Source organism: Mustela nigripes, chromosome 10, assembly GCF_022355385.1.
Source record: "Mustela nigripes isolate SB6536 chromosome 10, MUSNIG.SB6536, whole genome shotgun sequence".
NCBI lineage: Eukaryota > Metazoa > Chordata > Mammalia > Carnivora > Mustelidae > Mustela > Mustela nigripes.
In genome coordinates, this window is record NC_081566.1 from 41,304,638 (window position 1) to 41,374,930 (window position 70,293).

Here is a 70,293-nt window from a genome sequence, read left to right on the forward strand (position 1 = left end):
CTTCTTTCCTTGTCTTCACCTACCTCTCACTGCTGGTCTATGTTCAGGCAACTCAAGTCCTACTCCCTCCAGAAAGCATGTCCTGAAACACTGTACTTTTCCATGGCTACCTTCTCCTTTCTCAGACCAGCCCACAAAGTGATTTCTGTTGTTGCTGTTTTGTTTGGATTAGCTCCCAAGTTGAAGAATCAGAAATTTTCACATAAAACTCTGAATTTCCAGTTTCTCTTTAAAAGCATGAAGATGTGGTGATGTGGTGACAGTGAGTCTGCATCCCCCCTGGCAAGAATGGGCTGTAGTTCATGGTAACAGCTGGCCCTTTGGCTAGGGCACGGACTCCAAGTTTTTCCTTGCAGCTGCTCACCATACCCATATACACATGTGCCTGGCTCGTCTAAGTATTTGAGTTTACAACGCCAAGTCTAAACCATGGCTGGACACTTGGTCTGTGCTACTTGGTGGTTATTTAGCTTTATATTTATCACATCTTCCAGAAACTTCCAGATGGACATTTCCACACCTTAGGCCCATTTGCGATCCCCCACAAAGCCTACCACAGCAACCTAAACATAGGAGTATAGTTAGTGTAAGGTAATTGAGGATGATGAGGATGAATACTGGTCTGTCTTTTCTTAAATAACCCATCACCCAGTAAAACCAGTTACCCCATTCCAAAATTAAACACCAAGGAAAAAAGTTCCATATAAGTAAATAAAACCACCTAAGAACACACTGGGGGTGAAGGGGGGAAGGCAGTCTACGAAGGTTGATTTCAGTGAAACCAGTTGTGGTCTTGTAGCTAGAGCAAGATGCTGAAATTTATGTGTTTAAGGTTTCTTGCTACAAGACTCTGTTGGTCCTTATTTTCTCCCTCATGACAGACAGCTGAGCCCCAAAGGCAGGAAGGAGAAGAGGAGAAATGATGGATACTGGTAATCTACACTGAGTTGGAGACATGTAGGTGTAGAACTGGCTTTCAAGAATACTCCTGTTATCCACTGTGTGGACTCATCTGGCATTATGACCCAAAGTCATAGGGCCAGAGGTCAGATCTTGATGTAAGGGCATATAGATTATGGAGGAGAGACAAGGTTTGAAATGTATGGAGGCAGAAGCTAGTCTGTGGAAAATTCTTTCAATCACCGCACTTATAAAATTGTCAGTGGAAGACTCAGTTATCACTAATACCCGCTATGGTAGCAAGCATCCAAGATAGGCCCCAGTGATCACTACCTCACATTATTCATACCTTGCTGAAACAAACTCAGAACAGCCTTACAGTGGAATGAGAACTGTTAAAAATAATAAGGTAGGCCTCTAACCCCTGATGACCACTAAAAGATATTCAAGATACACTGTACAGTGGGGGAAAAAAAGCAAACTGCAAAACAATATGGATAGTATGGATAGTTTAACTCATTCATATCTTAAAAATACTGTATTTCTTTCATTCTAAAGCATGTAACCTTTCAACTTTTAATACCTCTGATTAATGAATGTCCCATCAGAGTTTAATTGGCTGGGGGTGTTTTTTGTTTTTGTTTTGTCTTAGAGTTCTATAAAATAAGATGTGTCTTACTGCTTTAGATTTGATGAAATATGATGAACTATAGTATGTCTATCATAACAGAACTGCAGCTCCCAAAGCCCTGGGCTGAAAAACCCTTCAGCTGTTTGGCTAGCCTTCTGCTAAACTGAAAAACCCTAGGTATTGTGGCACAGACAGAAACTGGTTATCAGGAACCTGTTTGTTAGGCCTGGTTGACATGGCAATCACCGAGTATTGTCCTAGAAGTCAGAGACTGGGGCTAGGATTCTAATGTGTCCTCTCACTTTGAAAGGAGGTAAAAGCCCAAGTGTGAGGAGACCCCAGACTGCTCTGAGTGGTACTGGCTGAGGCTCCCACACCGAGCTGGTATCTGGCAGAACAAGCCTTGGGAGGAAATAAAAGGTGCCTGGAGTCCCACCTGCTTTACCGTCAACCGTATGCTTTCTTAGTGACAGAACTGTATCCTTTATCCATGTTGGGTACCATGTTGTCACACAAGCAAGTTTTTTTGAGCCACTAACCCAGCAGGGATCTTAGGCTCCTACTGGATCAGAGTAGTAGATTCAGGCATATTTGCATACAAAAACGTTAGAAAGAATATATGCTAAATTAGTGAGAGATCATTTTGCAGGAATGAAATCAATGGAGAGTTAAATGTTCTATGGTTGCGTATTAAAAAATTTAAAAAACATATGTATTACTTTTATAAGCAGAGGAAAAAAAGGTAAACACATTCAAATTTTAAAGTACAGAACAATGTTAATAATGAAGGAGGCAGGCGACGACTGGTTTTTTTCCCTCTTCCTACTCCAACACCCACGAACCTTGTAATGAGCATGAATTATTTTTTCAATACAAAAATTTGTTTTAATAAATAAAAGAAATTCCCCCAAGCCCAATTTTGCCTCTTCAAATAAAAATAAAGGCACAAATCCTTCAACATTGCATAGGAAAAGTAGTTTATATCTAAATGAAAATTATATATGGTTCAGGTGATTTATTCATGAACCAAATTCTACAGGGGCTTACTGTCTGGTAGACACTGTTCCCGCGGCTTTCTTGCTTATCGCCTCATTTGATTAAAAAACTTTTTAAAACCAAAGACAGTTACAAGAAACCCGTAAATTTCTAAAAACGCGTTCTCCCCAAAACGAAGACACCCTACGTCGTAACGCCTCCCCTCTCACGTGACCCTATGACCCAGGGAAGCCATCTTAAGCATCGCCTCATAGAGGAAACTACAATTCCCAGAATCCTCTCGCATTGCGTCGTGCTGGCACTTTTACTGGCCGGGTCTTAGAGCTGAGCCCGTAGCCAGGCGCCATCTTTGACGCTGGCAGTCTTGGATTTCTGCTGGTGTTGCTGCTGTGAGGACGGCGGGCGGCAGCGGCTAAGAAAGAAGAAAGACGTGGCAGCAAGCGGGAGTCGGGGACAGTGTCGGCGGTTCGGTAAAGTTTCTGTTCTCTGGTAACTAGACCCGTTTTTTGATTCCCGGTGGCTCGGGGCAAGGGAGGTGGGGGAGAGGGCGAGGGGAGTGGCCGCGGCCTCCCCTCGCCCCTGGGTTGCGGCCTAGCCCGGGAAGTCTGAGCGGGTCTTTAGGCCCAGCGGTAACGACCCTCCTCCCCCACCTCCCGCCCGCAGCCCTCGCCGGGGCGAGCTGGGAGCCCGGGGCTCCTGTTCCCACTTCCATCCACCCCTCCCCCCCTGCACCCCACCCCCACGGCGCCTGCTCCTTTCCCAACAACCTTCTTCCCCTCCCCCACATCCGGTGTTGGCGAATCCGTAGGAGCCGGGAGCAGCCCCGGAAAGCCGACTTGTTCCCCGTCTCCCGGAGAGAGAACTGACACTAGATTGCTTTCTTCGCGACACTTTCCCTAGTTTAGCGGACCCCCACTGCCTAAATCAAACTGAGTGCCAGGAGCTGAATTTACCTACTCTCATTCCTCTCCAGGGTCCCACTACTTGGGAGATACTCTCAAACTCCACATACTGAAAGCCACCGACCTAAATCCGGTATCCTACACCCCTTCCCTACCTTAATTAACTCCCACCCCAGCCCTCCGCATCGGAGTCAAGAACAACAGGGACACTTCCGTTCTCCTTGTAGGATTGATGAAATCGTAATGAAGACCACCCCCTAAAGTCCCATAATCGGTGCGGATTCCTATGGGGAAGGCCCATGTTGTTGACATCTTGCAGGCCTTGGTTCTGGACCTTGAGAAGGAGGCTGTGGAACTAGTGATAGCGATGCTTTTTAGGGTAAATGTATGTAGGTATTGGGGGAAGGGGAGGGATAACCGAAAAGGAATGAAAGTGGTTTAAAGCTCAAATTTCAGTTTTTGCTGTTTATATAGAGTTCAACTCATGAGTTACTCATTTACAGGCAGTAAAGGTTCTCCAGTCTAAAAATGTCTGAAAACTAAATTTGGATTAACTCTTGATACAAACAGTAAATTGAAAATGCAGCTTGTGACCCAAATTTTTATTCTCAAAACACTTTTTTTTTAGCCATCCACATTTTTAAAAATTGTGTTATTTTTATTTAGAGCTGAAAGGGCTCAACTAGCATTTGCTGTTAATGACCAGTATGTGGAGTCTGCTTTATATTCCCAGAATTGATTTTTTGGGTTGTATTGTCAAATCACAGTCCTAAATGATGAATGTTGAATGATGCACTATGTTTTTGTTTAAGTGAAATTTCCTGAAAATAATTTCAGAATTAAGGGAAATTGATGTCGCTACCATGACACATCATTAAAATATATATTTTTAAAGCTGAAGGCATTTCAAGGAGATGTAGTTCTTGATGAAGCAGAAAGAACGTGGGCCTGGGATTTGGAAGACCTGGCTTCTAGCTGCTACTAACTCTGACTCTGGGAAAGTGCACCTCAAGTTGTTGTTTTCTATAACATGAAGAGATTGGACTATTTGAAATCAGATTCAGAACTCAGAAGTTGGAAGGGATCATAAAGCCCTCTAAGAAAAGAGTTTGGGAATGTTCTCCATTGCTGTCACTTTTCCTCCAAAAATAACCTGGCTTGGAAGTCATTGTTTCAAAGGGAATTTGATTCCCCATAGAAATTGGAGACGAGGTAATGCAATTAGAGAGGAACAGCTGTATTTCTACTTGAGTAATAAACCCACTAACAGATTCTGGTACGAATTTTGGAGACACAAAGAGAATGAGTGTATGTACCTTAAGTGTACCAGTTTCCTCACTCTCTTCTGGAAGACGATGCAGCACTTTTAGTGGTGCTGGGATTCTGGGATGTGTTCCTATTAATTCTAATACAGATGAAGAAGATGTGTTAGAGGGAAAGATGGTGGCAGAAGGAATGGATAAAGAGGCAAAATTGCCTGCTAAAAAGAAAAGAAAGAAGGGCTTACGGATTAAGGGGAAAAGGCGAAGAAAAAAACTGCTTCTCGCGAAAAAGTTCAGTAAAGATTTGGGATCTGGGAGGCCTGTTGCAGATGCCCCCGCTTTATTAACTTCCAGTGCCCATGAGCAGGATGAAGAAAGTCTTTTTGAGAACAATATAGAAAAACAGATCTATCTACCTAGTACCAGAGCCAAGACCTCCATTGTATGGCACTTCTTTCATGTCGACCCCCAGTATACCTGGAGGGCTATTTGTAACCTCTGTGAAAAAAGTGTTAGCAGGGGTAAACCAGGCAGCCATCTGGGGACATCTACGCTACAACGACATCTGCAGGCAAGGCATTCACCTCACTGGACCAGGGCCAACAAATATGGAGTCACTAGTGGGGAAGAGGATTTTACTTTGGATGTGCCTTTATCTCCCTCTTCTGCTGGAAGCAATGGAAGCTTTGAATATATGTCTACTGATCCATTAGATGAAAACAGAATGGGTAAGAAACGTGATAAATCAGTGTCTGATGCCCTGAGGGCAGAAAGAGGGAGATTTCTCATCAAAAGTAATATTGTCAAGCATGCCTTAATTCCTGGAACAAGAGCCAAGACATCTGCAGTTTGGAATTTTTTTTATACTGATCCTCAGCACATCTCAAGAGCTGTGTGTAATATATGTAAAAGAAGTGTGAGCCGGGGTAGGCCAGGTTCTCACTTAGGAACTTCAACACTTCAACGACACCTGCAGGCCACACATCCCATCCATTGGGCTGTTGCCAACAAAGACAGTGGTGCAGTTGGAAATGGATTAGATGAGGGAGAGACTGAGAGAAATGATCTCTTAAGAGATCCCCTGCATGGAGAGAAGTCTACAGGCAGCCACGATTTAACAGCTGAGGACCTTAGTGACTCAGATTCAGATGAACCTCCTGTGTTAGAGGTTGAAAATAGTAGAAGATCTGAGAGTCCTATTCCTGTTGCAGAGCAAGATACTCTGACACATGCACAGGAGAGAGAAACGACATATTCTGAAAATTCAGTCTCAAGTCAAATAAGTCAGGCAATTATTCAGATGATCGTGGAGGATATGCATCCTTACAACTACTTCTCAACCCCAGCCTTTCAGAGGTTCATGCAGATTGTGGCCCCAGACTATAGGTTACCATCTGAGACTTATTTTTTCACAAAGGCTGTACCTCAATTATACGATTGGGTCAGAGAAAAAATTTTCTTAACTTTGGAGAATGTTCAAAGCCAAAAGATCCACCTGACTGTGGACATATGGACCCATGACCCATCCACTGACTATTTCATCGTGACTGTGCACTGGGTCTCTTTGGAAACTGCACCTTCCAGTAATGGCAGGATCCCTAATTTCAGAAAGTGGGCAGTACTTTGTGTAACAGGGTTGGCCAAAGACTGCTTGATAACCAACATTTTACAAGAACTAAATGACCAGATTGGTTTGTGGCTTTCTCCTAATTTCCTCATTCCTAGCTTTATTGTTTCCGATAATTCCTCTAACGTGGTACATGCAATCAAAGATGGAGGTTTTACCCATGTGCCGTGCTTCCTGCATTGTTTAAATATAGTCATTCAGGACTTTTTTTGTGAGCACAAAAGCATTGAGAATATGTTAGTAGCTGCTAGGAAAACCTGTCATCATTTTAGTCATTCAGTCAAGGCCCGTCAGATTCTGCAGGAGTTTCAAAATGATCATCAGCTTCCGTGGAAGAATTTGAAGCAGGATGAAACTGGCCATTGGATTTCTACCTTTTATATGTTAAAATGGCTCTTGGAGCATTGCTACTCAGTTCACCATAGTCTGGGTAGAGCTAGTGGGGTTGTGCTCACCTCACTTCAGTGGACTTTAATGACTTATGTTTGTGATATTCTTAAACCATTTGAGGAAGCCACCCAGAAAGTGAGTGTCAAGACCACAGGATTGAACCAGGTGCTCCCCCTAATCCATCATCTGCTCCTTTCTCTGCAGAAACTCAGAGAAGATTTTCAAATAAGAGGTATTACCCAGGCACTCAATCTGGTGGACAGTTTATCTCTGAAACTTGAAACTGATACCCTACTGAGTGCCATGCTTAAATCCAAGCCCTGTATCTTGGCTGCTTTGTTAGATCCTTGCTTTAAAAACAGTTTGGAAGACTTTTTCCCTCAAGGTGCTGATTTAGAAACTTATAAGCAGATCCTTGCAGAAGAAGTTTGCAATTACATGGAATCTTCAGAGGTGTGCCATATTGCAACGTCAGATGCTTCTGGTCCCCCAGCCATTGTAGGAGCTGATTCGTTTACCTCATCTATAAGAGAAGGCACCTCCAGTTCAGGGTCTTTTGATAGCTCAGCTGTAGATAATGTTGCCATTGGAAGCAAAAGCTTCATGTTTCCTTCCGCCATAGCAGTAGTGGATGAATACTTCAAAGAGAAGTATTCAGATATCTCAGGAGGTGGTGACCCTTTGATTTACTGGCAGAGGAAGGTGAGCATATGGCCAGCTTTGACCCAAGTTGCCATTCAATATCTAAGCTGCCCCATGTGTAGTTGGCAGTCCGAATGTATCTTTACTGCAAATAGCCAGTTTCATCCAAAACAGATCGTGAGCCTGGACTTTGACAATATAGAACAGCTGATGTTTTTGAAAATGAACTTGAAAAATGTTAACTATGATTATTCTACATTGGTTCTGAGCTGGGATCCTGGGAATGAAGTTATTCAAAGCAATGAAAAAGAAATATTACCTTAATTTCTTTTTCCGTTTTCCATTTGAAATGGGCAACTTGTTCCTATGTTACTGTATCTGAATTGCTATAGTTGTTATATATAGTTATACTAATTATTCTTCATACACAAATCTGGGGAAACCTGAAAACACAAAACGTGCTGAAAATTCCTCAGTGGTAATAGTAATGCTGGCAAAGTGAAGATTAAAAATTCCACAGTAGTAACTCAGTGTAGCTGTCTCTTGAAATTTTGTTTATACCAATTAAGAGAGAAAAGATATTTTTTGACCTAAAAAAATATAGTGCAGCATTGAAAGGCTTTAGGCTATTTCTGGCTGGTAGATTAAACTTGTAATTGGTTTTAAGTAAAAATTTCTCCCATCATGAGAAGTTTGATTGCTCTGAAACCAATGAAATTGAGGGAAAAAAGTATCCTAAGCTGTTTATTCCTCCCCCTTGCTCCCATTTTTCTGTTTCTTTAAAATCCCTGATCCATACTTACAGCTTGGCAAAAACAAAGTGAAATTTGGAAATTTCTGATTGCCTCCTCATACTGGTCAGCTTTATCATTTCAACTTACTGAGTGTGATAGAGTTACCCTTTATATTTAGGATTGGATCTGTGCAAAAGGAAAACATTAGAAAACAGTAAAAAAAAATTACTTTTAGTTTTTGAATTGCCTTTTTTAACCTTTAGAAAATAGTATAAAAACAACAAAAGATTGTATGGGCAAATGACATTAAAAAAGTTTACAAAAATTGAAATTGGAGTAAAAGCCCCAGGAGCATACTTTTGACAAATACCGTGTCCATTTCCCAAAGAATGTTTCTCTAATTTTAAGTGATCTTAAATGTCTTTAAATATATATGCTGAATAATCCATAATGCTGTATTCTTAACTGTGAGATTGTTTTTTGGCTTTTAATCTTAGCTAAACATAAGCACTCAATATTTTCAGATTTTAGGATTCATTACCTCACTGGTAAAATGAGAGAATTGATCTCAGTGATCTTTAAAGTCCCTTTCCACTCTTAAAGTATGTTTCTGTGGTTGAGTGGGAGGCCAGAAAATGATGACTTTTAGTAAAAGTCTATTACAAGTTTCAGACTGAATAACTAATGTGAGATCCCAATTTTTCCTTTTTTTCATTTTAGATTTGGGGATATTCCCTGCCCAAAAATTTCCTGGAAAATTGACTAGTATTAAGTGTGAGTAAAAGGTGTCCACTTTTTTTTAAGTTTCGATTTTAGTTTTGTCTTGGATAGTATTTGGCAAGATTTAGCCTAGAAATTATGTAGTATTTATTACATGAGAATCAAAATTGCTTTGTTACGGGGCTGGTTTCAAAATTTAGAACTCATTTCTATGTATCAAAATCGTTTTTTGTTTTTGTTTTTTGGGTTTTTTGTTTTTTGGTTTTTTTTTTTTTTTTTAAATTCTTAAATGGTAAATGTACCATTGTGAAATGAAATTTCAACTCCAAAAGTTTACCCTTTTACTAACTGGAGTAAATGAATAATTACAAAGTCTTTAGTTGAGCCATCACTTGTGGGGGGAAAAAAAAAAAAAAAAGAAAAAAAGAAAAAGAAACCAGGCTGCATAAGCAAGCCTTTTGCAGGGCCAATATTGAATGTCATGCCAGTGACACTGGAAGAAAAAGTCTTCCCTTAGATAGAAGCTTTCTGTATTTTGACAGCGCCAGTTCAGGATGGCTATAATGCTGCTCTGCCTTCTACAGCTTGCTGCACCACTCTGTAGTTACTCGATAACTATACGTTTCTATCTTTTTTGGTTAAACACTCCCTGAGATGATAAATATGATAATGATGTACATACATCCGTATTATACACATTGATTCATGTGTAAGGCTTTCCCTTCATGTTTCTTCTATGGGCTGGGCAAAATTTAGTGTAACCTACCGATACACGTCATGATACTTTGGTATAAGAGTAAGTTCACTATTTTTATAATGAACCCAAATCTGAAGGCTTTTGTAGTGTGTTTTAAAAGGGAAAACTTACCCAGGTGTTTTATTTCTACACATTTGTGTATATGTGTGTGTGTGTGTATAAGCCAGTTAGTATATATGTATATGTATATTATATACATAAAACACTTTATATTTTTTCATACAAGTATGTATGCTTTTATTATACAGATAATAAAGATGGGGGAAGGTTTCTGTTTTTTTCTTAATAGGTGAAGAAATCTTGAAGACCAGAAATTGGATCTTATTGAATTTTGGTGTTCTTTTTCTTTTTTCTTTTTCTTCTTTCTTTTTAAATTCTATTGTTCGGCTATGGAAGATGGATTTTTTTTTTTTTTCCCAATAATCCTTTGACTCTGAAGTTCATCTTTAAATGAACTCTGTTTTTGTTGGTTTTTATTTTTGTTTTTGTTTTTGAGGAGATAACTAAGCCTAGCTGTCTCCAGTCTGACAAAGGTTATTCGAATGGACTTAATCTCCCAGTAGTTGGGAGATGTTTTAAAAACACGCCCTGTGTTTGAATTGTGGCTGAGAGGTTTCCTTGGCAATGTGAGGAGGAAAATTCTTTCTGCCCCATTATTATTAATTCATGGATTGAGTGTTGGTTCGACCTACAGGCGTAATAGATTGGAACTCAGTGAAGACACAGAGGTTCCTGTTGAGAGCAACCAGCTAATGTAAGTGCGGGAATGGGTTTTTTCTCATTAAAGGAGTGAATATTTTTGTAATTTTAAGGTATAATTTTCCTGAATCAAGGAAAGGAATCATTGTCAAGCTCTTTTTTTCTTGTAATTACTTACAAGCTTTTGGTTTAGGGATGGAAGCATTTCCTTCCCCTCCCCCTTTTTTTGATAGTACATGCACAAAAAAGGGAAAAGCAGTATACCAAGGTGGAATCTCCCTGTGATTGCATTTCTTCCTAGGAGAGCAGTGTCTGTGTCATGGCATAGTTCCATATCCGTGCACAGAGTTGTGCCTCGTTTGTTTTGTTTAATAACAAGATGTTACTGCTTTGTATGGAAGTGCTATAGTTTAATATATCTCTCATTGATAGACATTTGGGGTTTTGCCATTAAAAATAAAAATAGCACATATTCAGTAACAGCCCTTTGTGAGTGGTTTCCCTAGAACCAGTTCTCAGATGTAAATTTGTAGAATTACAATTCTGTAAAGAGGTGTACCAGTTTACTAATTGATGATGTCTTTTTTGATTTGTAAAAGTCCTCGATATATCCTTTTTAGTAAAAATACTAATATTTGGTCATGTTGCTTATCCTTTGCTATATAACTTTTTCATTTTATGTCAAAATCTATTATTACGATTCTTAACTATGGTTTCATGATAGGAAAAGTTTTTTTTTTTTCAATCTGAGCTTATTAAAAAAAAAACCTATATAATGTTTTTTGCAGTACTTGGATGGTTATATTTTTTATATTAAAAATGCAGGCTAGGACTACCCTATGACCCATCATTCATGCTACTATCCAAAGAACACACATATACTAATTCAAAGGGTTACGGGCACCCGATGTTCATTGCAGTATTATCTGTAATCGCCAAATTATGGAAACAGCCCAAGTGTTTTATATATATGTGTGTGTATGTGTGTATGTATATACACACACACACAAACAGTATACAATTAGCTGTAAGAAAGAATTAAATCTTGCCATTTGCAATGACATGGATGGAGCTAGAGTATAATGCTAAGCAAAGAGTCAGAGAAAGATACCATATGATTTCACTCATAACATGGAATTTAAGAAGCAGAACAAGCAAAGGGGAAAACGAGAGAGAGAGAAGCAAACCAAGAAACAGACTAAACTCTAGAGAACAAGCTGATGGTTACCAGAGGGGAGGTGGGTGGGATGATGAATGAAATAGGTGATGGGGATTAAGGAGTGGGGGAGTGCACTTGTGTTGAGCACTTGGTGTGGTATGGAAATGTGGAATCACTCTTGTACACCTGAAACTTAATACTAAACTGTTTGTTAACTAACTGGAATTTAAATAAAAACTTTAAAAGGTAATCTAGGTATTGTAGTTAGATGGCATTGCCTGTTGCCTCTCCTTCCCATGAGTATGTATGGTAATAAGGGTGTCAGATACTGCTTTCCTTTTTGCTGAGCACAGTTATTCAGAATCTTTTTTTTTTTTTTTTTTTTTTTTTTTTTTTAAGAAAGAGAGAGAGAGAGAACATGAGTGGGGTGGAGGGGAGGGAGAAGCAGACTCCCCGCTGAGCAGGAAGCCCGGTGCAGGACTTGATTCCAAAACCCTGGGATCATGACCTGAGACGAAGGCAGATGCTTAACCAACTGAGCCACCTTATGCACTCCCAGAATCTTAGTATAGTGCTTTGGTTAGTGAGCTAAAAAGCCTCTTTGCTATCTTTGCTTTTATTCCCTTGGAACCTCTTTGTATGAAGTAAAAAAAAATTTTTTTATCAAATGGGAGGCCAGTTTTTTGGTGTTAATTTCAGATGCTACTTTTTTCACAAATCACATTTGTGGGCTTGCTTAAATTCTGTAGCTCTTACACTCATTTGAAAATACTACACTTAAATGATATATTTCACATCCCTTATAATATCAAGGAGAGTGAGGTCCTTCTAAATTTTTTTTTTTTTTTAAGATTTTGTTTATTTATTTGACAGATCACTAATAGGCAGAAAGGCAGGTAGAGGGCTTGGGGGGGGAGGGGAGCAGGCTCCCTGCTGGGGCTCGATCCCAGGGCCCTGAGACTATGATCTGAGCTGAAGGCAGAGGCTTAACACATTGAGCCATCCAGGTGCCTCACTTGTAAAATTTTTCCTTATCTTTCTTGGTTATTCAAGATGATTTTACAGTTTATCAGGTTCCAGTAATAACCTATTATCACTTGATGTGATTATTTGGAGAAGTAAACTGCTTTAAGCCTCTGCTCCATTCTTTCTTCATTATCCAGATCTTCAGTGCCTTAGTAGTGTCATAGTTTTTCGGGTTTTTTTAGTGTAGGTTTGTATACTTCGTTTTCTTCCTATATATTTTATAGCTTTATTGTGAATGGGACTTTGTTACCAAGCTAGCACATAGGAAATTTACCAATTTTTAAAAATACCTTATTTTATTTTATTTTTTAGATTTTATTTACTTGATAGACAGAGATCACAAGTAGGCAGAGAGAGAGAGAAGGAGCAGGCTCCCCACAGAGCAGAGAGCCCGATGCAGAGCTCAATCCCAGGACCCCGGGACCATGACCTGAGCTGAAGGCAGAGGTTTTAACCCACTGAGCCACCCAGGTGCCCCCAAAATGCCTTATTTTAATTATATTTTGTTGATTGCTGGATTTGCTAGTTTGCAAGCATATAATCTGCAGATACTAAATTTTTTTTGCCGCCTTCTTTCTAGTCTTTATACATTTCCTTAACTCATGTACTAGACTCTGAATGTTGGGTAATGGAGACAACAAGGGCTCTTTTTTTGTCCAGAATGAGGTCACTTCCATTGTTTACCATATTGCTTGTGCTCATGTTTTCTTTCTTTCTTTCTTTCTTTCTTTCTTTTTTTTCCTGTGTGTGTGTGTGTGTGTGCTCATGTTTTCTGATGATTGAGTGCATGTATGCCAGGGAGGTCACTTGTAATTTACTGAGTTTTTATCAGAACTGTATGCTGCATTTTTACCTTTTTTAAATGCTATTTTTAAATCCTTTTTTAAAATCATGTCTTCTTGGCTCCATAGCTCAGGGGTGAGAGCACTGGTTTTGTAAAAACCATGTTTTCTTTTTTGGAACTTTAAGATACCTGGGGAATCTGGGTTGCTCAGTAGGTTAACATCTGCCTTCGACTTAGGTCATGATCTTGAGGTTCTGGGATGGAGCCCCATGTCACGTTCAATGTGGAGTCTGTTTCTCCCTCTCCCTATACCCCTCCCCCTGCTCATGCTTGCTGTCTCTGTCTCTATCACATAAATAAAATCCTTAAAAAAAAAAAAAGAAATTTTAAGATACCAGAGTTTTTCTTTTTATCCCCCTTTACTCATTACATTTATGAATAATGAATTTTTTTTTAATGTTAAATCACTCTTAGTCCTGGAATAAATGTTTTTTGATTATGTGATCTGATTTTTTTTTTTAAATATAGTGTGGTTTGATTTGCTTTATTTTGGATTTATCAGCTGTGTCCCAAATAAGATATCCAAAGCAGTGGTTTTAAAACTTTTTAAAAAGCAGTGAAATAGTGGAAGTGAAGTTCTTTTTCTCAACCTAGTATACTCCCTTAAGTAGTTTTTACGTGAAGTATATATGGAGTATAGATGATAGACTTTTTGAGACTTTATGTCTAAAACTTCTTGCAAATCCTGAGATACTGAAATGTAATTTGAAAGGCCAAATCTAAGGGCATAATCTTCCCTTTAAATTCTGGTATGTAGCATTTTGTCTTTTGGCATGTAGAGAGTCAGGTGATGTTAGATGTCAAGTCCGATTTTCTGTTAGTCTACTTTTTCCTAGAAATCTGTATGATTCTCTCTCTATGCATTGGAATTCAAAATTCTCAGCATATCTCTGGTATAGTAAAGATGTCTTTATTTTATTTTATTTTATTTTTTAAAGCAATCTGTACACCCAACATGGGACTTGAACTGACAACCCTGAAATCAGGAGTTGCATGCTTGACTGACTAAGCCAGCCAGGCACCCCAGCAGAGATGTCTTACAAGAGATTTCCTGCCTGGCATTTAATGAACTCCTTTTGTTTTTGTATTTTAAGATTTTATTTATTTATTTGTCTGAGACAACAGGCAGAAGGAGAAAGAGTCTCCCTGCTGAGCAAGGAGCCGGATGCAGGACTCCGTCCCAGGACTCTGGGATCATGACCCAAATGAAGGCAGGTGCTTAACCCACTGAGCCACCCAAGTGTCCCTGATGAACCCCCTTTTAATTAATGATTAAAGTTTATTCAGTTTAGGGAAATTCTGTTATTTTATTATTATCTCTATCAATTTCATTCCTTTTAGAATTTCCATTGTATAGAAATTAAGTCTCCTGGAATCATTTCCATCTTCTATACCTTTTCTTTGTGTTGGTATCTTTCAGCATTCTGAGAGATATCCTGACAGTATCTTAAAATTCAGTTTCAGCGTTTTCCATCAGTTTATTGTGCTTTTACTTGTATTGAAATCTCTCTTGGGTGGCTTAGTCAGTTAAGCAACTGACTCTTGATTTCAGCTCAGGTCATGATCTCAGAATCCTGGGATCCAGCCCTGCGTTGGGCTTACCGCCCAGCAGGGCATCTGCTTTTCTTCTCTCCCCATCTTCCTCTGCCCCTCCCACTGCACACACACGCGTGCTCTATCTCTCAAGTAATTAAAAAAAAAAAATCTCTTGGGGGAAGCAAGAAATTTGAGTTTTCTTATTTTTTGAACTTTCTTTTGTTTCCAGTCTTTTTCGTAATGATATATTCATTTGTATCAAGCTGTATTCTTTTGGGGTGGGGAAGGGCAGAGGAAGAGGGAGAGAAAATCTGAAGCAGGCTCCATACCCAGTGTGGTACCCAATATGGAGCTTGATCTCACAACCCTGAGATCCTGACCTGAACTGAAATTGAGTCATAGGCTTAACCAACTGAACCACTCAGGACCCCTCAAGCTGTATCCTTTAAAGCTTACTGAGAACATGACAGTTTAAAGGAATTTCTCCTTTTTCCTCCATTAATTTAGGGGTGGGATCGGAGAGGGCCAGTTGCTCATCTTGGCTTCCCTACTTTTGCTATTGAAAAGTATTCATATTTTCTTGGCATCATGAATACTTTTGTTTTAACTTTTAAAGCTTAAGAAATTTATCAGTATGGGGTGCACCTGGGTGGCTCAGTCAGTTAAGCAGCTAGCTGCCATTGGCTCAGACTGTGATCTCGGCATCCTGGGATCAAGCTCTGCATTGGGCTCCCTGCTCAGCTATGAGCCCACTTCTCCCTCTTCTCCTCCTTCTCTCTCTGTCTCAAATAAAGTCCTTTAAAAAACATCTATCAGGGGTCACCTGGGTGGCTCAGTGGGTTAAAGCCTCTGCCTTCAGCTCAGGTCGTGATCCCAGGGTCCTGGGATCGAGCCCCGCATCGGGCTCTCTGCTCAGCAGGGAGTCTGCTTCCTCCTCTCTCTGCTTGCCTCTCTGCCTACTTGTGATCTCTGTCTGTCAAATAAATAAATAAAATCTTTAAAAAAAAAAATCTATCAGTATGCATCTAGTTTTGAGTTGCAAACTTAAGGTAGTAGTGATTACTGTCAACTTTTTTCCTTTTTTTAAAAATCTCAGGAAAGGTATTTTGGCCATTTTCTTGAATAGCAGTTACATTCTCTCCCCCACCCCAAAAGAAAGATAACAGAAGTTCAGTGTTTAAAACAGATACATGAAGTAACTTCTGTTGAAACATTAGTAAGGCAGTGTCCATCTGCTCAGCATTCAGTCTTCATGCTCTACTTCTGGAGGGATTTTTTCAGAGCCTAATTTTTTTTTAAGGCAAAACAACAACAAACCCTAATATGCAATTCATACTGTTTTATTGCTGTTTCATAAATAACATTTTGATTAGTAGGTTGGGGGTTCCTGAAACAGCGATGGTTTGATAGTCTTTGGGATATTGTTTTCAAGATTGAAATTGATCAGGCCACCTGAGTGGCTCAGTTGGTTATACAACTGCCTTTGGCCCAGTCTTGATCCCGGGGTCCTGGGATCAATCCCTACATGGGGTTCCCTGCTAGCAGGGGGCCTGCTTCTCCCTCTCCCTCTGCTGCTCCTGCTTGCTCTCTGTCAAATAAATAAATAAACTGATCCCTAACCTTTTTTTTGTATGTCTTTTCTAAAATATTTTTCTATTTTAAAACTTTTTCATTCTCCTCTCAATAATACTTTTACTTTTTTGCGTATATGTCATTGTAATTATTTGAATATCCTTTAGAGACTTGAGGCAATTTTTACATTTGGGGGGGCATTTTGGGTCTGTTTTTGTTTTTGTTTTTTTGAGGCAGTTTATTTAATTACCTTTTGGTGTACCCACCATTACAGAACACATTCTTTGTGTTTGGGGTCAGAGAAATCCTATTTGTGGATCAGTGGCGTGCTATTAAAGGTCCAGTCATTGTCCCATTCTGTAGTGGATCAGTGATTGGCAAGCCAGTTAAGGCAGACTTAAATTCTTTATTATATATATGTTGCCTTGTATTAGAAAATCAAATGCTTAGCCAAGCATAAAACAAAATAATAGCCACCTACAATCCTACCAACCACTCAAGTAGTAACTGTTGCTAACATTTTGGTCTTATTCTTCCACACCCTCTTGCTTCATTTTTACCAGCATTTAGTGGTGCCAGTGGTCAGGATTTTGGCTATTCTAAAAGGAATTTGCAATTCCCTAATGACATAGGATGTTGAGTATCTTTTAATACGTTCATTTACCATCTGTGTGTCATCTTAGATGAGGTGTCTATGTCTATCTTCTGCCTATTCTTTGAGTTGTTTTCTTGTTGAGTTTTAAGTGTTCTTTGTATATTTTGGATACCAGTCCTTTATGAATTATGTATTTTGCAAAGATTTTCCCCCAGTCTGTGACTTGTCTTTTAATTCTCTTAATAATGCTTCCACAGAAACCTTACCAGAAGCTCCTTTAGTGTCAGATTTTCTGGTAGTAGTTTTTTCTAGGTTTTTTCTGTTGAGTGCCTCAGAAGTCTTCTAGCCTCTACTGGTGACCTGATTTCAAAGCTGCTTCCACATTTTTAGATATTTTTTTCAGCCACACCTCATTTCCTGGTACCAAAATTTGTAATACGCTGCATATTATCACATCGCTTGGGTGTACTATAATTTTTGAAAACAGACCCCAGTTTCTGAACATTTAGATGTCTAGATGTGCTTTCATTATTAGAAGCGAAGTGGTAGTGAACTTTATGTGTATTACTACCTTGCATATTGGTTGAGTATTTACCTCAAAATAAGTTCTAGAAATAAAATTGTATGTCAGAGGGTATTGCAGATTTTAAAGGTTGTAGTATGTGTTTAATGGCAGACTCTTAATTCCTAACCTAGGTTGCTGACTTCAAGGCTGGTTTTTATTGTGGCCGCCTTTTCTTGGATTCAGATTATTAATTCGTGGGAGATATGTTTGACTTTGATTTAATTGATTTCAAGTTGTAGATCAGTGTTTCTGAAACCTGGTCTTCTGATGTATGAGTATGCAGAAACCCTTTCCACATTCTGATATGTGCTCTTATCTTGTGTTTTTACTTTCCTAGAAGCTTTCTGGAATGCTTCAGTGTGGGGCCTGGGTGTGGCAAGGGCTGAGGGTGGGGTCAGTTTGTTTTTTGTAAGCACTGCCTTACTGGAAGAATCCAGTGACCACTTCTCCTTGTTGTGATTGGTGTGCAATTACATACCTTGGCCATCTTCATTACATAGGCTAATTCTAGGGTAATTGTTTCAGTTACTCTAGTGAGGCCATTTTTCCCACCTACTTATAATTACATACTTTCAGAATAAAAATGCTTGTGAAAATATTGGGACTTCTGTCAGATTAAAAATATCTAAGTTTGTGTGGATTGTAGATTTAGCAAATACCCTTTGTAAAACAATGCTTAAGTCCCATTCGTGCTATAAAATGTAGATCGTTTATGGAGTTAGGGCTTATTTAATCTTATGCTGAAGCCATGTAACAAGCTCCATAGAGCATACAAAAGAAGGGCATAGGTGTCCTTAACAAAAGTTTTACATTATAAATGAGAATGTATAATGTTCACATAAGAATAAAATGTTAATCAGGCTTCATAAAAGCTCTAAGTAGGCAAGCATAATACAATTAAAATTTGGTTTTAACAGTGTGCTCTAAGTTGAGATGATTTAGAGGAAGAAGTTGAAAGAATTTATCTGAAATACTTTAATTCATGTCTCCTTATTTTAGGATTGCATTTTAAAGACGATTTCTCTGATTGAGTTGTCTTTTGGAAGACTAAACCCATTTCAAGAGGACTTGGAGCTGGTCCTCGCCTTGAGGAAGCAGTGGCTTATTTTCAAGAAGCCATTTCTGATATAAGGATCTACTCAGCATGCCTAATCAAGGAGAAGACTGCTATTTTTTTTTCTATTCTACATGTACCAAAGTAAGAATTGGCACCTTTAAAATCAGTTCTTTCCAGGGGCGCCTGGGTGGCTCAGTGGGTTAAAGCCTCTGCCTTCGGCTCAGGTCATGATCCCAGGGCCCTGAGATCAAGCCCCGCATCGGGCTCTCTGCTTGGCGGGGAGCCTGCTTCCTCCTCTCTCTGCCTGCCTCTCTGTCTACCTGTGATCTCTGTCTGTCAAATAAATAAATAAAATCTTTAAAATCAGTTCTTTCTGTAATTTCTCTAATAAGATCTGATAATATTTTCCCAGTATACTAAGTGTTCATGTTTTGTTTTGTTCAGCCATTTATTATCTGCTTCAGTTTTCTTAGTAGAGAATAGTACTCCTAGGAGAATTCATTATTCATCTTTTTTTCCTCTTCATTTATGTTCTTCATGTTCTATAAAAGTGAGAAAGTCCACAGCATATAGTCATCATTCACTGTTCTCTTACTGGTAATAATCATCTATTCATAATTAATAATTACCTATTAATAATTGCCCCTGTTCAGGGTGCATTTGATTTGAATTAGGAGTACTTTGGCCTGGCTTGTAAACTTTGGTTTTATTTACTTGTATTAAATGAATGGGTGGGTTGTATTGTACTTCTAGAAACTGTTGTGGGTTGAATTTGACTTTTTTCTTCAGATTTCCTGCTGAATGATAAAGCCATTCTTCTAAATATGCTTTTGTAGCATTTTTGCTTTTTCTGTCAAAACTTCCTGTTTTTCTGCTTGGTTCTTTTGCAGCTCCATTCAGATCTATCCACTCTTCTGTTCCTTTGTGACTAATTCTACACGTGTATATATTGTTAGAAAAACTTCAGAAATAACTCAGGGCTGTGTTTAAAATGATCAGTTTTGAGCAAAGCTTTGAGCATATATAGCATTGTGTTTCAGATACTGCTGTTGTAGAAGTACATAATGAAGCATGGAATTATTCTTAAAGCTTCATCTCTTTGTGATTTTCCATCAAAAGCTAGTTACACAAGTCAAGATGTATGAAATGGTTTTGAACTATAAATACATTTTTAAAGAGTACCACTTAAAATACTCCCACTTATCTTTTTCAGCCCCATTTCTGCTCATGTCACTTTATGTTGTGAAATCAAATAAAGGAAACTGTCAAGGAATAGGTCATAGGAAATTATAAATTTGTTGACCTCAGATTGCTCTTGTCTTCCATCTCTGTTTTCTACCTTGCCTGTCTTTCCTTACTCCTTTTTGTTTGTCTGGATTCCAGGACACTTTTAGGGTGCACACTTTACCTAGGATCTGTTTTGGTACCACATTTCTTTTCTGTATTCTTTCCATTTACAGGGTGACAGCTGTCCCTTCCGTCACTGTGAAGCTGCGCTAGGAAATGAAACTGTTTGCACATTATGGCAAGAGGGGCGCTGTTTTCGACAGGTGTGCAGGTTCCGGCACATGGAGATTGACGTAAGTTTTCAGTTTGTGTTATAATAAGCAGCCTGGTATTGTGATGGGCCAATAAAAAATATAGGGAGAAAGGGGCACCTGGGTGGCTCAGTTGGTTAAGATCTGGCTCTTGATTTTGGCTTAGGTCATGTTCTCAGGGTTGTGAGATCAGTCCCCATGTCGTGCTCTGCACTGGGCATGGAGCCTGCTTAAGAAATGACACCTCATATATAATGTACAGATTAAAATTTTTTTAATGATGTAATGAAGTTTTTGTTATGCTCACTTAATATCTTGATATTTTGGAATATGAGTTGGTATCATTCTGGGAGCCAGTTCGGTAATATATCTGAAGTGTAAAAATGATATGTGTGTCTTTGGGGAATATTTCTGTTTCTCCATTTATTTTATTTTTTTTTAAGATTTTACTTATTTATATGATAGAGATCACAAGTAAGCAGAGAGACAGGGGGGTGGGAAGCAGGCTCCCTGCTGAGCAGAGAGCTGGATGCAGGGCTCAATCCCAGGACCCTGGGATCATGACCTGAGCCGAAGGCAGAGGCTTTAACCCACTGAGCCACCCACACGCCCCTCTCCATTTATTTTAAACATTCTCAGAGAAAACCCGCAAGTACATTATAAAACATTTTTCTAAGCCACTTGGGAGTAAACTGACATTCCCAAATATGTTCATGAGTATTTCTTACAAGCAAGGACATTCTCCTGGATAACTGTAATATAGCCATCAAAATTAGGAAGTTAACACGGATAGTTTACCTTCATGTAAACCTCAGAACCCGTTCAAGTTTTGCCACTGTACCAGTTACGTCCTTTACTGCAGACGGAGCAGGTCCGGAATGGAGTGTCAAATACAGTTGGCATTGCTCTCTCATTCTCCTTCATTCTTAAACAGTTGCTTTTCATTCGCCTTGACACTTCTGGTAGTTCTAGGCCAGTTATTTTGTAGGCTGTCCTTCAATTTGGGTTTCTCTGGTATTTCATTACTCAGCTCAAGTTATGTACCACTGGAAGGAATAGCATAATTCCTCTCAGTGCACACTATTAGGTTGCACAGACATACAATTTCATTATCCCATTACTGGTGGTGGTAACTTGGATCACTTTTTTAAGGTGGTTTGTACCAAATTAGTTGTCTGTAAAGGTTTTTTCTTTGTAACTAATACGCATTTTGTGGAGAGGTACTTTGAGACCTTACTCTCTCATTTCTCACCAGATTTTCAGTTTTTTGCCCACTTATTTGTGTTTGTGAACTCATGGTTTCCTCTTTTATTCAGTGTGTTGTACTCCATTACTATCATTTTTAATCCATATTTGCCCACATTTGACCCACATTTGCCCAGTAACAGCTGTTCAAGCTGATTTTGTGTCCTTCTGATGTTTTCTTCATTTCTTGAACACCTTAGTGCATTCTGGCCTGACAAGATTTTTCAGGCTCATCCTATATTTTTCCTCCTCCTGTCCTGGGATTAGTCATTTCTCTAAGGAGCCCTGGATCCTTTTAGTAAAGAATGGTACATATAGAAATAAGATTTGGGCAGCTCCTGGAGTCTCATTGCTTCCAGGCCTGCGGTGGACAGAACAAGAATGTATAAATGGATTTACATACACATATTTCCATCAGCATTTATTCTTTATGTCTGTGTATTGAAAGTCATGAGTTCACATAGATGGCACTGCAGGTTTTAGTCTAGGCTTCTCTTTTTTCTATGCTTGTACCTTTCTTCTCCAAAAGTGAGAAACTTGTCCTTAAGAACACTGGTTTTATTGGTCCCCTTGTTGGGTAAGCCAGTACCGTTCCCAGCCTCTTCCTTCCCCTCAGGCTTGACATCACACACGAGGCTGCTGTCCTACAGGGACATCTTTCTCACCTTGTTTTGGTTCCAGTGACCCTGTACTAGGCCTCTGTCCTTGCTCCACCATAAGCACCTCGTCCTCACCATGTGAGGACAAACATCCTACTCCTTGACTCCTCTCCACATGAATGCCCTTTTCACAACTTTGGATGCCGTTACTGTGTGCATGGCAGCCCTCCCACATGAGATGCTTACTTTCCTCACCCTGCTTTATGTTCTAGCTCTGTGCCGGGTCCCCACTTGGGAAGACCCTGCCTGCCTTAACGCCGCTTAGTCATTGTTGTCCATTCTAGGCTCACCCTCCATAAATACACACTCCTCATCCTAAATGGGGATTTCTTCTGCACAGAAGCCTTCCTCGCCCTGCTCAGGCTCCAGCATGCTCCTACGCAGGTGCCTTCCCAAGCCCTCCTTAATTCTGATGCTCTAGGCCACCTCAGCCTTGTCACATGGTGCCTTCCTCATTCAGTCAGGCTCTTACACTCTGGTCTGGGCCATGTGCCCTTCCCTCTCCCAGCAAGAGCCTACCTCTCATTCTCAGCCTCACCTAATGCCCTCGGACTAAATTGGGGGAGGCGGGGAAGGAAGGAAGAGACTCACTCTGCAGTTTTAGGCTTGGGCTCGTAGAGCTACTCCATGTGGGCTCCAGATTTATGGCCTTTTAGCTGCATTCTGTGCTGCCTGTCTTCCAAAGAGCAGGGAATTCACTGAATAAATTCAGAGAAATACTGTGCAGCTTTTTGTTGTTGTTGTTAAGAAATTTTAGATGTTTTAGCAGCTTTTTTTTTTTTTAAGATTTTATTTATTTATTTGACAGAGAGAAATCACAAGTAGATGGAGAGGCAGGCAGAGTGAGAGAGAGGGAAGCAGGCTCCCTGCTGAGCAGAGAGCCTGATGCGGGACTCGATCCCAGGACCCCTAGATCATGACCCGAGCCGAAGGCAGCAGCTTAACCCACTGAGCCACCCAGGCACCCTACTGTGCAGCTTTTGAAAATTCACACTGTTATACTGCCAGCAGAATCTAAATTAACAGCTCCCTAAAGGGTATGTCAGAACATCCACATTGAGAGATTCCTTGGAATCTCCTGGGACTCAGCATATAGTTACATTCATGGCTAAGCTTTATTATAGTGAGGGGCTCCCGGGTGGCACAGTCGGTTGAGCATCTGACTCTTGATTTTGGGTCATGTCGTGATCTCAGGGTCAGTCTGGCTCCAAGCTCAGCAGGGAGTCTGCTTGAAATTCTCTCTCCCTCTCCCACTTGTACTCTCTCTCTCCCTCTCTCTAAAATCTTCAAAAATTTTATTACAGTGATGGGGAGATAACACTGATCATAAGAGAGAAAAAGACGTAGAGTCTGAAGGAATCCATGTGTGCATTGCTTTTGTGATCTCCCTCCCACGAACAGAGCACACACACTTCCCCCAGGGATAAAAATGCAGCACTATGTGTGGGATGTTTCTGCCTAAGGAAGCCCAGTAGAGACTCAGACATCCAAGGTTTTTAATGGGGCTTGTCACGTAAGCACCCTCTACCTATCACATAGTGAAACTAGACTCGCAGAAGGATGGCACGTGTTCAGCATAAGACATCTTCTTTGCGCGGTCTAGGCACTGTAATCAGCTGACTGACTAGGAACATCTTAAGGGTCGACTTTGCAAGCAAGGTATCTAAGGGAGCAGTCTTAGGGCTGCTGGGTTCACTCTCTTTTGCACAGACTTACTTGGCTACATTTTTCAAAATACTGTATGCTTTCCCTACCTTTGTCTCATCTCTGTTCCTGTGTGCAGAAGGAGATATATACAGAATTACTCATTAGAGCATAATTTGTAATAATAAAATATGCAAAATACGTTCATTTAAAACAAATTTGCTACATAAGGGAAGTGCTGGGCAGCTATTAAACATTTTTTAAAGGGAAACTTAATTGGTATGGAAAGATAAGGATATATTGTCAGTGAAAAAGTGAGGGGCAGAATAAGGTGCATAATATGCTGTCATTTGTGTAAATAAGGGAGAAAGTGTTTTTGATTCACATGTGTATTTTTAAATCTCTGTGAGCATAAAGGAGAAATTTGACAACAGTAGCTGTCAGGGAGTGGGGACAGGAATGGGAAAGAGCTTTTTTACTGTAACCCATCCCTATGCAGTTGATTTTCATTATTCATGAGTTCCATGTTTACAAATTTGCCTACTTGCTAAAATTTACTTGTAACCCCCCAAATCAGTACTTGCTGTGCTTTCATGGGCCATCTGCAAACATGTACAGAGCACTGAGAAATTGGAGTCACCTGACTTACACACTGCCGGCTGAGATAGATAGATAAATATTCTTTTAAGTGTACATGTAAACATTTAAATCAGTCTTCTTTCCTTCCTTCCTTCCTTTCTCTCTCTCTCTTTCTCTTTCTTTCAGTAGTAAGCTCTATGCCCAATGTGAAGCTTGAACTCATGACCCCGAGATCAAGAGTCACATGCTCTGCCAATCGAGCCAGCCAGGCGCACCTATAATTTCTTTTTTATGTCTGAGAATTCTATACTCAAGTGGTTCTCTTTGGGGAATAGCATGGCAGGCATTTACTAATCATTTTCCAAGTGGTTTTCATTATTTGTATGTTACTTTTCATTTAGAAACAAAATCCAGTAAGTACATTTTTAAAAGGGAAACTATTGATACGGAAGGATTAGGAGATTTTGTCAGTTGAAATACGACACTGACAATAAATGTCAGGTGACTCCTGTATACAGAGGGTACATTACAGAAGTCCTTCAGTAATTTGAAAACTGCTTCCAGGAAAGAAAAACTTAAGCAAAGACAGACCCAGGAGCAAGAAAGATTGGCATTAGGTTCTGCCTTGAGGAGGGAGTAATTGAGTAATTGTAGTTTCTATTTAAAAAACAGTGGTAGCTGTTGTATTTAACTTTTTGGGTGTGCCAGGAGAATGATAAATCCTGTCCAAATTTTTGAAAGGTAAAGGAATTTGCTGTACTTTTTAAAAATGGGCAGTCCACATGTGGCATTAATTTAGGACATAAATCTTGTGAATACTTTTTTTTAGCAAACTGCATTTCAGAGATGTTGAGCTAATTTATGTTTGTATTAGCAGTACCGTTGGACTGTGTGGTTCTGCATCCCCACTGACACGGTGTACTGTCAAATTTTCAGTCTCTCCCTATAATAGATTTTCATCTTTGCTCTTTCCTGGTACATTTGAGGATCTTTTTGTGATGGTCATTATTTCTGTTTCTCTTGTTATATTTTCAGCTTCTGAAGTAATGCTGCTGTGCTTTCCTAGAATTTTAAACCTTAGCTTGCTTATGATGAGAGCTCCATCATATTCCAATAGATTCAAATCTGTCTTCGTCCTTTGTCCCTTGGTTGTCACTAACCACTTCCTCTAAGCTTATCACTATCTTGAATACTCTACCATAGAGAAATTTTGCCTGCTTTGATAGCCCCATCAGTGGAATCACAGAGTGTGCACTGTTGTGCCTAGCTTCTTCCTTCTGCACTGTCCTGTGTTCAATGTAGGGACGGTTTATTCCTTCTCAGTACTGGGTAGCATGCTATTGTGCGAATAAACTACATTGTATTTATCAGTGCTGGTAATAGTGTACATTTGAGTTTCCATTTTGGAGCTATTAAAATAGTATTATCCTGAACCATTCTTTATACATGTCTTTTTTTTTTTTTTTTTCCCATTTATTTATTTATTTATTTATTTATTTATTTGAGAGAGGGATAGATTGATCACAAGTACGCAGAGAGGCAGGCAGAGAGAGGGGGAAGCAGACTCCCCACTGAGCAGAGAGCCTGATGTGGGGCTTGATCCCAGGACCCTGGGATCATGACCTGAGCAGAAGGCAGAGGCTTAACCCACTGAGCCACCCAGGCGCCCCTCTTTGTACACATCTAATGTATATCTGAGAATTAATGTATCTATTTTGGCTGGACATATGCCCTATGATCCAACAGTTTATTCTAGGTATGAAGGTGTCTTTTTCCTCATTCCCCTTCATAAGAGTGAGGTAACTTAGGAAGGAAAAGTACCATCCTTAGTGTGTTATTTGTACCTTACTTTGAGAAGTCACGAAAGTGAAAATTTTTCTCAAAGCTGTGAGCTCTCAGTTTTAAATAAACTCCAGGGTATTGGGTCCTTTCTCTGTGCTAAGTGTTTCATATACATTATTTCATTTTATCCTCCTAAGAAGCCAAGTAGATAGCTCTTATTTACTGCCATTTTTATGACTGAGGAAACTAAGGCTGAGAGGCATTAAATTATTTGTCCAACATCACATGGCCAGTATGTAGCATAATGTTATCTTTGGTTCCATAATCTTAACTAATATATTGTCCCTCTTCTCTAAATTAAACGTAGGCACCTTAGGGGTTCCACCAGCAGGAGATGAGCTACTTTCCTACTCCCTTCATCTCTCCCTCGAGCATGGAGGGCCCCTTTCAGCAACCCCTCTTCTTCTGCTCACCATCTGTTCACATGCCTCAGAGTTTTGAAGCCTGAATGAACTTTATTCAGAAAACAAATGACCACACACCTCATTTTTTATTTGAAAACAATGTATTTTTCTTCCTATAGAAAAAACGTAGTGAGATTCCTTGTTACTGGGAAAATCAGCCAATGGGATGTCAAAAACTAAACTGCGCTTTCCATCACAACAGAGGACGTTATGTTGATGGCCTTTTCCTACCTCCAAGCAAAAGTAAGATGTGTTTTTAATTTTTAAAAGAATAATTGCTATTTAATGAACACCTGCTTATGTACATTGGACAGAGTATTTTACAACATTGCCTTTTAGTCTTGGGAGAGAGCAGTTTTATTTCTACTTTACAGATGAAGGAACTGAACTTTTAATTGAGGTTAAATGACTTGTATATAGCCATAGTCATAAACAAATTAAGTATCACAGTTAGGATTAAAACTTCATTACCAAAAGTCATGCTGCCTCCCAAATGTTTCTTGGCATGACAGTTTAGGTTACTATACCTTCATTTCCCATTTTCTTATAAGACCCAGTGTGTTTTCCAAAAGAAACCGGATTCTCCAGGCCAGGGTTTGGCAAATCTGGTCCTTCACCCATTTTATAAAATAAAGGTTTATTGGAAGGAAGCCATGCCTGTTCATTCACATATTTTCTATGGCCAGATTTTGTGCTCCTTCTCCACAGAGTTGAGACACAGAGGTCTACAAAGCCTAAAATACTTAATATCTAGCTCTTCACAGGAAAAGTTTGCCAGCCCAACTCTAGGCTATAATCTAAAATAAAATTTATATTCCCCCCAAAACTGGTTTTTACTTGCCTTATCTCCTTTAACATTTCCTACTGGAATGATCAGCCATTTAAAAGCCACATCTTACGCAATTAAAATTTGATGGCTACATGTTGTCCCTTCTGTTTAAGAGAAAAAAGTGGGCTTAGTTCAGAAGTATTATCTACCATGTCTTTTAACAGCTCCTTTTTTGCTGAGCAGAAAGCTTCGAATTTCAATATTAAAATTAAATGTCTAGAATTTGTAAAGTTTTATGCACCTGGTGTCCAGATTATTCTGTCTTTTGAACACATACTTTGAACATTGTGTACAGTGAAGAGTTACTAGCTAAAAGCCATTTTTTCCCTCCCTGGGAGTTGAGAACCTAATTGTGAGAATGGAGAAATCAGGTAAAAAGACTTAAGTGGTTGAGGGAAAAGCACCAAACTTAGCATATGTGGTTGGAGATTTTTGATGAATTGGGACTTTATCTTCTATTTTTAATTTATGACTGATGTTGTATGTTCAGCTGTGTTGCCTACTGTGCCTGAGTCACCCGAAGAGGAAGTGAAGGCTAACCAGCTCACAGTTCAGCAGAACAAATTGTCTGTCCAGTCTAATCCCTCCCCTCAGCTGCGAAGTGTTATGAAAGTAGAAAGTTCAGAAAATGTTCCTAGCCCCACCCATCCACCAGTTGTAATCAATGCTGCTGATGATGACGAAGATGATGATGGTAAGTTTTAGCTCTTTCTTTAAGGCAAATAACTGATCAGGGTCACTCAGTGAATTGGAATCAAGATTAAAACTTGAGGCCCTCTGTTAATTGTAAATTTGCCTCATCTGTCGATATATAGATCAGTTTTCCGAGGAAGGTGATGAAACCAAAACACCCATCCTGCAACCGCCTCCTGAAGCTCATAATGGATTACGGACAGCCTCTGCCCGGAAACCTGGAGTCAATTTGAAGCAAGGTAAGAAGAAGCTGCTTTGATCTGCTTCCTGCTCATAAATCTAAAAGCACTGTTGAATGTGCCCAAACTACTTTAAATACATTTGAAATTTAGATCATGGGGGCACCTAGCTGGCTTAGTCGGTTAAGCTGCTGCCTTCAGCTCAGGTCATGATCCCAGCGTTCTGCGATCAAGCCCTGCATGGGGCTCACTGCTCGATGGAGGGCCTGCTTCTCCTCCTCCCTCTGCTGTTCTCCTGCTTGTGTGCTTTTTCTGTCAAAAAAATAAATAAAATCTTTTTTTTTTTTTTTTTAAAGATTTTATTTATTTATCAGAGAGAGGGGGGGGGAGAGAGCGAGCACAGGCAGACAGAATGGCAGGCAGAGGCAGAGGGAGAAGCAGGCTCCCCGCTGAGCAAGGAGCCCAATGCGGGACTCGATCCCAGCACGCTGGGATCATGACCTGAGCCGAAGGCAGCTGCTTAACCAACTGAGCCACCCAGGCATCCCAATAAATAAAATCTTAAAAAAAAAAAATTTAGATCATGATCACTACCACCTCTCTGTCCCTGACTCTACAGTACACACACCCATACTGACACTTGCTTTCTCTTACTCATTCAGAAAACATTTGCTTGTGCACAAATAAAATGCAAAGGGCATGAGATGTTAGTTCCTCATGTGATTTCTGTTTGGGTTTCTCAGGTGAATGTTTGAATTTTGGAATCAAAACTCTTGAGGAGATTAAGTCAAAGAAAATGAAGGAAAAATCCAAGAAGCAAGGTGGTAAGTCATCAGTTATGACACAGACATTTGAATTTTGCTGGAGAAGAGTAACAAGGAGACTTCTGATAACAAGGACACTGGCAAGAGCCAAAATGATCACATAGATTTTGACTTCTGTGGCTTGTTTGAAGTAAAACACAGACTTACTTAAATCAGGGCTGCTTTTTTAGTACTTGAAAGAACTGCTCTATCTTCAGAAATACAACTCCAAAGAACTACATATAAAAATCATATTGAGAGGAAGACCTTTATTTTGTAGTAGATGAATTCTTCTTAGGGGCTGCTGGAATTTACTAAGGTTGACTTAGCCTGGTCAGTCTATATTTCCAACCCTAAAAATTACAGATAGAGTGTGAAATGTAGAGTTAAAAAGGATCACATGGTTGGTTTTAAGTATTGGCTTGCCAAAGCTTGTTCTGTAGGAACCTTGGAGTTGTGTTTTTCAGGTGATTGAATATAGATTTTAAAAGGTCAAATTGGCTTGGTGGCAGTGTGCTTCAGGTTAACCTTACAATGTTAGCCTTTTCGGTAAATAAAAGTAGATTGAGGGCCTAAGTCACTGAAAATTTTGTATTTTATTTTTACCTTGTGCCCAAAGTAGATAAGAGATAGGGATGATCTCCTTTCCCCCACCCTACCCCAATTCACTGTAGGCAAATAGGAACAGAAAAACTGGCTTATAGTCATCCAGTGGTCGGTATTGAACTTAACTGATCACAGAAGCAAAATTTCTTGGCTTATAATAGCTTTATTTTCCATAAATTATTTGCTGTTCTTTGACTTGCTTTATTCAGAAGGTTCTTCCGGAGTTCCCAGTCTTTTACTCCAACCTCAGCCCATTCCAGGTCCTGAAAAAGAGAATGTCCGGACTGTAGTGAGGACAGTAACTCTTTCCAGCAAACAAGGTGAGGTATAGGTAGGTCTAGGTTGAGAGTTGTCAGGCTGCCACTTCTTAATTGAGCAAGCCAAGTCCTTGAGTGTAGTGTGCCTTTGATGGGTTTGCAGGAAGACCTTAGTATGTTGGTCAGATAGAAGGATGAAAAAGAAAAATCAGTGCATTTGACTCTTTAAAGGTTGAAATTCTTGCTCAAGCAGCTCTCATATTTAGGTATATTTAATTTTAAATACTCTTTATCTGTATCCGTTCAGCAAATTTATTGACTGCCCATTATGGGTAAAGAACTATAGTAAACTTTATAAATTCTAGAAATATGTAGGACTTTTCCCTTAAGAGTTTTAAACCTGGTAAGAAACATGACACAAGTAATTGTAGTATACAGATATATTTAAATGTGCTGTTCAAACAACAAAGAACTAGAGGAAAGAGAGCTCACTTGCAAAAGTATAGCTTAGGTTTGGTAAGCAATTCAATTGATTATAACACACCTGTTTTCATGTACTTGGCTGCTGTTAATTATTAGGACTGTATTACCGATTCCCTTTGGGCTGTGCATTTGGCTATTTAAATTACTATTTAATAGATTAAATCTTTTTTTACACCATATGACAGTCTTAATACTGAGATCTGACTTTCAAGAGACTTTCTGGGTGGGCTTAAGACATCAGAACATATTTTGTACCCATTATTATTACTGAATACAGAAAAATTAGCTAATTTAGAGAAATTCTGTTTTTTGCCATTTCAGGAGAAGAACCCTTGGTAAGATTGAGTCTCACTGAAAGACTGGGAAAACGAAAATTTTCAGTAGGTGAGATGAATTTTGTGCAGATCCTTTGTTTTCTTCTGTTCATGCATTAACATGATAATGTTCCCCCAAACTGCCTTTATACAATGTCCTGTCGATACTAATTTATTTGCTGGTCCCTCTGAATGCTTGGCTGAAGGAACTTAGAAAATTCTTTGTTTTTCACATGTGCATTATACCTATTACTGATTTACAGAAATTTAGAGTGTTAGAATTTAAGTAGATTATAACCAGCTTTTTAGAAGGTACTCTGTTGAAAAAACAGTAAAGAAGATACTTCTTTGTTTCTTTGGACAAATGAAATTTGAGTTTTTTAGAGGGGAAAAAAGTGTCCGGTTAATATAATTTGGTCCCTGAGTTTACTGATGCTATTTTATGTTTAGGGAAGTGTTTTATCATATTATTGAATTGTTATGTATATACTCTAATGTATCTGTCTCAAAAGAATTTTGAAAATTTTGTCTGATTTCAGCTATTTCTTCATATTTTCCTTAAAGTATGGTTACAAACATGAAATATTACCTATTTTGTGTTCTCTTTGATACCATTTTCACTGCCTAAGAAGTTTTAGGTAAAAAATAACAGCTTTTTAAATTCCACATACATATAAACTTTGTTATTTTTTGGTCTCACATTTAAATTATAAATAGAGTAGAGAGAAAAATCATACCCTGTGTAGGGTCTTTCGAATTTTTAATGGGATGCCGCAAAGATTATCTTTAGTTGAGCAATGTGAAAAACAATTTTTAACTTGTGACATTTAATCAACTCATATTGAACAGTATAATATAATAAACCACAAGTCAGGAAACTTGGTAAGGTCTTGGCTCTGTCACTAACTGGTGACGAGTTTTTTATAATCTTAGATGTCTTATCTATAAGTGAAGAATGGGGGCTATTTGGTCTTCGCATTTATCATGTCATGGAAAAATACAAAGATTCCTTTGCTGTCTACCAGGAACATCCGAGGTGCATTTAAGCACAGATATGTCTGGAATTGGGCCAAGTGGCCATTTAAGATGGTTTTTGTATGTGAAGTTTTTCTCACATATTACTAATGCTGAATTTTTGCCTTAATCAGGGCTTATTCTCCATTTGTAGTTTTAGTCCATTATTTGATAGATGTTGATATGTGCTTCTACTCTTTGTCCCTTTAGTCATTTCTTCCTTCTGGTACATTTTTATTCTCTAACATTGAGTTTTCTGAGCACACTAGTGAATGAACACACCATATCAATGCAGAAAACTGACAGACTTATTCTGCATTGTCTCTTTTGCTTGTATTTCTTGACCTTGTTGAAGATTGATTTGAACTAAGTTCTCTCCGTTTGTAGGGGGTGACAGCGATCCTCCGTTAAAGCGTAGCCTTGCACAGAGGTTAGGGAAGAAAGTGGAAGCTACAGAAACGAACACTGACAAAGCACCAAAGAAAGGTACCTGTGTTCTAATACACTGTGTGTGTGTGTTCATGATGCTTGTTCTTTGTAATGTTAACAGACGTTGTTCATCATTCTTTTTTGCTCAGGTAAATTAGATTATCTTGTGTCTGCATTATTCTGCAAACATTTGAGTATTTACTCTGCTGGATTCTAGGGAGATGCCACTGGATAGAATAAATACCATCACAGTCTTCAGGAACTTACAGTATAATGGCAGATAGGAATATTTATATATATTGTGATAAATTTCGTGATGGAAAAAGTACACAGTGTTATGGGAGCACACAGGAAGGGCATCTCTTACCATCTGTCAGGAAAGGGTCCCCAGGGCAAATTATATTGAAACCTAGACCAGAAACATGAGTTAGGAATAGGCAGGTAATGTTGAAGGACCAGAGCCTATGCTGAGGCAGAGAGAAAAATATATGCAAAGGCACAGAGCTAAGAAAGCAGGTTGTACTCAAGGGACTGAGTGTGGTTGAAACATAGAACTGGGGTAAAGAGCATGTTGACTGGAGAGGAGAAGGACATAGATCATTTGGAGCCTTTTAAACCAGGGTAGAGAGTTTGGGCTTAGTAGCAAACCATGGATGGGAAGGTTATGAACAAAATCAGAAGCTCAGATTTGCCTTTTAGAACCATTGGCCTGCCTAAAATATGGAGAAAGGTTAGAAGGACAAAAGTCCTATCTAGGATATGAGTTAGCAGCCTGTTATAAAATAATGTAGACAAGAGGAGTTAGTGGCATAGAATTTAGTGTTCTTAAAAGTTGGTATGGAGAGATGTGGACTAAATTGAGAGATATTTGGGAGTTAGAATGATTACGTGGTTGAAGTTCTATTTATAGAAAGAAGTCAAGGTTGGAATTTGTTTTCCTTTTATGACTTGGCAGTGAAACATGGTGTTAATTACTAAAAGAATAGGTGGTGTTTTTCCCCTTTTATTGTGTTTAGTTTTAACTTGTCTTGAAGATGAGAAACTTTTTTCCACTGTTCCTATAGCCCAAGAGGCTTTGATGAGTAGATGTCTTCATCTAGGGCCTTTCTTTGGATTCTCAGAGCAAACAACTTACTTTTTCTTTGCATTCATAACCTTTTCCTCCTTGCCTATTGATTATACTAAAAATTTTCATAACTAAAAATTACATTTTAAATAGATTGGGGGAGCCTTTTGATGCCATTAAGAGTATAAAAGTTTGTATAGTAATAAAAAAATTATTTCCCTGAGGGGTGCCTGGGTGGCTCAGTCATTAAGCATCTGCCTTCTGCTCAGGTCATGATCCCAGCGTCCTGGGATTGAGCTCAGCGGGGAGCCTACTTCTCCCCCTCCCACTTCCCCTGCTTGTGTTCCCTCTCTTGCTGGGTCTGTCTCTCTCAAATAAATAAGGAAAATCTTAAAAAAAAAAAAAAATTTCCCTGAATTCAATAGTTTTTGCTTTTCAAATCTAAAAAAAGATTATATTTTTTTAAGCCTTCCCAAGTGCTCTAGGGAATCCATGATTCACAGAGGTCTTGTTCTGTGGAAAAGAAAAATTTTAAGACCTTAAGAGATTTTTTTTTTAAAGTATTTGCATTAGAAAACAAACAAGCCTAATTTGTGAACTTTGAAAAAAAGGTCTCTGTTCAACTTTTGGTTTTTTTTAATGTGTTTTTTTACAGTTCACGTTTCCAAGTCTCTGAAGGAGCGATTAGGCATGTCAGCTGGTCCCAACAGTGAGGAGGCAGCAGGTAAGTAAACCCTAAGACCAGCTTCTGATATTTTTTTCCTTCCTGTAACAATATTTACTTTTTCTCCGATTTATTTTCTTGTTAGGTTAGGACTTGTGGTTAGGTTAAGGCTTGTGATTTTTGTGGTTTTATATATACGTTTTTTTCAAGTAATTGACAACTCACTAGTATTAATTCTTTTTTTAAGATCTTATTTATTGGCGAGAGAGAGAGAGAGAATGAGTAGTGGTGAGGGGTGGGGGATGGGGAGGGAGGGAGAGAGAGAAGCAGACTCCCTGCTGAGCAGGAAGTCTGCCCAGGGACTCGATCCTAGGATCTGGAAATCATGACCTGCACCAAAGGTAGATGTTTGACTGAGCCACCGAGGTGCCCCAAGATGTTTGACTGAGCCACCGAGGTGCCCCATGAATCCTCTTCTTAAAAGATGGTGAAATGATGACTTCACCACAGCATTAGTAGCTAGAAACTAGAAACCACCTAAACACCCAACAAAAGTTCAACTAAGGTGCTTATGTACAAAAGTAATTATTGTCACAAGTCATATTTTGAACAATAATGATTTGAAAAACTTCTCACCTCGTATTGAATGAAGAAAGGTTACAAAAGAACATATACTGCTTTTGACCTTTGGATTTAGAGTAAGAATCTTATTTTGTGGGGGTGATGAAGCTTATTTTCTCATTGTAAAAACTTAATCTTAGAAATAACATCCTTATGTATGAGATGATTCCAGTTTTGTAAAGATAAAAATACATGCCTGGGGGAAACACTGCAAAAATACACCAAAATAATTTTCTTCTCGGTATTCTATACTCTTCCTGTACTCTGATTTTTAACGCTTTTAAATCATAAGATCTAACCACTTAGTGTTTATATGTATATAGTTTAAAGAACAGTAAAATGAACCTGTACCCCAGCCATCCTGTTCTTTTGTACCTCACTCGTCTGATTGAGCCAGGCTGGCGCCCCTCAGTTTGCTGCTTTTTCATTTTTATGTCTATGTTTATGAATGGTGTTAGCCTGTGTTTCTGTTTTTTCATCCTATCCTTATCTGGTTTATATATTAAGATTTTTACCAGCATCATAAAAGGAGAGTCTGATGTCAGACATTCCTACCCCCCCCCTTTTTTTTTTAAGATTTTTATTCATTTGACAGAGATCACAAGCAAGCAGAGAGGGAGAAGCAGGCTCCTCGCTGAGCAGAGAGCCCGATGTGGGGCTCGATCCCAGGACCCTGATATCATGACCTGAGCTGAAGGCAGAGGCCCAACCCACTGAACCACCCAGGCGCCCAGACATTCCTACCTTTTTGTAAAGAACCTGGGTTTATTCTTCAGAAACTTTTAGAATTTTCTCTGTATTCTTCCCTACTGTGTTGGAATTTTAGTACAGTAGGTCTAAACATGGCACCTTTGGTTTATTCAGCCCAGTGTTCAGTAGGCCTTCCAGATCTGAGGACTTAGTTCTAGAAAACATTGCTCTCATTTCTGAGTATGTCTTCCCAGACTTCCTTTGGTTTCTCTGTGCATTCTTACCAGACAGAAGCTGAAATGGCAGGACATAGGCTTCACGTCTCTTTTAACTTTGCCGTCATGCTCTCCACTCCTTGGCTTTTTGTTTGTCTCTTTGTTTGGTTTTGATTTTTGCCTCACCTTCTCTGGTCTTTGCTTGGCTTTATTATCTAGGTCAGGAATTGACAGACTTTTTCTATGGAAGGTCAGATAGCAGATGTTTTCAGTTTTGGCATTGCAATCTCCTCACAGCTACTGCACCATGCCATCGTCATGCAAAAGCAGTCCTGTGCAGTATGTCTGTCCATCCGTTTGTCCGCGCAGCTGCGTCCTAATCAAGCTGTGTTTACACAATGGAGGCAGAGGCCCATCTGCTGTAGTCTGCCAGGCCTCTTCTAGATGGCTGATTTTTGACCAGCCTTGTCTCTTTGATGCTTTTTCAGTTCCTTTGGTAGGGTTTATTTGTGCATCTGTGTCTTGTTTGTTTGTTTTTGAAGACTTACTGGTTTGACAGAGAGATAGCAAGAAGGAACACAAGCAGGGGGAGTGAGAGAGGGAGAAGCAGGCTCCCTACTGAGCAGGGAGCCCAATGCTGGTATTGATCCCAGGACCCTGGGATCATGACCTGAGCCAAAGGCAGACACTTAACAACTGAGCCACCCAGGTACCCCAAGTGCTCCTGTGCATTTATCTTCCAAAGACCTTTTTTTTTCTCCTGGTTTTATAGCCTGATTTCGGGCTCTCCTAGAGTTTCTACTTGGAATCATTTAAAAAGAGAAAAAAAAAAGTGTGTATTATTTTGTCATCTTTATCACTTCTTTGTTTTGATCCACTTTTAATGTTGTTGTTTAATAGCACTTGGGTTTCCTGTGGCGGTTCTAAAGGTCTTACTCCCAAGTGGTCCTCTCTCCTAACTGGGAGGCACAAGTGAGGGCTGCCTGCATTGGGGAGGGCATGCTAAAAGGCAGCTTACAGGGGCACCTGGGTGGCTTATTCGGTTAAGTGTCTGCCTTCTGCTCAGGTCATGATCCCAGAGCTCTGGGATCGAGGCCCGCATCAGGCTCTCTGCTCAGTGGGGAGTCTGCTTCTACTTCTCCCTCTGCCTGCCTGTCTGCCTACTTGTGCTATGTCTGTCAAATAAATAAAATCTTAAAAAAACTAAAAATAAATAAAAGGCAGCTTGTGTGGGTTGCAGGCTAGAAGTTTGGGGGCCCATACCATTGCCACAGTAAGAAAGATTCTTTCCTTCCCTGGCTTTCCTTTTGCCTCTTCTCCCCTGTTGTTTTTCTGCTTGGCATTTGTTCATCTTCTCCTCCAGCCCCACCTCCTAACTCGCTCCCCTTCCCAGCAGATTCTCCTCTTTTCCAGGAGCAGTTCCCAGAAGGTGGTCATGACTGGTCCACGTGTGCTGTACGGCATCCTTATATTTCTACCCACGGTCGCTTTTCTTACTAGTTAGGCAGTTTTCTTTGACTACTGGGAAGAACAGATCTCAATCCTACAGTTTCATTTGTTCTTTTTCTCTTTTTCTGTAAATTCATATAGCTGCTGTCTTCTCTCAGAAATCCCTCAAGATTTATGATTTATGCTCTGTCAATGGCAGCTTATTCTCCACTGCTATTGTGGATTTATTCTATTTTTAATGTCTTCTCTGTTGTTTTGATAAAATTTTGGTAGAGTGGGGAAATAAAATCTTCAATCATTCACACAATTCCTTGGAGTGGTAATTTTGAGATCAATCCACCATCTTTAAGTGGGAAAAAAAATTTTTTTAAAGCCTAACAAAGTAATTCAGTATCTGCTTGAGTGCTTCCTATGTACCGTTATACTAAAATATTTCCAGTAATTACATTTAGTCAGTTTTCATGAAGTATCTAGTATGGCTGGAAATGCAGGACATTGCAGTACTGTGGGAGCAGTGCTGTGATCACAGAAATAAACTAGATTGAAATAAACTACATAGAAATAAACAGAGATTGGTGGGTGGTTCTAAATCGAACTTAGTTAAAACTAGGCAGCAAGAGAATGAGACCAATAGGGCACATTCTCTGTCGAAGGCACAGCATGTTCAAAAGATCAGAAGGTGAAACCAAACATGATATGTTTAAGGTTGTTAAAGGATATTTTTTGTTTTGGATCTTTCACTAAAAGCTGTTAATCAGGGGCGCCTGGGTGGCTCAGTCGGTTAAGTCTGCCTTTCAGCTCAGGTCACGATCTCATGGTCCTGGGATCAAGCCCTTGGACAGGCTCCCTGCTCAGTAGTGAGTTTGCTTCTCCTTCTCCCTCTGCCCCTTTCCCCTCCTCGTGCTCTCTCCCTCTCAAAAAATAAAAAAAATAAAACCTTAAAAAAAAAAAAAAAAGCTGTCCTTTAGTTAACAAATGCGTGTGTACGATCTCCATTATTTTTCTGGTTTTTCCCACATCACTTCATTATTTCTTTGAGCCCTCAGTAAAGATGAGCATATCTGTCAAGTGTGAAAGTTGCTCTTTAAACAGATGTAGCATGACTAACATATCATTAAAAATAGCTCTTCAGTAGCATGCCTGTGTCTGGGCCTTCCCCATTTTTCTTCTGTCTTGTTACCTGTTTTACTTCTATTCATCCTTCAAATGTCACTTAAACATTACTTCCTCTGAAAAGATTGCCTCGACTAATTCTTAGACAAAGGCTGGGGTTCTTGCTCTTTTATAGTATTCTACTTCCTGTATGAAAGTTGTCATTATTGGGGTTCCTGGCTGGCTCAGGCCATAGTGCATGCAGTGCAGCTCTTGATGGCAGGATCATGAGTTCAAGCCCCATTGGGCTTAGAGCTTGCTTTAAAAAAAAAAAAAACAAACCCACAAATTTAGTATTATCATATTGTAAACTACTTGTGGTCAGAGACTGTGTCTTATCATTGTATTTCTAGCACAGTGTCCCGCACGTGTTTATAATGAATGGAAGAATTAATTTATTGCCATTTTGTTAAGATTTATAATGACGGGGTGCCTGGGTGGCTCAGTGGGTTTGGGGCCTCTGCCTTCAGCTTAGGTCATGATCCCAGGGTCCTGGGATCGAGCCCCGCATCCATCAGGCTCTCTGCTCTGCAGGGAGTCTGCTTCCTTCTCTCTGCCTGCCTCTTTGCCTACTTGTGATTTCTGTCTGTCAAATAAATAAATAAAATCTTTAAAAAAAAAAAAACAAAAGATTTACAATGACAACCATCTCCAACTAATACATGGCTTTGAGATTCTTCAGGGATAAGCTTTTGACTAGAACCCCAACAAATTTTTGCCACCTAAGAGTTTTCTTTGAGGTCCACTACTGAAATGTGCAGTATTTTAAAACTGAAATTGAAACTAATATGCTTTGATCATTTTAATTACCTGTCTACAAGATAGCGCTCTATTAGGACTCTGCCCTGTTCTAAGAATAGACAGCATAAGTTGTTAAGCGGTGAACTCTAAATACAGTGACTTGTTTCTCCCTCCCCGTAAAAACAGAGCGAGGCACTAAAGTTGGTGAAATCCATGTGAAGACATTAGAAGAAATTCTTCTTGAAAAAGCTAGTCAGAAACGTGGAGAATTGCAACCTAAACTGAAGACCGAAGGACCTTCAAAAGTTGATGATACTACTTTAGGAACAAGAAGCCCCTCCACCATCAGAATCAAAACCTTCTCTGAGGTCCTGGCTGAAAAGAAACATCGGCAGCAGGAAGCAGAGAGACAAAAAAGCAAAAAGGATGTAACTTGCATCAAGCTAAAGACAGATAGTGAAATTAAAAAAACAGTGGTTTTGCCACCTGTAGTTACCAGCAAAGGACAATCAGAGGAGCCCGCAGGTAGAGCGAAGTCCATGCAGGAGGTGCACATCAAGACGCTGGAGGAAATTAAACAGGAGAAGGCACTGCGGGTACAGCAGAGCTCTGAGGGCAGCACCAGCTCCCAGCCTCAGCCTGAGGCCACCCCAGGGGCAAGGCGGCTTCTCCGAATCACAAAAAAAACAGGTAACACCACAGTTGGTCTGTAGTACCATTTCCCCAGATCATATTTCAAAGTGCAGTATTGCTCAGGATTTTCCTAGGAGTTCTGTGAGAACTTTACTCAGATAACTTTGAAGACCACTGGGTCAAATGCAGTTAAGCTCTTTCTTTGCAGGAGCGCTATTATATACACCTTTGATATTTTAAGGTGTTTTTTGAAACTTTATGAGGACGAATGGGCTTCATCTACAATTTTATTTGTTCTATCTTACCTTTATTTTCATTAAGAAAAGTTTTGCTTTCATCTGTTCTGAAGTTGCAACCTAAATGAAATAATTAATGGTGGTTTTAATGTGAATATAGGTATAAAAGAAGAGAAGAAACTACAAGAAGGGAGTGAAGTTGCTTCCCAGAGCGGGGTTAATAGAACAGAAACTAAAGAGGTGAGTTTATTTAAGATCATTTCATGGTTTTATTCATGGCGGGCGAAGGCCAGGTGGATGATAAAATGTGCCTTTTAGTTTTAGCTAATAAATTTCTTTTTAATGCTTTAATAATAAACTAGGTAAACAGTTACACTTTTTTTAATAAAAATTTCATTTTTTTTTTTTTTTAAGATTTTATTTATTTGACAGAGAGCACACACAAGTAGGGGGAACAGCAGGCAGAGGGAGAGGGAGAAACAGGCTCCCTGCAGTGTGGGCTCGATCCCAGGACTGTAGGATCATGACCTGGGCCAAAAGCAGATGCCCAACGATTGAGCCACCCAGGCACCCCTATGCTTACACTTTTCTATGAGGATTTTGTGTACTTGGGTTTTTATTTGTTGTCTGCCCCTTAAAATTGTTGTTGCTGTTTTTTAACTAAGCATAATGGCACTCACTGTACAAAAATTGGGAACTTTTATCTTTTAAAAGAATTAAAACCCCATAATTCCGCAACCCAGATACAACACCCTATAGCTTTTTTTTTTCAGGTATTTTTCTCAAGTCTTTTATTTATGTACATATGTATGTGAACTTGTTCATTGTCTAACTCATGTTTAGAAAGTAATTGATACCTCCATAGTGTAACACTTAGCAGCCTGCTTTGTTTTTGCTGTATTCATAGTTCTTTGGGATGTCCATTTTTACTGACCACATAATGTTCTATTATGTCAGTGTAGTCTGCTTCTGGACATTAAGATTTTGCTTTACACAATTAAAGTAATGAACATCATTGTATATAAATCTTGGTGCAAGTGTCTGATTATTTGGGAGGCATTTGTATCTGACTTAGGGTCATGATTGTCTGTGCCTACAAAATCAGGGTTTTCATTGTTTCATACATCTTTAACTTTCATCTTCAGCTAGGTATTTTCTATTTAATATCAAAGAGCAAAAGCTCTTGTATTTTAGATCATGTTAAACTTTGCTTGACATGGATGTCAGCCCAGTAAATTATAAACAAGATTTTCTTAATTGAGATAAAATTGACATATTTTTTCTTTTAAACAAATTTTTGTTTTGTTTTGTTTTGTTTTTAAGATTTTATTTTTTAAGTAACCTGTACACCCAGCGTGGCGCTCGAACTCACAACCTCGAGATCAAGAGTCACTTGCTCTGCCGAGTCAGCCAGGGACCCCAAGTTTTTTTTCGGTTGTTTTAATTGAGCTATAAAGCCTGGTAACTTACAAATAATTATCATACAGATTGTTAGAGGTATCGAATTTTAAATCTTTCATATAAATTTACACTCAGGTTTCAGAAGAGGCCACAGGAGTTGGCATTACTAAAATTCAAGTCAAGAGATGTGAGACCATGAGAGAGAAGCACATGCAGAAACAGCTGGAGAGGGGAACCTCACAGAAGGAGAAATCAGTTCTGACACCTCTCCGGGGAGACGTAGACTCTTGCAATACTCAGATAGGAGAGAAGCCGGTGCTAACTCCTGTGCCGGGCCTCACACGGCACCTGGCAAAGCGGCCTTCCACAAAGTCATCCCCAAAAGCAGAGGTGGAAACCTCAGGGAGTGGGGACTCGATATTGAATGTGAAGTGTGCAGCACAGAGCTTGGAAAAACGGAGTAAAGGTAAGTCGTTTTTCTAGTGTGTCTTGCTTTAGGATTTGAAAATTACCAAGTTTCTAATAACTCCCTAGCAGCAAGTTAAATTCCATTTGTGTTGTATACTTGTCACATAGGTGAAAAGTAGTATTTCTGATAATTGTACTTAAAAGGACAAATCTTCTTTCTCAGAATTTAAAATTGCTGTTTAAAAAGCTTTGTCTAAGGGCACCTGGTGGCTTGGTCTATTAAGCCTTGGGCTCATGTCATGATCCCAAGGTCCAGCGATTGAGTCCCGCATCGGGCTCCGTGTTTAGTGGGGAGTCTATGCCTCCCCCCCTTCCCCTGCTCGCCCACTCTCTAAAATTAAAATATTTTTTAAAAAAATAAAAGCTTTGTTTAAAGCTCACTTTGGCAGCACATATACTAAAATTGGAATGCCCCAGAGATTAGGGTGGCCCCCTTTGCAAGAATGATACACAAATTCATGAAGCATTCCATATTTTTAAGTAAGTCATGGGGACGTAACATAGCATGGTGACTATAATTAAGAATACTGTATTGCATATTCAAAAGTTGCTAGGAGAGTAGATCTTAAAAGTGCTCACACAAAAAAATTGTAACTGTATGGTTATGGATTAACTAGACTTCTGTGACGATCATGTAGTCATGATATATACAAATATTAAATCATTATGTTGTATTCCCAAAACTAATACCATGTTATATGTCAACTATACCTCAGTGGGGGGATAAAAACTCTCTGTGGTGCATCTTTCCTCTGGTTTTGAAGAAGAAAAACACCAGGGAACAGAAGAACAGTAGCGAAGTCAAGAGCCAGTGAAAAGAATTATTTGAGTATACACTTTATGGCCACATTGTAGTGCACATTGTTTATGGATTATTTTCAGTTTAGGGGTGTGTGTGGTATTTCTAGTATTGCGAAGGAATTTAGATATTCTTAAGTTATTCTCCGTGTGAAAGAGAAATTATTTTAGCTATTATTTTTTTCTCCCTTGCAGCTAAACCCAAAGTCAATGTGAAGCCATCTGTGGTTAAAGTTGTCTCATCCCCCAAATTGGCCCCCAAACGCAAGGCAGTGGAGGCGCACCCTGCTGTCATTGCCGCTGTGAAGCCGCTCAGCTCCAGCAGCGTCCTGCAGGAAAGCCCCACCAAAAAAGCAGCTGTGGTAAGTAGTAGGTCTGGCTGGGTGGTATTTTGCACAGTGTGGTAGGAAAGCAGGGAGCAGTCACTGTGCTAGCTCTCTCTGTCCGTGTGCTACTTCTGCCATTTCCAAAGCATCTTAGTTATTTAGGTTGCTACTGTATTTTATATTCACAGACATTTGTGGAGTGGCAGAATGGAATTTTTTTTTTAACTAATTCTTAAGGGGGGCAAGATACTTGGCTTATTTCTATACTCAACCTTTAGATGACTTATTCTTGGATTTCCGAACTTACGGAATGATAACCATGATTCTAAGAAAGTGCCAAAGTAAATGAATATGCTCAAATAAGAAAAGCCCGACTCCCACTGAATTACCTTCCTTTTACTTTTTAGGCAGTTGTCCCACTCCTTTCTGAGGACAAATCAGTCACTGTGCCTGAGATGGAAAAACCTAGAGACAGGTAATACCTTGCAGTTCTTCTTAACCAAACTTTAGGTTACTATATGCACTAGAGAATGACAGTGCTTAAATAAATCTTCAAACATGTCCAGCTTAGCCACTCACACCAACTTAATAGCCAACTTAAATAAATCTGCTAAACTTCCAATTAATTACAAGAAAACATGCACGCAGGGTTGCCGTTCTCCTTAGGTGCCGCTGTTTATATATTGACTGTATTATTTTTACAGTGTTTTAAATATCTGTTTGAATGGTTCTTTAAAAAGTTGAAAGTGCCTTATCTCAAGTCAGTATCTGTATTTTATTATCAGAGATGACTCTTTGCTAACTGTTCCTGAGACCACGCAGGACCATTCAGTCAATCATCAACAAAGGGCAGGTTTCTAATAATCTTTTGGGTTTTTCCCTTGCAGTCTTGTGTTGCCTCCAACCCAGTCCTCTTCAGATTCCTCCCCACCAGAAGTATCTGGCCCTTCTTCTTCTCAGATGGCCACGAAAACTCGCCGACTCAGTTCCACCTCAACAGGAAAGCCCCCACTTTCTGTGGAGGATGATTTTGAGAAACTAATATGGGAGATTTCAGGAGGCAAATTAGAAGCTGAGATCGACTTGGATCCTGGGAAAGATGAAGACGACCTTCTGCTTGAGCTGTCAGAGATGATTGATAGCTGAAGGCGGTAGAACATTTAAAAAAAAAAAAAAAACTGGACTTAGTTTCATCTATTATAACATTTACCCAAGATGATCGTTTCTTTAGTCTAGCATTTACCCCAAATCAGAAGTATACCTCTGAATTACCTGTATGTGTCCTGAATTCCTTGGGGTCAGATTTTTAAAGTCCCCTCGATAACCCATTTTGTCCATTCGATGCCATGGCTTAGCATCTGTGAGAAAAATATTCTGTCTTACACCTCTCCACAAAAAAACTGAGAGGGAGATCCAAGTCGAAGGGTGCAAGAGAACTTAGTGACTCCTTGAGGTGTTTGTCAGTTTGGGCTCCCCCCCCCTTTGCTGTAGTATTTCTTTTATGTATTGTCTTAATGTACTTATTAATGTAACCTGAGTTTGAAAAGGATGAAGACCAGCTGCTGCCAGTAAGGACCAAATTTCACTCTATCACTAAACAAAAGATCCACTCCGTCTGCGTTAAATTGTATGTCTTTTTAAAAGTATTTGGAGATTCAACTAAGCTTTAGAGAAGGCTGAGCAACTCTGGAAGCTCATAATCTGGACATAACTTTTTCGACCTGATTTCCATGCTTCTGCTGCTCTGTAAGCCTCTGAAGAGCAATAGCTAATTTTATTATTACTGTAATTTTTTTAAGGCTTTAAAGTGCCTCAGGGGTCCTCTGAAACTAATTTTCTATTTCTGGGATTCCCTGGATTCTTAATAAGAGATGGTGACATAATGATTAGAGGAATTCTTTTTTTAGCATGAAAGTTGTCCCTTCTCTTCTTCAGTACTTGCCTCCAACTGGCATTGAATTATCACAGGGATTAAAATCAGTTTAATTTTTTATTCTAACTCTCCCAGCAAACTCCTCTTGCCCAGTATTTATTTGGTGCCCATTAACCACCAGAGGGGAAAAAAAAAAATGAACTCCTCCAAGCTGCCAGTATTTGTCTCTGGACTGTAGCAGTACACTGAACTGTACTGTAGCGGGGGTGATTGAGATGCTCTGGGGGTGTATTGTATACCTTCCAGTTTTCTTCATTTCTGAATTGAATTTTCTTTTCTTGATGTCAGTCTCCTTCATACCACCTCAAGGTTTAGACTTGTGAAGGAACAAGTATGATGGGGATAAGAGTCTTGAAAGGAGACATATTGTACATAATCAGAAGGAAAAGGAAAGAAGGACTTGTCTGACTTGCAATTTTGCTGTAGGTGGCCAGTTCTGTTTCTCATAGGGAAATCTGGTCCACCTGTCGCGTTGGCTCCTAAGGAACTGCTGTTGTAAGCGGCTCATCAAGAGTTGCACCTCACGTAGCCTTGTTGGGAACATGGAAACGGAAGAAAGCCACAGGACTGCCCGTTCAGTCTTGGGAAGATCTGGATGATTCTGCACAAGCAAAAATGACTTGAAATTTATGTATAGACACCTCTCCACCAATCCATCTCCAGCTGACTGAATGTTGTATAATAGCCCTTCTCCAAAGCAGGGGTGGAATGTTCTGGTTTCACCACAAATTTTCTACTCATTTCATTTTTGGAATCCACTTAAAGATTCCAGGTCCCTTTTGTATATAACCTTTATCCTTTTGCTTTTTTAAAAATAATTTTGTTTCATATTTAAAGTCCTTGTATTAGTCAATGATTCATGTTCAGCATTATTTGAACCATTTGCCATTACAAGAAAGAGAAATACTTATTTGTGTTTTAAATAAAACTGGTGTAGGAAAGTCTGGACGTCATGAGTTAAATGGTCATACATCCCTTCAGCCTAGGATCTGCCTCGATGGGGGTCCAGTCACAATGTTGTTGGTCTCTTGCATAAATGCTCGAATTTCACAGATAACTGTGTGGCTTTAGAAACTTCTCACAAGGATGTATTGCCAAACTTAAAGTGTGCTGTTTTAACCGCATATACTTCAGGCAAGAATATTATTAAATGGGAGGATTTTCTTACCCAGCACTAATATAGAATCAGTATCCTTGTAGCTCAGGTAATGCCACTAATTTTTTTTTAAGATTTATGGGACACCTGGGTGGCTCAGTCGTTAAGTGTCTGCCTTCGAGTCAGGTCATGATTCCAGAGTCCTGGGATAGAGCCCTGCGTTGGGCTGCTCCCCAGGGAGCCTGTTCTCCCTCTCCCACACCCCTGCTTGTGTTCCCTCTCTTGTTGTGTCTCTCTGTGTCAAATAAATAAAATCTTTAAAAAAAAAAAAAATGATTTTAGAAAAAGGGCGTGTGCATGCCAGCAGGGAGTTGGGCAGAGGGAGAGAGAGAATCCCAAGCAGACCCTGATGCAGGGTTTCATCTCATGACCCTGAGATCAAGACCTGTACCAAAATCAAGAGTTGGACATTTACTGATTGAGCCACCCAAGGACCCCAATGATTTTTTTTTTAAAGGAGAGAGGATTCAGAAGTGATCTTAGATGGATTCAATTAAGAGCTTTGAAGCATGAAGTTATATTTAAAAATTTTCAGAAAAGTCCCAAGTGTTAGTGTGCCAAATTTTTAAGGAAATACAAATATTTTAGCTACCAAAGAACACAGATTTTTTCTAATAGCTGAACAAGTACAACTTTTAACAAAAAGCAAACAGACTGAGGCTCTTAAGTGACTGGCTCCCCCATTAGCAGGGAGTCTTTTGAGATTCTTTGCCTCTAACCCTAAGCCCCTTCATGCACAGCCTCTCTAAAATAATCTTTTTTTTAAAAATGTATTTTTTTAAGGTTTTTTGTTTTTTGTTTTAATTTATTTGACACAGAGAGAGTACAAGTAGGCAGAGCAGCAGGCAGAGGAAGAGGGAGAAGCAGGCTCGCCGCTGAGCAGGGAGACTGATGCGGGGCTCGATCCCAGAACCCTGGGATCATGACCTGAGCCGAAGGCAGATGTTTAACCAACTAAGCCACCCAGGCGCCCTAGTATATTGGGTTTTAAATGATTTTCAATTTTAACAGAAGAGGGCCCAAATGGGGATGCTGGGTGGCTCAGTCGGTTAAGCATCTGCCTTCAGCTCAGGTCATGATCCCAGATTGCTGGGATCAAGTCCCACATCCGGCTCCTTCTTCAACAGGGAGCCCGCTTCTCCCTCTCGGGTTTCTCTCTTGCTCTCTGAAAAAGAAGTAATCTTTAAAAAAAAAAAGAAAAGAGAAAAGGCCAAATGTTGCAGTCCGGCCCCAGCCAGAAGCCTCAAGATAGTTTGTGACGCATGTATTTGTCTTAAGATAAATGATCCCTGAAGTTCTGACCTTAACTTCAAATTCTGACAGGTCCTCTCAGAACAGTTTATTTTCACCTTTCCAATCTTTGAAACCACCACAGAGCTAAGATTGATAATACAATTTCAGAAATCAAGTTCGAGGGGCATGTGGGTGGCTCAGTCATTAAGCATCTGCCTTTGGCTCAGGTCATGATCCCAGGGTCCTGGGATGGAGCCCCACATTGGGCTCCCCGCTCAATGGGGAGTCTACTCCCTCTCCCTCAGCTGCTGCCCTTGCTTGTGCTCACTCTCTCTGTCAAATGAAATCTATAAAAACAAACAAAACACTTTGATCTATGTTTATCAAAGTACAGTGTTACTTTTTTAGAACTGTGGCCTCATTTTGCCGGAATATTTCTGCAATTCTTTAAAACGGATTGCTTTTGATTTGTTAGTTTAGCAGTAGGAAATGGGAGGTCTCCAGTTGCTAATACTTAAAATTTACTGAGTGTTTATTACGCACCTCTTAATTCACATATTCATTGTGATACAACATGCTCTGCGGCCCTGGAAGACCGCTGCTTGTATCCCCACTGTAGTGTCAGTGTGGTCAGGTTTCACAATAGGAAGGTATATTCCTATGTGCAATTGGGTTTGATTCACTGACTTTCAAGAGCTCTTTATTTCTTAAATCTAATTTTAGGAAGTTGCTTGATAAATCTTTGCAAGTTCCTACAACCCATTAATATCTTATTCTCCAAACTGTGCATCAACTTACTTGAATTTGCAAAATGGCGTTAAGGGCGTGAGCATAAAGAAAACACTTGATCCTGACCATTTTCTTAACATTGTACAATAAATAAAATGAGCAAAGAATCAGCAAAAGTTAATTAAGGAGTCAAGATTTCTTGGGAGCCTAAGGGGAAAGTACTTAGGTTGTATTTAGGTGTTACAGAGGCTGAATCTATGGTGATGAGCAAGAAGTCATGGAGTCAAACTTGGCATTGTCTGTTCCTGGGTTTTCTGATCTTTGACTCTGTGACTGGTTTGTCCTCAGGAGTAAGACAACAGTCTGTAGAGTTAAGAGTAAGGGTAAGCAGAGCCAGTCAGACTCTGTAAAAAGAGAAAAGATATTCAAACAAACAGCCTCTTGTCTGTTTAATAATAATTAATAATAATGATGAATAAATAAGTGAAATAGGCAATTGGCTGGATCAGGAAGACTCAAAACAAAGGAGAAATTTCAAGGGAAGGGTGAAGCAGAATGGAAGGAATCCCTCTACCTGACAGGTGCATCTGGTGAAGGAGGTCCCTTCTTTGGGATGGGAACTCAAGGAGGGTGGCCTAGCTTAGAAAAACTGAGGAAATTTGAAATTAATACGTCAGCAGAACTCCCGTAGAGTATTTTGGACTCCCATCCCTTGAAGAGGCTCAAAATAGAAGCTAACTTCTATCACTTAGCACTACTGCCGCCAGGGAGAGCAGGAGAATGCGAACCCCTGCCCAAGAAATACTGGCCGAGGAAGTGCAAAAGTATGTCAAAAGGCATCAGGAGGGGCGCCTGGGTGGCTCAGTGGGTTAAAGCCTCTGCTTTCAGCTCGGGTCATGATCTCAGGGTCTTGGGATCAAGCCCTGCATCGGGCTCTCTGCTCAGCAGGGAGCCTGCTTCCTCCTCTCTCTCTCTGCCTGCCTCTCTGCCTACTTGTGATCTCTGTCTGTCAAATAAATAAATAAAATCTTTAAAAAAAAAAAAAAGGCATCAGGAATGAAGTAGGTGCAAGTGTAAGTAGACAATGCTACAGAGGGAATGACACGTCAGTCTGAAACTGGTAAGGGAAGGCTTCCTTGAGGTGTGAGAGCCGGCATTCTGCGTGGCTTGCTCAGCAAAGGAGATGGTGTGAGCTGCTAAGAAGGCCAACACAGCAGGCAAGGTTTGTTTTCACTGACCTCTGACTATCCCATTGGTACTTTCTCAGACTCTGCTCTGTCTTATTCTGGCTGTTTGCTGTCAACCATTCCTGGCTTTAGTGTAAACTGAACAAAGATTATTTTAACTGAAAATCTGAGTCACTGCTTTGAAAAGTCTTCCAATCCTTCCCTCTCCCTCCACAATTACAGTCCCTCAGCATGGCTGGTACCTCCCGTATCACCCGTGATGCTCTCCACTCCAGCAAAACTACAAGCTGTCCGCCTCCCTGGAACCCTAATCTTTCTCCAGCCTTTTGCCTTTGTTAGTGCTGTCTTTCTCCCTAAAAGTCTCTTCTTTTGGCTAACTCGACACATCCTACAGCCTCTAGGCTACTGTGCCAACACCTTGTTCTCCCTCGCCCCAGACCGGGGTTTGGTGCCATCCACCAGGCACACACTGTTTACCTCCACCGTTTTAAAATTGTTTACCTGTCCATCCTCCTCAGCAGACTATAAACTTGGGACAGAGATTCTTACTAACCTTTATATTCTCAGTACCTAGTATCATAACAAAATACCACAGACTGGATGGTTTCAACAACAGAAATTTATTTCCTCACAGTTCTAGAGACTAGAAGTCCAAGATCAAGGTGTTTGAAAAAAATTTTTTTTTTCTGAAGCTTCTCTCTGGTTTGCAGGTGCCACCTTCTCACTATGTCTCCACGCAGTCTTTCCTCTCCATGCACGTGTCTGTGTTTTAATGTGTCTATAAGGACACCAGTCATCTTGGATTAGGGCCCACGCATATGACTTCATTTAACCTTAATTACCTCTTTAAGGGCCAGTCTCCAAATACAGTCACATTCTGACATCCTAGGGGGTTAGAGCTTCCACATACACATTTCAAGGAGCAAGCTTCAGCCCATAACAAAAGTCATTCAATAGGGCGTCTGGGTGGCTCAGTGGGTTAAGCCTCTGCCTTCAGCTCAGGTCATCATCTCAGGGTCCTGGGATCGAGTCCTGTATCCGGCTCTCTCTGCTCAGCGGGAGGCCTGCTTCCCTCTCTCTCTGCTTGCCTGTCTTCCTACTTGTGATTTCGCTCTGTCAAATAAATAAATTTTTTTTTAAAAGGCATTCAATAAACTTGTGCTGAATGAATGAAAAAGCTCTTGACCCAAGTACCCATGTCAGGGGCTGCTGATCTTTGCTCGACTGCCCCTGTCTTTGCAACCCCATTCTTTGGGGTTGTATCCATCACAGCCATTCAGCAAGCTGTGAGATGGACCAGTGATTCTTAGCCTATTTTGCAGACACCTTGGGAGTATCATGAAAATCTCAAATTTTGCAAGAACTTTATGATCAGTTGTAATTTTTTTTAAAGGTTTAATTTATTTGATAGAGATTACAAGTAGTCAGGCAAGCAGGGAGAGAGAAGGAAGCAGCTCTCTGCTCAGCAGGGGGGTCTGATGTGGGGGTCAATTCCAGGACACTGAGACCATGACCTGAGCAGAAAGCAGAGGCTTTAACCCACTGAGCCACCCAGGCGCCCCTGATTAGTTGTAATTTTTTTTTTTAAAGATTTTATTTATTTGACACAGAGAGATCACAAGTAGACAGAGAGAGGCAGGCAGAGAGAGAGAGAGAGGGAAGCAGGCTCCCTGCTGAGCAGAGAGCCCGATGCGGGACTCGATCCCAGGACCCTGAGATCATGACCTGAGCAGAAGGCAGTGGCTTAACCCACTGAGCCACCCAAGTGCCCCTAGCTGTAATTTAAAAGGGAAACTGGTTTCGTAGTACCTTCCACTACCTAATGAATTTATAGAAATGATGGTACATTTGAACCTTGAATAACACTGGTTTGAACTACACAGATCCACTCATAGATGGACTTTTTTTTTTTTTTTTTAAGAATTGACAGCAAGATCCACAAGGCATTTATTTACCAATCCGCCCCCCCAGTCTTCATGGGACCCAAGAGAAGGCAACTGATGGAGGCGTCAAGGCTGCAGCCTTGAGTTCCCTTGGGAGGCCTCTGAGGCCATCAGCAGCCCCTGGAAGCCCCAGGACAGGGCAGAGCAGTAGGCTGCCCTTTGTGCCTATGGGGTGCTCAAGTTGAGTGCAGAGGGCTGGCAGGCAAGGGGGTGGGCTGAGGCAAAAGCGCAAAGGGCAGAGATGGTACTGCCTAGGGAGCCTTGATCCCTGAGTCCTCCGTGCCTTTTCTCCCCAAAGTTCCCAGAGGCCAGTGAACTCACATGTGGCTGAAGCTGTCGATAGCCATGGGCCTGTGGTACTCCTCCAGGTCACTGGGGCAGATATACTGGACTTCCTGGCCCTTGTCACAACCCACAGGCCCACCTGGAGGCTGCCCTGCTACACCAAGGCCTCCACCATCATACCCGGGCCAGGCCTGCCACAACTCTGTCCACTCCTGGCCTGGTCAGCCTATACTCAAGTTTTTTTCAATGAATATATGTACAGTACACTGTAAATTTTATTTTCTCTTATGATTTTCTAAGATTTTATTTGTTTGAGAGTGAGAGAGAACATGAGCAGGGGGGAGGGACAGAGGGAGAAGCAGACTCCCTGCTGAGCAGGGATCACAGGATCTTGGGATCATGACCTGAGCTGAAGGCAGAGGCTTCAACCCACTGAGCCACCCAGGTGCCCTTGTATTTCCTTTTCTATAAACAGAATGTTCACCTCTATTGCCAATTTTTGTTTTGGATCTATGTGTCAGTTTGTTGCTGCAAATGCTTTAATATTTAACAGGGATGGGCTCTATTTTTCCAGCCCTTGAATCTGGCTTGAGGTGTGAACTGTATGTATACTAGTACCAAGCCGGGCCTTTAAAAGGTACTGTTGGCTTCAGCCTTGGGTTTTGGAGGCCTGGGTCACCATTTAAGAAAGTATTTGGGGCAGGGGGGGGGGCGCCTGGGTGGCTCCATGGGTTAAAGCCTCTGCCTTCAGCTCAGGTCATGATCCCAGGTCCTGGGATCGAGCCCCGCATGGGATGCGGGGGGGGGGTCTCTGTTCAGCAGGGAGCCTGCTTCCCTCTCTCTCTGCCTGCCTCTCTGCCTATCTCTGTGAAACAAAAAAATAAAACCTTTTAAAAAAAGAAAAAAAAAGTATTCTAGGGGCACCTGGGTGTCTCAGTTGGTTAATCATTCAACTCTTGATTTCTACTCAGGTCATGATCTCAAGGTCATGAGGTTGAGGCTCCATACTGGGTGTGAAGCCTGCTTAAGGTTCTCTCTCCCTTTCCCTCTGGTCCTGCGGCAACAGGCATGTGCTCGTGCTCTCTCTTAAAACGAAAAAAGAAACCAGGGCACCTGGGTGGCTCAGTGGGTTGAAGCCTCTGCCTTCAGCTCAGGTCATGATCCTGGGGTCCTGGGATCGAGCCCTACATCGGGCTCTCTGCTCAGTGGGGAGCCTGCTTCCTCCTCTCTCTCTGCCTGCCTCTCTGCCTGCTTGTGATGTCTGTCAAATAAATAAATAAAATCTTTAAAAACAAAAACAAAAAAAGAAACCATCCTACTCTGCAAGAGAGATGAAGTGTGAGGCCCTAGGGCTGCACAGACATGGAGTCTGGAGCTGGCCCCAGTGAGGCCAGCTTTCCATACACACGCCCCAAGCCCTTAAATAGGCCTTCTGGGGGGGAAAAAAAAAAAAGTCCATCTAAGTGCTGGCCAAATTCTTGACTCACAAAATCATAAATTATAACAAAAGTTACTGTTTTAAGCTACCAAGTTTTGAATTATTTCTTTCACAGCAATAGAGAACCAGAAAAGCGTTTTTTAAAAAGCTCTTTATATACTAGTAAAATTACCCATTTGTCTTTGATGTGGTACAAACATACTTCTTCCTGATCTTTTGACTTTGTTTACTGTGGTGGTGTTTTAGTCACCCAAAACTATATGTGATTTTTACGTAATTGAATTTGTCACTTTGTCTTCTAAAAACCGGCGAGAGCATGCAATTGAGGAAAAGATAAGAAGAAGAAAGAGGCAATATCTATGATTAAACTAGATAAGCTTGCAAGAGGAAGCTGAAAACTAAAGAAAACTGAAAAATTCCCAAAGACTCAAAGGAAAATTTGAACAAATAGACATCAGGTAGTTAGTTTAAAAAAACTGATTCTAAGTCATTCTCAAGTTTAATGTAATCACAGTAAAAATACCAAAAGGGGTCTTTTAATTAGATAGGATAATTTTTTTTTTTTAAAGATTTTATTTATTTATTTGACAGATAGAGATCACAAGTAGGCAGAGAGGCAGGCAGAGACAGAGAGAGGAGGAAGCAGGCTCCCCGCTGAGCAGAAAGCCCCATGCGGGGCTCGATCCCTGGACCCTGGGATCCTGACCTGAGCCAAAGGCAGAGGCTTTAACCCACTGAGCCACCCAGGTGCCCCTAGATAGGATAATTTTAAAATTTGTAAGAAAAATAAATAAGAACAGCTAAGAAAGTTCTATCGACTTCTAGTCCTGCCAAATAAGGAAATATTATACAGTACTTGTAACAGTGACACTGATCCATACACACAAAGATCAATTGAGCAAAACAGAAACTATACATATTTATATACACTTGGTATATTATAAATGTGGCATTTTAAATTAAATGGGGAAACAACAGATTTTTTGAAATGGTAAAAGAAAAACTGGGTAGCCATCTAGATATTATAAAGTTGTTATCAGTTCTTGGATATACTGGGATAACATTTTAGATGGATCAAAGATTTAAATATAAGAAAGCAAAATCACTTAGAAAAAATAGGGGCGCCTCTGTGGCTCAGCCAGTTAAGCATCCCACTCTTGATTTCCGCTCAGGTCATGATCTCAGGGTCATGAGACAGACCCCTGCATCAGGCTCTGCGCTCAGTCAGGAGTCTGCTTGAGATTCTCTCCCTCCCTCCTCCTCTCTCTCTTTCTAAAATAAATAAATCTATAAAAAATAAAGGCTAAAACAAATCTCATGAGTTGTATAATCAGATGACTGGTTATAGGGATCAAGCCCCAAAAGTTTAGGAATCGTGACTTCAGAGACAGGAAAGTGCAAGAGTAGCTTAGCATCTCTGCATCTGAGATGAAACAAGTCAGAGTTTCTTCCAGCCATGCCACCTTTGAATTCAACCAATGCCCTGTTTACTCTCTGGACAACATAACCCTTTATTGGGATTGGGGGAAGGGGGAGGGCTTTTTTTTTTTTTTAAACCAATAATTATTCCATGCGTTTTCTAGCTCAGCCTTAATATCATCCTCAGTTAAGCAACTTAGGATTCTGCCACTTGCCTACGCGGGGTCCCCTTGGAGAAATCCCTTCAACTCTGTCAGTTTCTCCATCTGTAAAATGGGTTTTCCGGTCAAATACCATTTCTGCCAGGCCACAAGTCACTGATAAAACCTAACAGATTTCGGCTCCTCCCCTTCCAGCTGTGTTACCCTGGAAACGATGTGCTCCCACACGGAGGCCCTGCTGAGTCCTTCACCGACTCTCCAGCTCCGCGACGAAGACAGGGTCATCTCCATCTTGGTCACAACGAAGCCGATGCACAGCAAGGATGAGGAACTTACCCTTTGGTCACACAGCGTCAGCGACCTTGATCTTGATCTTGATCGGGCCCAGCCATCAGACATCAGGGCTTCCCCGCTAGCCTTGCCCTGTCGCCACCTTACAGTAAAGCCCCATAAAGGAGACGAGAGGGGAATTGATTACATGGCGAACAGCGCCTGGCTTTTGAATTCGGATTGTTTGTGGCTTCGAGGACCAGGTGTGGAGGCCCCCGGAGCTGGGGCTTCTCGCCGCCATACCCTCTAGACGGCGATGCGGCCCGTTCTGCCTAAATTCCAGGGAAACAGGCCTTGGGAAAAGCTCTAAACCAACCCATCTCACACAACCGAGGTACAATTCTTAAGGGCGACACGGGAAACCGAGCCGCGGGAGCCTCCTCAGGCTCCCTCCAGGTGGCGCTGTAGGACTGACTCACGTTCCAAAGTGCACAGCCCTCTTCTGGCTTGCCCCAGGGGATATAGAGCACAGAGAAAAGCAACACTCAAGCCTAGAGAGGCATTTCCCAGGAACCGCCCAGGTCACCTCGCGGGCGCCATGCACTTCCGCTTCCGGTTCTTTATTCCGGAAGTTGCTTTCTGAAATAGCGTGCGGTCTTTGTCGGCTTCCACCATGGCGTACCGTGGCCAGGGCCAAAAAGTGCAGAAGGTGATGGTTCAGCCCATCGTATCCTACGCAACATGTCAGGACTAGCAGGTTCGGGCCAGAAAGCGGGGGGGCGAAGGAGCAGACCGAGAGCGGGCCGGGGGGAACGGAGTGCGGCCCACATCCCATGAGCCCCCGGGGCGACCGTGGCCGGGAGAAAGCGCGGGTAGTTGAGACCGGGTGGGAGGTGGGCTTGGGCAGAGCCCTGTGGTGGGAAGTGCGGGAGTGGCGCGGACGAGCGAAAGGAAGGCAGCCTTAATTAGGAACTGAGTGAAGTGGGAGTTAGCGGTCTCGGAGACGGGGAAGATGCGGGCGCCAAGAAACGGCTGGGGAGTAAGAGAGTGGGCGGGAATTCCGTCAGAACCTTTCGGGAACCCGAAACCAGTGCCCGGCTGGACGCTGTTCGTGTCATGCACACCCGGTCTCATGTTCAGAAAACAAAGGCGAGGTGAGGGTAGGTAGGTAAGATCGACCGGGATTGGGGAGCACCGTCTGCTCTATGCGTGTGTTTTTTTCCTTAACCACTGGTGCAGAACCTCATCTTCAGATACTTGCAGAATGTACGTAAGTTCTATGTTCTTTGTTGTTTTGTAATTACCTCTTTAAAAGGTGAATTTATTTGCCTGTGTGTGTCATCCTGTCTGCTCGGTGTGTTCTCGAGTTAAAATTAATCGGTGAAACTGGGGAGCTTGGCTGGCTCAGTCGGTAGAGCTTGCGACTCGTGGATCTTGGAGCCGTGAGTTCAAGACCCACGTTGAGTGTGGAGATTACTTTAAAAAAATCAGTATTAAGTGAAACTTGAGATTGGAGGGGTGCTTGAGGGGAAGGGGCTCAGGCAAAGCTCTAATGCGATGAAATGCCAGCCCAAGCGTTGGAAGAATTGTGTCATCATTACTTTGCAAGACCAAAATCACTAATTTCAAAAAGTAGTTACTGGCAAACATGACTGGTGTTTGGGTACTTTTGTTGGTGGTCATTATGGCTAGAATATTGGAACCTCTCCCCTTTTTTTCCCCTGGGATGAAACATTGGAAGAAGACTCCTGTGGACTTTAAACCACATAGTAAGGTGGGGGGGGGGGGGAGTAGTATACTTAAATATAGAAAAGATGCCCAAAAAGGAAGAGAGGAGGGATAGGCTTGGAGGATATTGTGACAGCTTCCTTTCCTTTGGGAGAATTTCTAGCATCCCAAACTGCGAGGTGGTAGGGCAAAGTACTGAAATTATTTTGGAAATAAGATGTAATTTCTGTTACTCTTGATAAATTTTAGTATGTGATAACATAGTTGGAAGCAGATTAATTTCAAGCTATTGTATTTTTTTTTTTTAAGATTTTATTTATTTGTCAGAGAGAGAGCGAGTGAGAGTGAGCACAGGCAGACAGAGTGGAAGGCAGAGTCAGAGGGAGAAGCAGGCTCCCTGCAGAGCAAGGAGCCCGATGTGGGACTCGATCCCAGGATGATGGGATCATGACCTGAGCCGAAGGCAACTGCCCAACCAACTGAGCCACCCAGGCGTCCCAAGCTATTGTATTTTTTAAATAATCTCTACACCCAACATGGGGCTCCAGCCCACAACCTCAAGATCAAGAGTCACAGGCTTCACCAACCAAGCCAGCCAGTTGCCCCAGGCCATTATGTTTAATCACACCAGATCTGAGGGCCTTTCCCCAGATTGTTAAATGTGAGGGAAGCTAGGAATCTAGCTTCTGGATTTTGCCAAAGCAGATAAGAAAGCCCTTGATCATTGGAAATTACCACATTGTGCTACACTGTCAGTTTGCACTCTAAATGCATTGAGATGAGAAGCAGTAAGAAATATTACTGAGTCCCAAGATGACAGGAAAATTATTAACTTAGTCCTAGTATAGCATTTATTGAGAATGTTTCTTGGCAAGTAACTAGTCTTGGTTTTCAGTTCTTGGATATGAATCAAGTAGTTAAAATTCTTGACTTTTACTTTTTAAGGTTTTCTTTAGGAGTCGTATTTCTCTGTTGTTTTACCCGAGTGATTGGGTTCTATGTACTTGTTTTTTAAACATAGCTATTTTCATTTTTTTCAGAGATCTCGAATTCAGGTGTGGCTTTATGAGCAAGTGAACATGCGGATAGAGGGCTGTATCATTGTGAGTACCCAGGATGTTTTCTCACGGAACAGTGTGTTCACAGAAAATGATTTCACAAAAAAATGCCCAGCCAGAGCAGGGTACAAAACGTCAAAGACACAACCCAAGCAGAGTTCTTCAGGGCCACTATTCTTGTCTCATTGTTCTATTTGATGGGAAAGAGGGAAAATTAATAATTAAATAACAATGTTAGTATTTGAAGGAGGGAACAAAAGAAATAAAATTAGAGTCGGATGAAAACTAATGGTATGTTAGTTCTATATTAGGTGATACCTGAATATAGCTGGGTGGGGTTAGTTAAATAAGATTTTCAGGATAACAGAATATCCTAAATAATGTGGGGGGTGATTTATTTTAGAGAGAGAGGTGGGGAGGGGCAAAGGGAGAGGTACAGAGAATCTCAAACAGACTTCCTGTTGAATGCGGACTCCGGGCCTGATCCGAGGAAAGAATCAGATGCCAACCAACTGCACTTCCTACACATCCCATCCCTAAATAATGTGTTGTTGTTGTTGTTGTTGTTTTAAGATTTTGTTTACTACTTTGAGAGAGCCACAGAATATGAGTGCGCAAGTGGGAGGAGGTGCAGAGAGAGAGGAAGAGGTAGACTCTGCTCTGAGTAGGGAGCCTGATATAGGACTTGATTCCAGGACATCGAGATCATGACCTGAGCCAAAGCCAGACACTTAACTGACTGAGCCACCTGGGTGCCCCTAAATAACGTTTTAAAGAAAAATAAAATATGTCTGAAAAGTTTTAGGATACTTTGATACCTTTAGATATTGTAGGTTCTATTAGTAATCTCCCCTGTTTACGGGGAAGAAACATGTTATGGGTAATAGCAAGAGTTGTTTTGTAAGGAGCATGGGAAGACTGGTGACAGTGGAAGTTAATCTGCATGTATACACACATACTCTGTATTAGGTAAGTTATAAAAGATAGGGACAGTGGGTCTTAGCATAGCTAATCAAATCTTAAATCCACAAGGTTCCAGAGGTAATTTGGAGTACATTTGGCTTTCTTGTTATTTAAAAAGGCTTTAGGAGGGAGATGGTATTTTAGCTAAAAGATTGGTGGAAGATGAGTTTCTGAAGTTAGTTGGCATTTCTGTATCTAGGTTGGTGTATTCGTCTGGAGTGGTTTGGTTAGGATTTTACTTGAAAAATGACATTCAGTTGGCTTATTTTTCTAGGGTTTCGATGAGTACATGAACCTCGTATTAGATGATGCCGAAGAGATTCATTCTAAAACAAAGTTAAGAAAACAACTGGGTAAGAATACAGATGGCCTTTGGGAACTGTGGCAAGTTTTATTCAGTTGCAGAATTGAATGAGTTGCACCTCAGTCCATGTTTAAATTTAGTTTGCATTTGAAAATTTACTGTGTGGGAAAGTAGTTCACTCTTGAAATTCTCTGCCACTTACTGCTAACCCCACTCCCATTTCTGCTTTTGTTTTTCCACTGAACTCTCACCAAGGTCACCAAAGACAAATGATGTTAAATCTACTAATGGTCAATATTAGTCTTCCTCAAACTCTGAACAGCATGGCACTGTTGGCCACTCCTACCTTAAAACACTTTGTTCCTTTGGTTCTGTGGTACTGTACTCAAAATTTTCACTTTTCATTTCTGTTTATTCCTTTTCAGACTTCTGTATATTTGTTCTCTGGGACCCCGCCATTAAATGTTTTGAGTTGCTCAAGACTTAGTCATAGGTCCTCTTGTCATTCCGTGCTACTTACCCAAGACTATATTTTCAATTACCATCTATATATTGACCTCAGATTTACCTCTGTAGCCCTAGACCTCTCTGAGCCTATTCAACATTTCTACCTGAATGTTTCAAAGACTCCTCAAAGTTAGTGTGTGAGATTTCAAACTCACTTCCCTCCCCTTAACACATTCTTGGAGCTATTTTAGTGTTCCCTGTCTTTCTGAATGGCACCAGCCGCCATTCACTTCACTGATTGATTTTCTATAACTACCTCATCCCCCTCCAGTTCGCTCTTCAAGCTGCAGTTATCTTTTAAAAGCACCAGTCTGACCTGGTCGTCCTTTTATTTGAAATCCTTCAGTGGCTTCCTGTTGCTAGGAGGATAAGAAAATCTTTAATGTGTTCTGCAAGGTTCTTCATGATCTGGCCTTTTGTCCCCTGCTCATTTTGTATCACTCTGCTTCATTTTTCCAAGTTTCATCCAGCTTGTGTTCTTTCAGTTCTCTGAATGTGCACATTTGCCCCACTGTAAATCTTTGTGCTGTTGCCTGTGTCTTTAGATGTCAAATGTCAAATATCAAGAGTTTGGTTTTGTTTAACTGGGGTAGGGCTGGGGGAGGCAAGATGTGTTGTGCTCTCTGAATTTGTAGTAGAACACTCATTAGTCGGGTTATTTTATTAATGTCTCTGTCACTGGGCCAGATGTTCTATAAGTCCTATCTTTTTTGATCTCTAATAAGACTACTACCTGATTTAGTGCCTGCCATGTAGTAGAAACTCAGAAATATTTAAATAATAAATGCAGTTTCTTAACCCGGTTAACAAAGGATCTTTAGTATTCATGACTTTAAGACAAACTGAGTCCTTTCTTTTAAAAATCCTATTCATTTGGAGTTTATTTGGATACTTTGTTTTTAATTGTTTAATGCCCCAGTTCACAGCTCATTAGTACTTTCATCTGTGGTAGGTTTCAGGTGCCTCTTTTTTCCAAACCCCGAGGATCATCTTGATCCTAAAGTAGATATGTGGAAAGTAGAATCTGAGAAGTGATATGGTGTTTTGCTATGCTTCTTTCTCCTTGGGCTATTTTTGTGAAAGCCTGGATTTTCACAATTAAACTTGTCTTGCCAGGAAAGGCAAACTAGCCTTATTGACATCCTATTCTTTATAAATTAATTAGAGAGTTGAATTCCTATGGAAGTATTTATCTGCAGAATATATTAGTATTACCTGTTACAGAAGTTTTAAAAAGTGAAACCATTTAATCTTTGGGATTGATTGAGCATTTTTCAGACTGATTTTACTCAACACCAATGTTCCCTAAAAATTTTTATAGACATTCTCAGGAAAAAACTATTCTTTGGTCAAGTAAGATTAAGAAATGGTGGATAAAGTTCAAACAGGTTTATTAATTGCAGGAATATACTAAGAACTCTAAAAATGGTGCTACTTTTCATAAAATCACATTTCTCTACCTTCATTAGGTTATTACTAGAGAAGTTCATAGGCTCTAATATGAATAGCCTTTCAATATATGGATATTTGAAATTTTTCACATACCTGCTCAAGAGAGAAAGCATTTTCAAAATTGTTTAAATATGATCCAGAATTCTGAGGCTAAATGGTGGTTACATGCTTGCTGAGTCACTATTAATAGCTTTTTCTTTCTTTCTTTCTTTTTCTTAAATTTTGTGTTGCAGGTCGGATCATGCTAAAAGGAGATAATATTACCCTGCTCCAAAGTGTCTCCAACTAGAAATGATCAATGAAGTGAGAAATGCTTGAGAAGGCCATGTAGTTTTAGGTTTTTTGAGATGTTCTTTGTTGGGGTGTATTTCTAAAACATTTTGTTTGTATTGTTTTGATTATCTTCATGTTACTACCAGAAGACAATAAATGCTGTGGTATTGTTTTTATTTAAAAATTTACATTGTTTTCTTCTGTCCAGTGATAGAGACTTTTCACTCAGTGGGAGCTAAGTTTTCTGGAGGGTGGCCTTTGCTCTGGGCATTTGTTTTTTTCCGGAGCTTGGATGTATAGATTCTTAAGGCAGAGAGTGGGAGTTCTACCTGACAGGTAAGCCCCTGACCCTGCGTGGTAGGGAAGAGGAGGTTACACACTAATGTGTGTCTTCAGCAGCAGGCCTCATTCCGGCTGCTGGGACACAAGAGCTCCTGACGGCAGTAGGCTGGGCATGCTGGAACAGCTTCCGTATCTGCGTAGTACTGTCATGGTCACTCTGTGAGGTCTCTGTGTCTTCTTGTACCACTAAGATCACAATGTGAGAAGTTTTTGGGTATAAGAAAAGAATAGAGTGCCCTAAAAGTACATGTACAATGAGTCTGTTAACAGTTACCACGACAGAGACTTGGCGAGATCAGTAACCTGAAAAAGACCACAAAGCAGTGCTGCTGAGTTGTTGGGCAGAATGATGGTGTGTTAGTTGGAGCAACACCTGCCTCTTACTCTTCTCTCTAAAGATGTTAGTGCCTCCCCCTGGTAATTGCTTAAGTCCAAATTAAATTATGTGGACAAATCTTTTACTCCCCCAGTACCTTAGGATGGTTCTAGTTTGGGGCGCCTGGCTGGCTCAGTCAGTAGAATGTGTGACTCTTGATCGTGGGGTCATGAGTTTGAGCCCCATGTTGGGTGTAAGGATTACTTAAATAAACTTAAAGGTCTCAGGGGATTTCTAGTTTGAATTCTGATAAGTGATTATGGAGCTTCTGCTGTTACACAGGTACCAAATCTAATGCAGTGAAACAGACTGCCAAACAAATAGCTTCAGTTCCCGTGGGCTAAGTGTTATTTAAATTAGAACTTGGAAGGCGAATAAGGCCTGCCTTAGATTTTGGTGATGAGCGTTTTGCTTTTTTTTAAGATTTTATTTATTTATTTGTAAGAGAGAGAAAGAGTCCAGGCAGGCAGAGTGGCAGCAGAGGCAGAAGCAGGCTCCCTGCTGAGCAAGGAGCCTGATGTGGGACTCAATCCCAGGACGCTGGGATCATGACCTAAGCTGAAGGCAGCCGCTTAACCAACTGAGCCACCGAGGCGTCCCAGTGATGGGCATTCTTAAGGGTGGGTGAAGAGGGAACAAGAAGTCTGTTCTAGTTCCTGCTTTTCCAAGGGCCTGTGAAGGAGATGGAGAACTTTCATTTAAACTAAGTAAAAGGGGCACCTGGGTAGCTCAGTGGGTTAAAGCCTCTGCCTTCAGGTCAGGTCATGATCCCAGGGTCCTGGGATCGAGCCCCGCTCCCTGCTGAGCAGGGACCGTGCTTCCCACTCTCTCTCTGCCTGCCTCTCTGCCTACTTGTGATCTCTGTCAAATAAATAAAATCTTAAAAAAAAAATTTAAATTTAAACTAAGTAAAAGAAACCCTTCAAGAGATAGAGCAGGTTTGTAGGTAAGTGTAGAAATTAATGCAGCTCAGAAGTTGGCATTCTAGCGGTTCCTCTACTATTTGAACCTGTGCCTTTTTGGGCACATTTTGAAATAAAGGGCTACTTTAGCTCTTTTAACATAGTTGAGTTTGAAATGCATTGAACCTGCGACAGCATGCAAAGAAAACCTTGGGCAGCAGAGGGAGTTGCAGCCCTGGGACTGCTTTAGTCTTTCTAGTAAAAGATTTTTCAGAGCAAAGACCTCCCTGCAGTTTTCTTGGCACCAAAATAGCTGGGAAGAAGGATAAAAGCCGGAGCAGTATAATCCCTAAGAAAACCTGCTGGCTGCTTTTCCATTTCCCTGTGTGGCCTTTCTGACCTGGCTGCCCTGTGTAAGCAAAGCTGTGCCTGCTGTGGCTTATTCTGAATGGATCAAGACATGGAAGGTTCTATTTTTGACAGAGCAAACGATGATAGAAATAAGGTACCACTGAACTCTTACAATTGAGCTCTGTATTTAGAAATCTCTGCTTGCTTTCCTGCCTTACTGGAGCCTGTGGTGTTTGCTTTTTAAGTTGTACTTTTCCACAATCTGTAGATCTTTTTTCCAACCAGAATTTGTATTATAGGAGGCGTTGCTCTCTGCTTCATTAAGGTTATTAAAACATGCTGCTGGGAAGCTGCTCTTGTTGGCAGCCCTTGGTATGTGAGCAATTATTTTTCTGGAATGGCTGTTGGTTTCTGAGGGGGTCTTGCTAACCACCCACTAACTCTTGTAACATTCTTGAAGTGGGGGTGGAAGGAGAATGAGGCTCTGGAAAAGTTAAGTACTGTTGCAGGCCTTGTGTTTTAGTAGTAGTGGGTAGGGGAGAAGATGGGTAAAAATAGTTTGAAAACCCTGGGATTTTTGTATTTGCAGGCGCTAGCTATTGTCATTGTATCAGGTTTGTCAGTTCCAGGATTAGAGAGTGGATCTTTGTCTAATTTGGATTTAGGCATTATTGGTTAGTAAGTATCATGGGCAGTTCCTGGGGTAAGCCTGATGGCAGCATCTCCTGTTAACTGCGTGACTCCAGGAGTTTCTCCTTAATTAATCACTCTTTTTAGAACGAATCATAACCTACTCCTGGTGTGCTTTCGTGAGGCGATATGGGTGGTGACTTTTTTAAAGTGGCATTAGAACTTGTCTATTGTACCTAGAGTTTAATTTAAATTTTATCCACTAAATTTTTTAAAAATTGACTTTAAAAATCCTAGCTTGGTGTATGCTTTCTTTCCCTTTTCTTTTTTTTTTTTTTTATTAAGATTTATTTAAAGAGAGAGAATAAAAATGGGAAGAGAAGGGAGGGAGAGAGAATCTCAAACAGAATCCCCACTGAGTGTGGAGCCAACCCATGAGATCCTGACCTGAGCCAAAATCTTGAGTCACACACTTTAACTGTCTGAGCCACCCAGGCGCCCCACTTAGAGCATATTTATAATTAAATGCTAGTAGTACAGAAAGATAACGAAGTAAAAAAAAAGTCCTTCCCTTTCCCATTAGTATTCTCCATACATAACTACTATTAGGAGTTAGGTGGTTATTTCTAAGCTCTTTACAGGTACATATAATTTGGTTTGTTTATCAATTTGATATTTTTATTTAAAATTTTTAAAATTTCAGCTTTTGGTAAAATCGACCAGCTCAGTAATGTTAAGTACATTCACATTGTTGTGTGAACATTTGCGTTGTTGTGCTAGTGTCTTGCACTTTTTTATCTTGCAAAGTTGAAACTGCCCATTCGACAACTTCCATCCCTCCCCCTCCCCAACCCTTTGCAAACATTCTGTTATCTGTTCCTGTGAATTTGTCTGATCCAGATACCTCATAGAAATGGAGCCTGGTAGTATTTGTCTTTGTGATGGGCTTTTTTCACTTCGCATAATGTTCTCGTGGTCCATCCATGTAGTAGACTGATATAATTTCCTTCCTCTCTTTTTAACACCACATTTTGTTTTAGCATTGAACTGTCAGTAAATATTTGGGTTACTTTCACCTTTTGGCTGTCATGAGTAATGCTACACTTGAAGAGCCTGTTGGCAGTTCTTTTGAATATATCCCCAAATGGTTTTCGTTTTGTTTTGTTTTTAAGAGGTCGGGGACGGGTAGAGAGGGGAAGAGAGAGAATCTGAAGCAGGTTCTAGGCCCAGTGCGGAGCCAGACATGGCGCTCAGTCTCACCCCTGAGACCACGACCTGAGCAGAAATAACTCGGATGCTTAACTGGAGCCACCAGGCACCTGACCCAAAACGGTTTTTCTTGAGGAACGGTCTTAGCGTTACTATTAACCCGACTTTTTAATTTTTTTTTTTTGAGAGCATATACCTGAAGTCTTTTTGAAGAACCGTCATAGAGTTTGCACAGCAGCTACACCATTTTACGTTCTCATCAGTAGTGCGCAAGGCTTCCAGTTTCTGTCCTTGGAAAAACTTGGTTTCTACTTTTGATAGCCACTATCTCAGTAGTTGTGAGGTGATCCCTCATTGTGGTTTTAATTTGCATTTCCATAATGATTGCTGGTGCTAGCCTCTTGATGTTTATTGGTCATTTATCTTCTTTGAAGAAATGTCTTTTGTAAGTCCTTTGTGCATTTTTAAACAGGTTACTTTTTGGTTGTGGAGTTGAAGGAGTTCTTTACATAGTCTGGATATTAACTCCTTATCAGATAAACAATTCATAAATATCTTCTCCCATTCTGTAGGTTGTTTTATTTGCTCTGTTGATTATTTTGATGGACATCCATTTTTAATTTTGATGTAACCTAGCTATCTGTTTTTACTTTTGTTGCCTGTGCTTTTGGTGTCATAGGTAAGTTTTACTTATTTTTGTATGTATACTCCCTGAAGCTTGACTCTTACCAACAAAACTTGGACATATTTCTGTGTTAAGCAGCTGTGGTGTATTCCATTGATGGGCCTCTCAATTTAAGTAATCACCTGTGTTAGTGGATATTTTAGGCTGTTCCAGATTTTTGCTGTTAATAAGAATTTTCTAAGAACATCTTCCTTACTGTTCTTGTCCACTCGTATATTTCTATGAGTTGAATTCTTAGAAGTGTAAGTGCAGGATCAAAAGATACAGTACACAGTAAAAATAATTCTATAGGAAAAAAGTAATTCTGTATGTACTTCTAAAGTGCCCTCCATAGTAACATGAGAAAATTGTTTTCCTCATGCCAGCCAACCATCAAGCAGCAGTCTGAATGAAACTCACCAGCTTACTATGAGACTACTGTGAAGTCATAACTGCCAGCATCCTAAGGATGTCAGAGTAGGAAAATGGAAAAAAATTGGTTTTTGATGATTTTTGAGCCACCGAATTAATCACCTGGAACTTGCCTAGTACCAAACTTGTTATGTGAGAGAATAAATCCTGGTTGGTTTTCTGTTCATTAAAACAAACAAAAAAACATTATAAATGAGAAGAATGTCAGAACAGGGCCACCAGTTTTTGGAAGGGGATCAGTTGTTCCAGAATTATTAAATGCCATGGTTGAGAAAATTGGCAACTGAAGTGATGTTCTTGGACCACATAGGGGAATACAAATGAAGTGATGTGACTGGTTTTATTCTATAAATCAGTAATCTTTACCTCCCTAGTTATGAAAATAATTCCTGAGAAAGATGATCTTGGATCATCATTCCATGTCCATAGAAACTGCTGTCCCTTGAGTATTAACAGATTAGCTCCATCCCCAGGGCCACCCTGAGTTAGAGATGTTTTGCTGGGCTAGGAAATTGCAGAGGAGACTTGGGGAAAATAAACAAATGAGTGCCTCTTCCTGGTGGACTATGTTGCTTAACCAGAGAGAAGGTAGATGGTGTGAATAGAGTGGGGGAGGGAGTATTTTGCCCAAAAAAGCAGCCTTTAGATCCTGCCTGATAAGATACTCTGTGTTTCTTACCTTCCAACAGTGTCTGCATTTATTGAATATATATGCTAAACAGTGAAGAATGTAAAATTTAGTCCTTGTCTTTGGAGATTTGGGGAGGCAGTAAAGTATAGAAGGAAAGATGGTCTTGGGAGTTCACATACCTGGGTTTAAGTCCCAACTTTAGAATTAACCAAACCTCTCAACCTCAGTTTCATAGTGTTGTTGGAATGATTTAATGAGATAATACATAAAAAGTGCTGTTTCAGGCCTCAGGAATGCACAAGAATTATTACTCATGCACAAGAAGTTCCAAATTAGGATAATTTATAGTTTAAAAACTCTGTTTAGGAGTATGTGTGGAGGGGTGCCTGGGTGGCCCAGTTGGTTAATCTGCATTCGGCTCACATGATGATCCTGGAGTCCTGGGATTGAGTCTGGCATCAGGCTCCCTGTTGCTTATGCGGTCTCTCTCATGCTGTCTTACTCGTACTCTCTCTCAAATAAATAAAATCTTTTTATTAATAAAAGGAATATGTGGAGAAGAGGTAAACTCGTTTGACATTAAGCAAAACATTACAAATTTGGGGAATCTCTTGTGCGCTTTTCTAGTCAAGCTTATTGAGGTATAATTTACAGGTACTAAAATTCACACTTTACACCTGTATACTTAGATGACATCCGACAAATATATTCAGTCATATAGCCACTAACATAAACTCAATCCACATTTCCATCACAGGTTCTTTCATAGTCAATCCACTTCACTAACCCTAGCTCCTGGCAAGTGCAGATCTGATTTCTGACCTTACAGTTAAGCCTTTTTCAGAATGTCCTGTAAATGGAATCTTACAATATGTACTTACTTGTGCCTGACTTTTTTCATGTACTATGATGCTTTGGAGGCACCTGGGTGGCTCAGTTGGCTAAGCATCTAGCTTTTGATTTTGGCTAAGGTAATAGATGGTGGTGAGATGGAGTCCTGTGTTGGACGTTGAGTCTACCTAAGATTCTCTTTTTCCGTTCCTCCTGCTGTCTGTCTTGCTCTCTCTTAAAGAAAAAAAAAAGTGAGGGCACCTGGGTGGCTCAGTGGGTTAGGCCGCTGCCTTCTGCTCAGGTCATGATCTTGGGGTCCTGGGATCGAGTCCCGCATCGGGCTCTCTGCTCAGTGGGGAGCCTGCTTCCCTTCCTCTCTCTCTGCCTGCCTCTCTGCCTACTTGTGATCTCTCTCTGTCAAATAAATAAATAAAATCTTTAAAAAAAAAAAAAAGTGAGATTCATGTTCCATGTATCAGTATTTTGTTCTTTTTTATTACTGAGTAGTATTCTATTGTATGGATATACCACAGTTTATCTGTGAACTAGTTAATGGACTTTTGGGTTATTTCCAATTTTTGTCACTTATGCACTAATATAAAACTCATGTGCAGGCCCATTTTAAAAATTGGGATTACCAGGGCACCTGGGTGGCTCAGTTGATTGAGCATCTATCTGCCTTTGGCTCAGGTCATGATCTCAGGGTCCTAGGATCGAGCCTTATATCAGGCTGTCTGCTCAGCAAAGAGTTTGCCTTGCCCTCTCTGTGCTCTCCCTCTTCCTCTCCAATAAATAAAATCTATTTTTAAAAATTGAGTTGTCTTTTTTTTTCTTTTTTTGGGAGAGCTTGTATTCTGCATTTTTAAAAAATCCTTATTAGGGATTTTGTGAATATTTTCTACCACTCTGTGTCTTGTCTTTTCACTTCTGTACAGTGGTTTTTTGTTTTGGTTTTTGGTTTTGGGTATTTTTGCTTTGCAAAAATCTTATATTCTTGTTTTTTAAAGATTTTATTTATTTATTTGACAGATCACAAGCAGGCAGAGAGAGGGGCAGAGAGAGGAAGGGAAGCAGGCTCCCTGCTGAGCAGAGAGCCCAACTCGGGGCTTGATCCCAGGACCTTGGGATCATGACCTGACCTGAAGGCAGAGGCTTTAACCCACTGAGCCACCCAGGTGCCCCAATCTTGTATTCTTGTGACATGCTATGTGGGGCCAGATGTTGAGCAAAAGTTTAAGTTCCTGCCAGTAAAGAGCTTAAATTTTCCAGTCCAAAAGATGCTGAAGTAGAAGGGGATTAAGTGGTACAAACTTCCAGTTAAAAATAAGTAAGTCACGGGGATGTAATCTCTACAGTGTTTTTTAAAAAAAAAAAAAAATTCATTTTTTTAATTTTTTTTTTTAATTTTCCAAAAGATTTTATTTATTTAAATTAGGGAGAGAGAGAGTGAGCACACTTGAGTGGCAGAGGTGTAGAAGGGGAGGGAGAGGGATAAACTGACTCTGTACTGAGCCCCAAGCCCTGGAGGCTAGCTCTCATAACCCTGAGAACATGACCTGAACCAAAATCGAGAGTTGGGTGCCCAACCGACTGCACCACCCAGACGCCCCTCAAAGTTCTCATTTTTCTTTCTTTCTTTTTTTTTTTTTAAGATTTTATTTATTTATTTGACACACAGAGATCACAAGTAGACAGAGAGGCAGGCACAGAGAGAGGAGGAAGCAGGTTCCCCGAGGAGCAGGGAGCCTGACGTGGGGCTTGATCCCAGGACCCTGAGACCATGACCCGAGCAGAAGGCAGAGGCTTTAACCCACTGAGCCACCCAGGCACCCCTATCCCATTGTGGTTTGATGACTCATGCTTTTTGTGTCTTAAGAATTGTCAAACCAAAGATCGCAAAGCTTTCTTTCTTTTTCTTTTTTTTTTTTTTTTAGATTTTTATTTATTTATTTGACAGACGGAGATCACAAGTAGGCAGAGAGGCAGGCAGAGAGAGAAGAAGGGAAGCAGGCTTGCTGCTGAGCAGGGAGCCCTATGCGAGGCTCGATCCCATGACCTGAGCCGAGGGCAGAGACTTTAACCCACTGAGCCACCCAGGCGCCCACAAAGCTTTTTTTCTGATGCCTCTAGAATTCATAGATAATTACATCCAGAGTTAATTTTATGTATGATGTAAGATACAGATTTTGAGGGGGGGGTTGTTTTTGCTAAGGGATGACCAGTATTCCCATATAGTTTGAGCACTTAACCAACTGTGTGGGTTGCTTTTTCTGGGATCCTACTTTATCCCATTGTTCATTAGGTCTATCATTTCACTAGTACCACATTGTCTCCGTTACTGTAGCTTTATAGTAAGCTTTGAAATAAGCTGTATTCTTCCTTTTCAAACTAGTTTATATATTTTACGGCCTTTGTTTTTTCATATAGATTGTATTTTTTTCCCAAAGATTTTTATTTATTTATTTGACAGAGATCACAAGTAGGCAGAGCAGCAGGCAGAGAGAGAGGGGGGAAGCAGGCTTTCCGCTGAGCGGAGAGCCCGACTGGGGGCTCGATCCCAGGACCCTGAGATCTTAACCTGAGCTGAAGGCAGAGGCCCAACCCATTGAGCCAGCCAGGTGCCCTGTATTTATTTATTTTCATACAGATTTTAGAATCAGCTTGTCAACTTCCACCAAAAAGACGCTGGGGTTTTGGTTGAGCTTGCTTGACTCTTGTTTATTGTATGAAGAACTGACATCTCTATCTTCAATTGATGAACATGGGATATCTGTTCATCAGACTAGTTTTCCTTTTACTTCTCTCATCAGTGTTTTCAGTTTTTCTTAGCAAATAATTTCTAACACATTTTGTTAGATTTATCCCTTTCTGAGTATGTCGTGTTTTTTTGATGCTATTGTAAATGGTACTGTTTTTTTTCTATTTGATTTCCAGTTGTTTATATTTAGTATATAGAAATACAGCAGAGTTTTATAAATTGACCCTCTGTCATGTGACCTTGCTAAACTCAATTATTCTTGTAGTGTGTTTTGTGGATTGCACGGAATCTTTTATATAGCTGATCATTTTGTCTGAAAAAGAGTGAGGAAGCAAGAAATTTTTAAAATGCAAATGAAAATAGTTTTATTTCTTCCTTTCCAGACTAAGCCTTTTATTTCTTTTTCTTACCTTACTGTAGTGGCTAGGAATACTCTAGTATGAGTGGTGGGAGAAGTCTGTTGTTCCTGATATTGGGGGATCTTAGGGAGAAAGGATACTATTAAGTATGATATAGATATAACGTTTTGTACATAT

General features: G+C 40.4%; 4 protein-coding genes and 1 non-coding gene across 13 annotated transcripts; all 5 read left to right on the forward strand.

The window, feature by feature from the left end:
• The first annotated feature begins 2,862 nt into the window (after positions 1–2,862).
• On the forward strand, positions 2,863–45,473 carry ZC3H11A (zinc finger CCCH-type containing 11A). Of its 9 annotated transcripts, none has more exons than XM_059413158.1 (21): positions 2,863–3,016; positions 3,501–3,562; positions 3,657–3,808; positions 8,805–8,858; positions 10,256–10,315; positions 18,557–18,755; positions 20,075–20,194; positions 26,645–26,768; positions 27,845–28,048; positions 28,170–28,286; positions 28,970–29,050; positions 29,845–29,955; positions 30,697–30,759; positions 32,091–32,189; positions 33,854–33,922; positions 38,917–39,420; positions 39,760–39,839; positions 41,136–41,466; positions 42,462–42,628; positions 43,000–43,067; positions 43,480–45,473. In XM_059413158.1, exons 6-21 carry the CDS (start codon positions 18,702–18,704, stop codon positions 43,736–43,738), a joined length of 2,451 nt encoding a protein of 816 aa, XP_059269141.1. In that variant the 5' UTR covers positions 2,863–3,016; positions 3,501–3,562; positions 3,657–3,808; positions 8,805–8,858; positions 10,256–10,315; positions 18,557–18,701; the 3' UTR covers positions 43,739–45,473. The 9 variants fall into 9 exon arrangements, with proteins under 9 accessions (XP_059269141.1, XP_059269144.1, XP_059269145.1 ...); XM_059413161.1 differs by having other exon boundaries at positions 3,657–3,703; XM_059413162.1 differs by lacking the exon at positions 3,657–3,808.
• On the forward strand, positions 3,824–8,796 carry ZBED6 (zinc finger BED-type containing 6). The gene has a single exon (XM_059413157.1). It carries the CDS (start codon positions 4,732–4,734, stop codon positions 7,672–7,674), a length of 2,943 nt encoding a protein of 980 aa, XP_059269140.1. The 5' UTR covers positions 3,824–4,731; the 3' UTR covers positions 7,675–8,796.
• Positions 8,876–9,803, forward strand: LOC132025636 (uncharacterized). The gene has a single exon (XM_059413168.1). The coding sequence runs from the start codon at positions 9,359–9,361 to the stop codon at positions 9,455–9,457; it is 99 nt and encodes a 32-aa protein (XP_059269151.1). The 5' UTR covers positions 8,876–9,358; the 3' UTR covers positions 9,458–9,803.
• LOC132026335 (U6 spliceosomal RNA) lies at positions 41,844–41,946 on the forward strand. Its single transcript, XR_009406855.1, has one exon. It is a non-coding gene; the product is annotated as a U6 spliceosomal RNA (small nuclear RNA).
• Positions 45,474–54,955: 9,482 nt separating the features above from the next.
• Positions 54,956–60,819, forward strand: SNRPE (small nuclear ribonucleoprotein polypeptide E). Its single transcript, XM_059413169.1, has 5 exons — positions 54,956–55,073; positions 55,586–55,612; positions 57,115–57,177; positions 58,370–58,448; positions 60,592–60,819. Exons 1-5 carry the CDS (start codon positions 55,020–55,022, stop codon positions 60,645–60,647), a joined length of 279 nt encoding a protein of 92 aa, XP_059269152.1. The 5' UTR covers positions 54,956–55,019; the 3' UTR covers positions 60,648–60,819.
• The last annotated feature ends 9,474 nt before the right edge of the window (positions 60,820–70,293 follow it).

What these genes read in the sequence shown, in the direction of transcription:
- ZBED6 (XM_059413157.1), top strand. Translation starts at nt 4,732, where the DNA reads ATGAGTGTATGTACCTTAAGTGTACCAGTTTCCTCACTCTCTTCTGGA.
- LOC132025636 (XM_059413168.1), top strand. Translation starts at nt 9,359, where the DNA reads ATGGCTATAATGCTGCTCTGCCTTCTACAGCTTGCTGCACCACTCTGT.
- ZC3H11A (XM_059413158.1), top strand. Translation starts at nt 18,702, where the DNA reads ATGCCTAATCAAGGAGAAGACTGCTATTTTTTTTTCTATTCTACATGT. An exon ending in TCCGGCACATGGAGATTGAC is followed by an intron (nt 20,195 to 26,644) that starts GTAAGTTTTCAG and finishes TTCTTCCTATAG; the next exon opens with AAAAAACGTAGTGAGATTCC. An exon ending in ATAGAACAGAAACTAAAGAG is followed by an intron (nt 39,840 to 41,135) that starts GTGAGTTTATTT and finishes ATTTACACTCAG; the next exon opens with GTTTCAGAAGAGGCCACAGG.
- SNRPE (XM_059413169.1), top strand. Translation starts at nt 55,020, where the DNA reads ATGGCGTACCGTGGCCAGGGCCAAAAAGTGCAGAAGGTGATGGTTCAG. An exon ending in TCTTCAGATACTTGCAGAAT is followed by an intron (nt 55,613 to 57,114) that starts GTACGTAAGTTC and finishes CATTTTTTTCAG; the next exon opens with AGATCTCGAATTCAGGTGTG. An exon ending in AAAGTTAAGAAAACAACTGG is followed by an intron (nt 58,449 to 60,591) that starts GTAAGAATACAG and finishes TTTGTGTTGCAG; the next exon opens with GTCGGATCATGCTAAAAGGA.